At 39.3% G+C, this 72,089-nt stretch overlaps 2 protein-coding genes and 2 long non-coding RNA genes across 4 annotated transcripts; 2 read left to right on the top strand and 2 right to left on the bottom strand.

Annotated features, from left to right (window-relative positions):
- The first annotated feature begins 10,404 nt into the window (after positions 1-10,404).
- Positions 10,405-15,767, top strand: LOC131220790 (uncharacterized). The gene is made up of 2 exons (XR_009158827.1): positions 10,405-10,529; positions 15,611-15,767. It is a non-coding gene; the product is annotated as an uncharacterized LOC131220790 (long non-coding RNA).
- LOC131220789 (uncharacterized) lies at positions 15,600-37,679 on the bottom strand. Its single transcript, XM_058215635.1, has 12 exons — positions 37,523-37,679; positions 36,159-36,286; positions 35,104-35,186; positions 34,762-34,837; positions 34,503-34,570; positions 32,664-32,745; positions 31,241-31,362; positions 31,059-31,142; positions 27,322-27,468; positions 18,322-18,430; positions 17,946-18,065; positions 15,600-16,021 (listed from the first exon to the last, which is right to left on the bottom strand). The coding sequence occupies exons 2-12, from the start codon at positions 36,247-36,249 to the stop codon at positions 15,948-15,950; spliced, it is 1,056 nt and encodes a 351-aa protein (XP_058071618.1). The 5' UTR covers positions 36,250-36,286; positions 37,523-37,679; the 3' UTR covers positions 15,600-15,947.
- A 7,227-nt stretch (positions 37,680-44,906) lies between these two features.
- Positions 44,907-49,875, top strand: LOC131220793 (putative pentatricopeptide repeat-containing protein At3g05240). The gene is made up of 2 exons (XM_058215636.1): positions 44,907-49,360; positions 49,446-49,875. Exon 1 carries the CDS (start codon positions 45,003-45,005, stop codon positions 47,991-47,993), a length of 2,991 nt encoding a protein of 996 aa, XP_058071619.1. The 5' UTR covers positions 44,907-45,002; the 3' UTR covers positions 47,994-49,360; positions 49,446-49,875.
- A 14,872-nt stretch (positions 49,876-64,747) lies between these two features.
- On the bottom strand, positions 64,748-67,927 carry LOC131219898 (uncharacterized). The gene is made up of 4 exons (XR_009158510.1): positions 67,850-67,927; positions 67,627-67,695; positions 65,197-65,242; positions 64,748-64,920 (listed from the first exon to the last, which is right to left on the bottom strand). It is a non-coding gene; the product is annotated as an uncharacterized LOC131219898 (long non-coding RNA).
- Positions 67,928-72,089: the final 4,162 nt, after the last annotated feature.

Below are 72,089 nucleotides of genomic sequence, written 5' to 3' on the forward strand. Positions count from 1 at the left end.
AAATATATCCATAAAATCAGATTTTACAATTCTTCATTTTATTTTATTCTAAACTTACAAGCTATCAATTGAAATTTAAGTAATTTGGACGGTATATTTCTGCTTAACATATTCCACGTGTACATTTTATGAGTGCCTGAATATCAAGCATCATGGACTTCCAGAGTATCAATAACTCTCTTTTTACATGGATGCCAACTATTGTACCAATGATGAAATAAGGTGGGTGTATTTATCAGTTTCTATAAGGACTTTATTATATTAGACTTCAAGGGGATCAATAACTCTCTTTTTAGATGGTTACTAACTACTCTCATCAGTAATGAAATAAGGTGGGTGTATTTATCAGTTTCCCGATTCAAGAACTTTATTATATTAGTTTTGCACCTTTTTTTTTAATTTATTTAAAGTGATGTTGATTATCAAATCATAACGATGGCATAGTTTTGAGGCAATCCTGAACGTCCAAACATCTGATCCAAACTTGTAAACTTTAGATCAAGAAAAATCTAACAATTAATACTTGAAAGATAATAATAACCGTTTTATTTATTTATTTTTACATTAGAATTAGGACCAATCATATGATTTGGATTATTTTATCAATGTATTTTTTAGATATATGCACCATTCACAATAGGAGGAATAGTCTACATAGCTCTTTATAGATACCTCATCCCATTTATAGAATATGAGTCAAAAATATTTTCAACATTGTGCTAAACTAAGTGTCTTTTACTTTTTCATCACATGAACACTAAATGAACTCTAAAATGATACGAAAAAACGGATGTACGGTGTAGATAAGACCCATACATCACAGTGGCCACTTAAATCTCTAGAGATTTCAGTGGCCACTATGATGTATGGGTCTTATCCACACCGTACATTCATTTTTTTTTTCTTATCAATTTAGGGTATCAGACAAAAAATGAGGCAGATCCAAGGCTAAAGTGGACTACAAAATGGGGATTAAACTCTTATCGTTGAAAACTTGTTGAGGCCATGGAAGATTTGGATGGAACTGATATTTGTTTAATCTTCATATAGGTCCATGTAACTTTATGAATAGGTTTTATGGAAAAGAAACATCACGGTGGGCCCTTAGAAAAGTTTCAACGGTGAGAATCATTATCACCTCTGCTTCCTGTGGTGTGGTCCACTTGAGCCTTGTAACTGCCTCCTTTTTTGGTATTATCCCTGGAAATGATAGGGAAAAAAAAAATGAATGGACGGTGTGGATAAGATCCATACATCACGGTGGCCACTCAAATCTCCTGCCCGTTCTCAGTTGGAGAAGGGGGGTGTATTCAAAAAATAAAATCGCGTGTATGATCGCAGTCGACTCTCCAGTTCCATTACATGTGACTGCGATGTCTTTGAGAAGAAGCCAATTCGTTTTCTCGAGAAGCTTCCATCCCTCCGGTAATGTGAGGACGCGGATTGCGTGTATAGGGGCACGGATTAGCTACTGACAGGTTGAGCAGCGAGACTCGGTACTGAAGTGACGTCACCAAGTTCCGTGGGCCCCACCATGACGTATGTTTTCTATCCACACCTTCCATCCATTTGGAGAGATGATTTTAGGGCAATACGCAAAGAATAAGTTAAATCCAAAGCTCTAACGGACCCCAGCATAGAAAACATGTGGGGACTGTGACACCCACCATTAAAAACTTCTAAAGGCCACAAAAGTTTTACATCAAGCTGATATTTGTGTTTTCTACTATTTCATGTCTTTTTTAACTCTTTTTTAACTTTTGAACAAGTTGGATTTCAAATAAACATTATGGTGGGCCTTAGGATAGTTTCAATGGTGGGAATCATTCTCCCCATTGTTTTTTGTAGTGGGGTCCACAACAGATTTTTATCTGCATCATTCTTTGCCTCATGACTTAAAATGATATCTCAAAATGGATGGATGGTGTGGATATAATACATACATCATAGTGGGGTTCACAGAACTTGGTGATGTCACTTCAGTAGCAGACTCCCTACTCAACCTGTAAGTATCTAATCCGCCTTCGTGTATAGGCTTCTTGAAACATTTATGAGGGCCACTATGATGTTTTTTTTTTTTAACCATCAACTTATTAATAAGGTCATGTAGACATTGATGAAGTGAAAACACAAATATAAGACCTCACAAGAACTTTTTAATGGTGGACGTTCAATTCCCACTTCGTGGTCCACTTAAGACTTGTACCTTCCTAATATTTTGTATCATACCTTAAAATGATATGAGAAAAATGATTAACGGCATGGATAAAAACCCTTTACATCACTGTGGGCCCCACAGAGCCCTACTTGGATGGATTACTGTCCGGGCATGGGTTGGATGCGATCGGCTTCCGTAATGTGGACCGATTTAAATTTCGAATACATTTTAAACCTGATGTATTCAAAATTTAATTTAGGGTAACGTCTGTAGAGGAATGAAAGCTTGTCCAAGAAAAGGTAGCGCACCATCTAATTCTTCATGATTTATCAACTTGATAGATGATACACTATCGGCTTTCATTAATTAAATAACGTTTTAAGATTGTTGAGAAAAATTACAGAAATAATGATTTTTTATAAAATATTGAAACCGGAAAATTCAAATTGATCTGAAATAAGGACAGACTGAAGCACGTTTGGAATACTGTCTTTAAAGCATTATTTGCCCCTACTCAAGTAAATTGAGTATGCTAAAAAAGGTTATAAGCAAATTGCTTCTAGGATACAACGAGCCTGGTATGGGTCTGCGTTCAGCAAACATGAAGACCCACTAATGGAACTTTGTTACACAGTATCTGACAGAAAGAAAAAAGGAAAAAATTCCAAAAAAGAAAAAGAAGAATTGTGAAGACCATTGCACTAGTCTGTTCTTCAGCCGATGGTTCAGATGAATCGTTCTTAGGCCACTCTGCCGATCTGATCTTCAAGCAATGGTTGGCTATGGTTCGTATGGGTTTTGCTAAAGTGAGTTGAGATGGTTTGAAAACCCATCCAGGCCCTGCTTGTATAGACATTGGTGGCTGGAGGTTATGGTCCAGAAAAATAAATCTCATTTAACCATTTTCTAGTTGTTGGAGAAACTAGCTGTTATTGGCAATTTCTAGCTGTTGTGCATGAGTCATAACCGTTGCTGCATGCTGACTGTTGTGAGACACTGGCTAGTCGTTTCTAGTTGTTGGGCTAGCCACATGCAGCAGTTTCTACATGGTCTACAATGAATTGTAGGAGTTACTCCCCCACTGCAATAGTCATATCTCAGCCTCTATATATACTAGGGGACCTCATTCTGTCCTCTTAATCTTCTAGCTAGTCATCTGTCTTAGCTTCTTCGTCACACCGCGTCGCGACCCTCCTCGACACGATGCGGATGTGCAAAGTGCGCCACTAACGCCTCTACAGCCACACATGCTCACGCCCTTGCAGTGAGCCCGTGCGGCAAGCTTAATACTCCTTAGACTAAGTGAGCAAATATTATAATAGTCCACCATTCTCATTTAAACAAAAAATTTCTCTTATCTTTTTCCAATGTGGAACTATTCCCAAAACTCTCAAAAAATCATTTTGCAATCATTTTTATATATTATATAATAAATTTTTTATTTAATTAAAATATATTTAAAATCAATATTTTACAACATGCATTATATATCCTAACCGCCCACCTGTTTTTCCAGATTATTTTAGTTTATTGTCTAAAAAATGAAGTAGATCCAATTATCAGGTAGACCATACCACAGGAAATAGTGGTGATCTACTGTTAATGAGCCACAAAAGTTTTGGATCAAGCTGATATTTGTTATTTCCCTTCAGCTAGGCTTATGTGACCTTATCGATAGATTGCATGGCATATAAACAGTGCTAAAACATTATGGTGCTCTCTAACAAGTTTTTAATGGTAGGGAGTTCAATCACCACTGTTTTTTATGGTACGGTCCACCCGATAATTAGATGCGCTCCATTTTTTAAATAATATCCTAAAATGATCTGGAAAAACGGATGGACGGTGTGGATTGAGAATACATACATCAATGTAAGCCCCACGGTAAGGGCAGCATCATCTTTCCTGGGGGCTGAAATAGTAGGATTTTGTACCAATGATCAATCACGACGAAATATGCATGCACGTGAACTTTGTACACGTGGTATATGTTTATAGGAAACGGATTGGCTACTCCCCTTGCCACTAGCGAAAACAGTAGGATTTTGATGGCATATAAACATTAAAGTGATCTCTAATAAGTTTTTAATGGTAGGGATTGATGGAAGACTAATGGACGGATGTAACGAAATATAGCCAACAGTCCAAATTTAATCAAAATATATCCATAAAATCATATTTTACAATTCTTCATTTTATTTTATTCTAAACTTACAAGCTATCAACTGAAATTTACGTAATTTGGATGGTTTATTTCTACTTAACATATTCCACGTGTACATTTTATGAGTGCCTGAATATCAAGCATCACGGACTTCCAGAGTATCAATAACTCTCTTTTTACATGGTTACCAACTAGTCTCATTTTGTGTACCAAAATAGTACGCTTTTGTACCAATAATGAATTAAGGTGGGTGTATTCATCGGTTTCCCGATCCAAGGACTTTATTATATTAGTTTTGCACCGTTAAAAAAAAAAGTAGTGATGTAGATTATCAAATCTTAACAAGGGCATACTTTTGAGGCAATCCTAAACGTCCAAACATCTAATGCAAACTTGTAAACTTTAGATCAAGAAAAATCTAACAATTAACACTTGAAAGATAATAATAACTGTTTTATTTATTTACTTTTACATTAGAATTAGCACCAGTCATATGATTTGGTTTATTTGATCAATGTAATTTTACATATGTGCACCACTCGCAATGGGAGGAGGAACAGTCTACATAGCTCTTTATAGATACACCGTCCCATTTACAGAGTATGAGTTACAAATACTTTCAGAATTGTGATAAACTAAGTGTCTTTTACTTTTTTCATCACATGAACACTAAATGAACTCTACAACGATACAAAAATAATAATAATAATAATAAAATAAAATGAATGAATGAACGGCATGGATATGACCCATACATCCCGCTGGCCACTCAAATTGTGCTAAACTCAGTGTCTTTTACATTTTTCATCACATGAACATGAAATGAGCTCGAAAATGATAAAAAAAAAATGGATGAATGGTGTGGATAAGACTCATACACCACACCACGGTCAGAGTGGCCACCGTGGTGTTGTGTATGTGTCTTATCCACACCGTCCATTCATTTTTTTTTCTTATCATTTTAGGGCATGGGGCAAAAAATGAGGCAGATCCAAGGCTAAAGTAGACTACAAAATGGGGATTAAACTCTTACGGATGAAAACTTCTCAAGGCCACCGGAGTTTTGTATGAAGCTGATATTTGTTTTTTTTAAAAAAAAAAAAATCTTCATATAGGTTCATGTAACTTTATGAATAGGTTTCATGGAAAAGAAACATCTCAATGGGCCCTAGAAAAGTTTCAACAGTGAGAATCATTATCACCTCTGCCTCCTATGGTGTGGTCCAATTGAGCCTTGTATCTGCCTCATTTTCTGGTTTTATACCTGAAAATGATATGAAAAAAAAATGAATGAACAGTATGGATAAGATCCATACATTATGATGGTCACTCAAATCTCCTGCCCGTTCATGTATGACACAATCCACATCTCTCCCCCAAGAAAATGATGCGAATTCTCTATATCTCTCTTACTTTTCGTGTTGCTCATTTGGTGGAATTGAGGATTATGTGTGGCTGCGATTTTTTTGAGAAAATGTATTATGGGTGATATTCATATGTGGGACCCATTATTCATATGTGGGGCCCAAGTGGCCCATCGACCATTGGATGGGCGGAACCCAGCCCAGATTGAACATAGCTAAAAGATAGTCATGATTGGATAATCACAACCACAAAATTTTGGGGAATGAAAAAATGAATGGTAGGACTTGAAAAGTAGTTTTACCGTCCATTTTTTCAGGGCCGTATCTGAACAGCTTTGATCTTCGAATTAGGGTGATATTGGCAGCACGAGTGATCAACAGTGGGCCCCTAATATCCAATGGTCCACCCTGATCAAAGGTGGCGCACATGGCAAACACAAGCAAATTGCTGGTTATTGGATAAGCGTTGTATATTGTAGGGTTGTTTGGGCGTCAAGAGAGCTGGAGGGCACTGCATGTGTGCTTCCGCTACTTGTGTATGCCGCCACAGCAAATAAACACTGCGAAAATGTTACGGTAGGACGTAAGAAAATTTCCCTAATATGAACAGAAGATGGGTCATTTTCCTAACATGACCTCTACGTATCGAAATTTGAATGACGGGGAAGCAAGCATGTGCATGTCCGGAAGCTATTAGGAAAAATTCAGAGGCAAAAATGGAACAATATTCAGCATATCGTTGATGACGTAAATAGCCAGATACAGACGGCAGCAGGATTAGGTGAGACCCCGGCCTCACACGAGACCGTAAGACCCTTAACGTGGGGCCCACCTTGATACTTTTATTCTCTATCCATACCATCCATCCGTTTTTTCAGATCATTTTAGGTGGTCATACTAAAACCAAAGAATATACAATTATAATTTGAACCACACACAAATAAGAAGTGGTGATTAAACACCCTACCATTAAAATCTTCTTATGGAGCACCATAATGTTTCCGCAGTGTTTATTTGCCGTGGCGGGCATGCACACGCGGCGGAAGCACACACGCAGTGCCCTCCAGCTCACTCGACGCCGAGCCATCCCTACGATATACAGCGCTTGTCCAATAACCAGCAATTTGCATGTGTTTGCCATGTGGGCCACCTTTGATCAAGGTAGACCATTGGATATTAGGGGCCCACTGTTGATGGACGGTAAAACTACTTTTTAAGTCCTACCAATCATTTTTCCATTCCCCAAAATTTTACGGTTGTGATTATCCAATCATGACTATCTTTTAGCAATGTTTGGGTTCCGCCCATCCAACGGTCGATGGGCCCACTTGGGCCCCACGTATGAATAATGGGTCCCACCGGATCCCTCTCCGAGAAAACGACGTATTATGATTTATGGCCTTAAGACGGTGGGGCCTGCCTTGATGTATGTATTATATCTACACCGTTATCCGTTTTTCCAAGATCATTTTAGTGTATTGTCTAAAAAATAAAGTAGGTCCAATTATCAGGTGGACCATACCACAGGGAATAGTGGTGATCTACCATTAATGAGCCACATAAGTTTTTGAACCCTTCAGCTAGGCTTATGTGACTTTATTGACAGATTGCACGGCATATAAACAATGCTAAAACATTAAGGCGCTCTCTAACAAGTTTTTAATGGTAGGGAGTTCAATCACCACTGCTTCCTATGGTATGATCCATCTGATAATTAGATGTGCTCCAATTTTTCAATAATATCCTCCAATGATCTGAAAAAACGGATGGACAGTGTGGATTGAGAATACATACATCAATGTAACCCCCACGGTGAGCGCAGCATCATCTTGGGCTAGTCCCTGGTCTCGTACCTAATCCACTCCCATGTCTATTCCCATTTTGGGGGCTAAAATAGTAGGATTTTGTACCAATGACCAATCACGAAGAAATATGCATGCACGTGAACTTCGTACACGTGGTATATTTTTATAGGAAACGAATTAGGTGAGACCCCGGCCTCACACGAGACCGTAAGACCCTTAACGTGGGGCCCACCTTGATACTTTTATTCTCTATCCATACCATCCATCCGTTTTTTCAGATCATTTTAGGTACTAAAATCAAAGAATATACTATTATAATTTGAACCACACACATATGAGAAGTGATGATTAAACACCCTACCATCAAAATCTCTTATGGCGCACCATAACGTTTTCGCAGTGTTTATTTGCCGTGGCGGCATGCACACGTGGCGGAAGCGCACAGGCAGTGCCCTCCAGCTCACTCAACGCTCAGCCAGTCCTACGATATACAGCGCAAGCGCTTGTCCAATAATCAGCAATTTGCATGTGTTTGCCATGTGGGCCACCTTTGATCAGGGTGGACCATTGGATATTAGGGGCCTACTGTTGATGGACGGTAAAACTACTTTTTAAATCCTACCGTTCATTTTTTCATTCCCTAAAATTTTACAGTTGTGATTATCCAATCATGACTATCATTTACCTATGTTCAATCTGGGCTGGGTTCCGCCCATCCAACGGTCGATGGGCCCACTTGGGCCCCACATATGAATAATGGGTCCCACCGGATCCTCTCCGAGAAAACGACGTAACCCTCTCCGAGAAAACGACGTATTAGGGTTTATGACCTTGAGACGGTGGGGCCTACCTTGATGTATGTATTATATCTACACCGTTCATCCGTTTTTCCAAGATTATTTTAGTGTATTGTCTAAAAAATAAAGTAGATCCAATTATTAGGTGGACCATACCACAGGGAATAGTGGTGATCTACTGTTAATGAGCCACAAAAGTTTTGGATCGATCTGATATTTGTTATTTCCCTTCAGCTAGGCTTACGTGACTTTATTGACAGATTGCATGGCATATAAACAGTGCTGAAACATTAAGGCGCTCTCTAACAAGTTTTTAATGGTAGGGAGTTCAATCACCACTGCTTCCTATGGTATGATCCACTTGATAATTAGATGTGCTCCGATTTTTCAACAATATCCTCAAATGATCTGGAAAAACGGATGGACGGTGTGGATTGAGAATACATACATCAATGTAAGCCCCACGGTAAGGGCGGCATCATCTTGGGCCAGTCCCTGGTCTCGTACCTAATCCGCTCCCCATGTCTATTCCCATTTTGGGGGGCTGAAATAGTAGGATTTTGTACCAATGACCAATCACGAAGAAATATGCATGCACGTGAACGTCGTACTCGTGGTATATTTTTATAGGAAACGGATTGGCAACTCCCGTTGTCACTAGCCAACGGGGTGTTCGATGCTATGTAGGCCCACCATGATGTATGTGTTTCATCCATGCTGTCCATCTGATTTTCTAGATAATTTTATGATATAAGACTAAAAATGAAGTATATCCTAATCTCAAGTGGATCACATTACAGGAAACAGTGTTGAATGAACATTGACTATTAAAAAGTTTTTGGGGCCATAAAAGTTTTGAATCGAACTAATCTTTGTTTTTTCCTTTCATCTGGTTATGTATGACCTTATGTATGACCTAATCTAAACAGAACAGTGGGCCTTAGGAGGATTTTAATGGTGGATATTCAATCACTATTGTTTTCCTATGGTGTGGTCCACCTGAGATTTATATCTCTCTCATTTTTGGTAGTAACTCTAAAATGATCTTTAAAAATGGATGAACGGAATGGATGAAACACATACATCATGGTGGGGGCCACAGAGCACCAACCACCGGGCTGGTGGCAGGGGGAGTAGCCGATCCGTTTCCATTTTTATAGCAATCCAAACCATCCCAAGCAATGGGCCCTAATTTATACGGGGCATGCGCCAAAAGTTCCTCTTGACAGGTAGTTGATCGTGGGTCCCAAGTTCTTGGCCACTAAATAGAGGCCAATATTGTGATTTTAGGGTTGTAGAACAAATACATCAGGTCCACTATTCTTGATGGTTTGATGTAAATTAGAGAAATCTAAAACCAGATGGATGAGTAATTTGGAGGATCCAATGGTCATAATATCATCTAATCGTTTAATATCCATGCACGTGGGATCTGAACCGTACATGAAATTATAGATCAGTCCATAATCAGGGTACATTATCCACCTTACATTTGATGTGTAGAGTTCATTCATAATGAATGGTCCGAATGATTCATCTTGGCTCGAGTCGGATGATTAGGATCATTTGATTAGAGAGCGCAATCATGAAGGCCCATTAACGAGAGGCGTGGATAGCCTACAACCCGTTCCTCAGGTCCAAAGCCAGGTGGGGCCCACCGTGATGTTCGTGATAAATTCTCACTGTCATTCCGTTTTGCCAACTCATGTTAAGACATGAACCGAAAAAATGTGGCAGATCCAAAACAATGGGGGATTGAACATCCACCGTTGAAACATTCACGGGCCACAGAAATTTTCCGGTCAGGCAACCTTTTAATGATGGGAGACTGTGGAAATCGACTTTCCATGAACATTGAAGCTGCGGTCCAAACAAATTACAACAAGCAGCCTATCACACGTTTACAAGACCGAACCTACTCCTTTGATTAAAGGGTCTGAATGCAATCATCTGGGCTTGGTACAGTGTATTGAAATAGCAATCCATGCACAATCTTCATGGTTGAACAAACCACATCTACAGCCCATTGTGAATGAAGTATAACATCTATCTCAACCATCAAATGAAGATAAACTGTCTGATCAAGCCCCTATTAAATGTGGACCATTCGATGTACGCGTCCACCTGAAAGCTAGCAATTGGATGTCTATGATTGTCTGAGAGGAGCAGACACAGGCCTCAACCCAAGATGGGAACCACTAGAAAACAAATAAACTAAAAAAATAAAAATAAAATAAAAAGGTGGGCCCCACCTACAAATTGTCCTATATGAAAATGCTAGTTTTGATGGGCCATAGTGCTGTTTTGGGTTTTACTTGGATTAATTGGGTCCCAATAATAAAAAGGAAATGCCATTCCATCAATATGATTCTTTTAGGCATGCAGAGTTTTCCTTGTCAACAAAACCAAGCTAGCAGTTTGTCAGGACATGAACGAAATTTGCGTGGTTAACAAGAAGATTGATGGAAGACTAATGGATGGATGTAACGGAATATACCCAACGGTCCAAATTTAATTAAAATATGTCCATAAAATCAGATTTTACAATTCTTCATTTTATTTTATTCTAAACTTACAAGCTATCAACTGAAATTTACGTAATTTGGACGGTTTATTTCTACTTAACATATTCCACGTGTACATTTTACGAGTGCCTGAATATCAAGCATCACAGACTTCCAGAGTATCAGTAACTTCCTTTTTATATGGTTACCAACTATGCTCATTTTGTGTGCCGAAATAGTACGCTTTTGTACCTATAATGAAATAAGGTGGGTGTATTTATCAGTTTCCCGATTCAAGGACTTTATTATATTAGTTTTGCACCGTTTAAAAAAAAAAAAAAAAAAGCAATGTTGATTATCAAATCATAACAATGGCATAGTTTTTGAGGCAATCCTGAACGTCCAAACATCTGATGCAAACTAGTAAATTTTAGATCAAGAAAAATCTAACAGTTAACACTTGAAAGATAATGATGATTGTTTTATTTATTTATTTTTACATTAGAATTAGGACCAGTCATATGATTTGGATTATTTGATCAATGTAATTTTAGAGATATGCACCATTCGCAATGGGAGGAGGAATATTCTACGTAGCTTTTTATAGATGCCTCATCCTAGCTGGAGATTTGAGCGGACACTGTGATGTATTGGTCTTATCCACACCATCCATCCAATTTTTTTTCCTATCATTTTAATGTACAAGTCCAAAAATGAGGCAGATCCAAGGCTCAAGTGGACTACAAAATGGGGATTAAACTCTTATGGTTGAAAACTACTTGGGGACCATAGAAGTTTTGGATGGATCTAATATTTGTATTTTTTTTTCTTTTTCTTCGTACAGGTATATGTAACTTTATGAATGGGTTTTATGGAAAAGAAACATCACCGTGGGCCCTAGAAAAGTTTCAACGGTGAGAATCATTATCGCGTCTGCTTCCTGTGGTGTGGTCCACTTGAGCCTTGTATCTGCCTCATTTTTATACCTGAAAATGATAGGAAAAAATGAATGGACGGTATGGATAAGATCCATACATCATAGTGGCCGCTCAAATCTCCAGCCCGTTCCCACCCTGGAGGTTCAAAAGTCATGTGTTGTATCTCCATACCAATCATCGGTTTTTATGTTACAAAAAATGAAGCAAACCATACCACAGGGAACATTGGTGAATGAATTTCATCCATTAAAAACTTCTTAGGGCTAGAAAAGTTTTGGATCAAGCATTTTCCCTTCATCAAGGTCCGTGAGACCTTATAAAAAAGGTTGGATGGCAAATAAATATTATTTTGGACCCTAAGAACGTTCAATCTGTATTGTTTCATGTCATGTGGCCATTTGAAATTTAGATATACTTCATTTTTGGAAATACGTCCTAAAATGAATTTAAAAAATTGATGGACGGCATGGATATACCACCCAACACATAGGGTGACCCCACCGACAACACTACTTAACGTGCTTTGCAATCCAATGCCCCATTTGAATTTTCGACAATCCCATGTTGGAATTTTTGACATTCTTTTCGGATGAAGAACGCTGAGTGCCATCTTTATTTCAGGACATGCGACCGAAAGTAAAAAATAAAACGTATCCCATGTGCCCACATCCGTCATGATTGGAATGCTATCCGACAAAACGCGGATTATGCCCTTAAGACGGTGGGAAGTGGAACACTTCATTAGGACGTGGTAAAATAGGATTGGTTGAAACGCCAAGAGTAGAAGTAGGTAGCCTCACCATTAATGCTCTCCGTTAGAACTCTGTTATGCTTCTCTCTCCGTTTGGCCGTGTACGCACTCGACCACGTTACCCTAAATGCCCTTTCCGTTACACCATGATGTACGTATTGTATCCACACCGCCCATCCATTTCGCAAGGTCATCTTAGGACATAATCAAAAGAGTGAGAAAGATCCAAATTTCAAGTGCACCCCACCACATAAAATAATAGGGATTGAACGCTTATCATTAAAATCTCTCTAGACCATAAAAGCTTTCGACCAAGCTAATATTTATGTTTTACCTTATTCCATGTCTTTTTAACTTGTAAAAAAGTTAGATCTCAAATAAACATCATGGCAGCCTTGGAAGATTTCAACGGTTGCCGTCACTGTCCCACTGTTTTCCGTGGTGGGGTCCACTTGAACTTTGGATCCGCTTAATTCTTTGGTTCACTTCCTAAAATGATATCTCCAAGTGGATGGATGGTGTGGATACAACACATACATCAGGATAGGGCCCACAGAACGTAGTCAGTAAGGGGGCAAGAAAAAAAATGACTTGAAAGGCATTTACTATTCTATGGTCGAGTGCGTGCACTGCCAAACGGAGAGCCTTATGGCAGAGTCCTAACGGAAAGAGCATTAAAGATAAGGCAACGGACTCTTGGTATTCAATCAAGCCTATTTCACTACGTCATTTCAGTAAGCAGAGCTAACGGAAAGAACATTAACGATAAGGTGACGGACTCTTGGCATTCAATCAATCCAATTTCACTATGTCACTTCAGTAGCGTTATCAGTATTTAATCCGCTCCCAAGATGGTGTGGCCCTTAGTGGGGCCCACCTTGACGTATGTATTATAAATATCTACACCGTTCATCCGGTTTTCTAGATTATTTTAGTGTATTATCAAAAAAATGAAGTAGATCCAATTATTAGGTGGACCATACCACAGGAAATAGTGGTGATCTACTGTTAATAAGTCACAAGTTTTGGATCAAGCTGATATTTGTTATTTCCCTTCATCTAGGCTTATGTGACCTTATATACACATTGCATGGCATATAAACACTGCTGAAACATTAAGGTGCTCCCTAATAAGTTTTTAATGGTAGGGAGTTCAATCACCACTGTTTCCTATGGTATGGTCCACCTGATAATTATATCTACTCCATTTTTTGAATAATACCCTAAAATGATCTTGAAAAAAGGATGGACGGTGTGGATAGAGAATACATGCATCAAGTTAAGCCTCACAGTAATGGCAGAATCGTCTTGGGCGAGTCCCGGGTCTCTTACCTAATCCACTCCCCGTATCTATTTCCATTTTGGGGGTTGCAATAATAGGATTTTCTACCAATGATCAATCACGACGAAACATGCATGCACGTGAACTTTGTACACGTGGTATGTTATATTTTTATAGGAAACGGATTGGCTACTCCCCCTGCCACTAGCCAATTGCGGAGTGGTCGGTGCTCTGTAGGCGCACCATGATGTATGTGTTTCACCATGATGTATGTGTTTCATCCACGACGGCCATCTATTTTTCTAGATAATTTTATAGTATGAGACAAAAATGAGGTATATCCCAATCTCAAGTGGACCACCTTACAGGAAACAGTGTTGAATGAACGTCAACCATTAAAAACTTTTTGGGAGCCATAAAAGTTTTGGATCAAACTGATCTTTGTTTTTTCCCCTCATCTGGTTATGTATGATCTAATCAACAGATTGGATGTCAAATAAACAGAACAGTGGGCTTTAGGAGGATTTTAATGGTGGATATTCAATCACTTTTATTTTCCTGTGGTGTGGTCCACCTGTTTATATCCCTCTCATTTTCGGTATTAAGCCCTAAAATGATCTTTAAAAATGGATAAACGGAATGGATGAAACACATACATCATGGTAGGGCCCACAGAGCACCAACCACCAGCCGGTCCGTTTCCATTTTTATAGCAATCCAAACCATCCGAAGCAGTGGGCCCTAATTTGTAGGGGGCATGCGCCAAAAGTTCCTCTTGACAGGTCGTTGATCATGGGTCCCAGGTTTTTGGCCACTAAATAGCTGCCGATATTGTGATTTTAGAGTTGTAGAACAAATGTATCAGGTCCACTATTCTTGATGGTTTGATGTAAATTACAGAAATCTAAAACCAGATGGTTGCATTAGTAATTCGGAGGATCCAATGGTCATACTATCATCTAATCGTTTAATATCCATGCACGTGGAATGTGTGTCGGAGATCTGAACCGTTCATGAAATTATAGAGCGGTCCAATAATCAGGACACATTATCCCACCTTACATTTGATATGCTGAGTTCATTCATGATGAATGGTCCGAATGAGTCATCTTGGCTGGAGTCGGATGATTAGGATCATTTGATTAGAGAGCACAATCAGAAAGGCCCATTAATGAGAGGCGTGGATAGCCTACAACCCGTTCCTCAGGTCCAAAGCCAGGTGGGGCCCACCATGATGTTCGTGATAAATCCTCACCGTCATTCCGTTTTGCCAACTCATGTTAAGACATAAACAGAAAAAATGTGGCAGATCCAAAACTCAAGCGGGCCACAAGATAGGAAACAATGGGGATTGAACGTCCACTGTTGAAACATCCACAGGCCACGGAAGTTTTTGGGTCAGGCAAATACTAGGGAGATTCCTGCCAATCCCCTTTTAATGATGGGAGACAGTGTGCAGATCAACTCTCCATGAACATTGAAGCTTTGGTCCAAACAAATTACAACAAGCAGCCTATCACACGTTTACAAGACCGAACCTACTCTGATAAAAGGGTCTGAATGCAATCATCTGGGCTTGGTACAGTGTATTGAAAAAGCAATCCATGCACAATCTGCATGGTTGAACAACCCACATCTACAGCCCATTGTGAATGAAGTATAACATCTATCTCAAACATCAAATGAAGATAAACTGTCTGATCAAGCCCCTATTAAATGTGGACGATTCGATGGCGTCCACCTGAAAGCTAGCAATTGGATGTCTATGATTGTCTGAGAGGAGCAGACACAAGCCCAAAGAAAGATGGGTACCACTAGAAAACAAATAAACTAAAAAAAATAAAAAGGTGGGCCCCACCTACACAATTGTCCTATTGAACAAATGAAAATGCCTGTTTTGATGGGCCATAGTGCTGTTTTGGGTTTTACTTGGATTGGGTCCCAATAATAAAAAGGAAATGCCATTCCATCTATATGACTCTTTTAGGCATGCAGAGTTTTACTTCTCAACAAAACCAAGAGCCATACGGAATTTTCTCAGTAGAAAAACATCAGAAAACACAAGCCTTTGTACTGCGATTGCATCAGGCCACAACCTTGCTGATGGAAAGTCACGACAGCTGCTGGGCATAGAGAACCATCCGCATGACTCCCCTTGCTTTCAATCAAACGATTCCTATTCGCCTACCTGAGTACGTTTCTAGAAGTCCACTTCGTAAATGTCTCAAGAAGCCTATACATCCAGCGATCCAGCATTCCTGTCAACGGGGTACACAGCTCTTCGTAAGGCAGAAATAGATAAGCAATAGAACTTGCTAGAATCCGAGAATGGTACATCAGGATCACGCACATGGCTTGGTCATATGGCAATTCAGACCATTCGGATAGCTGAATTGATTGTGGATGGAGCACAACCCAAAAAATCACGATGAGCAGATGATGCTAATCATCTGATTTTGCCGAAGAAATTGGATAGCTTTCTATTTTAGTTCCAACCATCCATTTTACACCCACCAGCTGGACAATTAAGATAGCTCAATCAGTTTGATCTTCGATCTGGCTCCATCCACAATGCGCATAAACACTTCTCAGTGTCTGAATAGCTGTATAATTTTTAAAATACTACCTAGTTTTGTCCTAACTCCAGCGCTTATAAAATCTGGACCAGAGATGAGGGCTGGACCAGGTTGGACTGGAAGCAAGCACAGAGTTTGAGCCGTCTCACCAAGAAACCAGTTTTCGGCAGGAAACCTTTTGAGCTGTCCAGTCCAACTGGTCCATGTGTAGAGGCCAACACAGCCCGACCCGGCCTGGCCATGTCTCAACTAGACTCGGAACTGAATGAGTTGGTCGAAGTCACAAACAACTGTGCTACATGCGCTTAATTTCATAATTATTATTATTTTGTTTATCTATACACATCGGAGGTCTTGAACCTGTTTGGATCATACCACCGATAGAAAAGGGTTGAGGTCTGGTTCATGGTTTAAAACATTGACTAAAACAACATAGCTTTGCATGTGTATATGTGTGCATATTCGTGCACGTGCATCTGCTGCAATTGAATCAGTGAACTTCCCATTAGGGGCCCTACATCCAAGGACACAAGGAGGACGTCTCCCAAAATGCAAGATGTTTGAGGAACCTAAACGTCAATGGCAACTTGAACAATGTTCTCCTAACATTGCCAACACTGAGCAGCCATCTCAGTGGCTTGTGAAAATCATAAGGCCTCCCTGATCATCCTCCAATGATAGTTTACTGAAACAGAATGCAGTAACTGTGGGGCCCATGACTTCAAAGTGGATTGCTACCGGGTTTTTTTCTCCCCACAAGTAGTGTGTCAGTCTCAAGTGCTGATACTGGCATGCATAGTGTACATCACAAACATCATTCCAAGCTTTGTTAAGCCTACGAGAACCTCTACGTGCAGATACATGTCCCAGAAACGTGTGCTGCACATCTGAGACATGCATCAGGTGGGACTCTTGTTTCAGATGCTTGAAAATCAGGCAGGTCAGCTAATCAGGTAGGCCATGCACGTGCATTGCATGGTTGGCAAGTTTTTCAGACCATTCATTGCTTCAGTGCATGGGTGGCCCACTTAATGAGTTGACAGGACTGTATCTTTCTTGACAAATTACAATGACATGAGGCACTACTCTGAATCAGTCCACAGAGAGGGGCTAGCAAAGTCAGCATTCTACAATCACATAAAGGTATCAATAAAGAGGAATTATATGATCCTCAGTCCAAGAATTAGAAAGCTCAGGCCTTTGGCTCATGCAAGTGGGACCGGTGGTTCCGCCATCCAGACCGTTGATCTTATGGGCCCAATGTGGATGGACATGGACCATGCCCCAACAATCTTCCCCTAGCCATCCAGACTTTGGCCTTTTCTCCCATAGAATGTTGACTGCTCGTGGATCTTTTTTTTTCTGTCCATTTGCAGGGCACTGATAAAAGGGCTTGGATAGTTCAGTCAGATACTTCTGGCATCACGTGTAGATGGTGGGTCCCATAAGATTAACTGTCTGGTTCGCGAACTCATGGGCCTTACACATACAGACTAAAGGGCCTATGATACCAAACATATCCTCAGTCAAGGATTATATAATTCCACATCAATAACTTCACAATAGAGAGAGAAAGAGAGAGAGAGAGAGAGAGAGAGAGAGGAACCTGTAACGGCAAATGTGCCACCGAGTACTGCACAAAGCCGAGTGATGAAGTGCAGAAAACTGCGACGTTCTTCTTTAATTGTCACAGTGATGGGGGAAAGATCGTATAAAAAGTATACAGCTGCATCACAGGAAAAAAGAATGGGGGGGTTGGGCGTTCAGTGCCAGACACAAGATGAATGAAACAAGCTCAATGGAATTGACATCCGCACCCACCCTGATTGATACATACACCCTTTGTTTTCTACATTTGGTAATACACTATTACAAAGTTGTCCCATTGTATTGCCAAAAGTGGAAACAGCGGGCAGAAATCAAAATGTGTGTAAATAGTGAACCACAAATTAAATTCTAGAAGATTAAGGTGTCAAACCAACCTGGCCACGTCCGATCAGTTTCACGCATGGGGACATAATATTCTGTGACTGAGAACTGATTTGTTGGCAAGACTTCTTTTGTGAGGAATCTGTATTCGGTCGGAACAATCTACATTGCAAAAGACAATTCTAAGCATAATAACACCAAGAAAGGAAGACCTTCGTGTCAAGAAATAGCATCAATAGATGCAAGGTGCAGACACCTGCACACTCTTTAAAGCAATGATAACATGAGACAATGGTTTTTCCAAACTGCAGTTAGAAAATTCAGCTGAATTTTTTTCTACCCCAAGTCAAGATTTTTCGAAATAAAAATCCTGAATACTTGCAAACTATTGAATAATTTGTGAACTATATGTAAGTTGGAAAAAAGGAAAAAACAAGTAGGAGATTATTTTTTTCTACCCCAATTCATGGATATTAAGAAATTGGAAAAGGAGGGAAAAGCAGTATTATTTTTTTCCTTTTCCCTGGTTGTATTTAAAAATCCAACTTTTCCCTAATCACAAATAATTACCTTACTGAATCTTTTCCAAATTCATTATAACATTGTTGAAATAATAACATGAAGCCAGGCAGAAAGGCGTGTAGATATTAAGCTTTGACCACCCTAAAATGGCCAAGGGAAATTTAATTTTTAGGGAAAAATAAAGGTGATACAGTTATTTCAACACCAGGTCAACGGTTGAGTACGGAGTACCCATAGGTGGTGAAATCCCACTATGGCGTGAGTGTGTCTAGGCTGGGGAATGTGTGCGTGGAAAAAAAAAAGGCGATACAGTTATTTCCTAGTTTTCTGAACTTCATGGGTCAGTTCAAGGAAACGGGTTAAGACTCGCAAAATGATGCAGACAGCAACACTCATTCACAGCAAGCCATAAAGAGATCAATCTTCATTCTTCGCCAACTGATAATTAAATGGGTATTCCTCCTCTTCGTTTTGATAAATTAGAGCATGGAGATTCAAACTCCAACCATTTTAATAAGACCTGGAATCTGTACAATCTTCAGTAGAGTTGGGCCATTCTATAGATTCTACCCATAACTTGTGCTGTGACCTGTGAGGATGGTTCTCAAACCTTCTAACCATGGTCCATGCTAATCTTGAGCTTTCCTAGTAGTAGGGAGTGATGGGGATGGTTCTCAAACCACCACCACAAAGGGTGAGGATGCATTGGTTATGCTTTATTGAGTTACATGTGGCTTACCTAAGTCACACTTCCTGCAGTTACTAAAACAGCATGAGCAGTTTCCTAAACCGTCCACTACATATTCAGTTTGTAAAACATGAATGAGTCTCTTCAGTTAGTTGAGTACACTATATTGTAGTTGCAATTCAAAACTCTATAAGTTATAGCCTAGGGTTCTATTTATGGTTTTGAGCAGAACACCTAGTACATCTCAGCCTCGCTCCTTTCTCTCTCTTGTTTTATTCAAGATTTAGAAAAGCTACTGTGGTATCAGATTTAGAAAAGCCATTATGCAACCAGTGAGGATGTGATGAATCCAAATTTTCAAATTTGGATAAAGATCGTCTTCTCATGAGTTGGCTTACCGGAAATATGATGAAGTCCTAACCCTGGTCGTTAGGTGAGATAAAACACGTCATGTCTGGCAAGCACTCAAAGAAGTGTTTGTTACAGTAAATAAAGACTGCAAGGTACAGTTGCGTCAACAACTTCAAAAACACAAGAAAAGGTATTTGTTTTATTACCGATTATGTTAAAACTTAAAAAGTTTTATGTAATAGCTTGGCCGCAATTCGAAAGCCCGTTTCAGATGAAGATAAAGTCTCCTATTTATCAATTGGTTTGGGTTCTCAGTAATACCCCTTTCGTGACATTTTTGCTCTCTAATCTGAATTTGTCACTGCTTTGCATGGCCATGAAATGTGTCTTCAAAATATGGCAATGAAGGAAAGTAATATGAATGGCCGTGGTTCAATAAATCATATGCAAGCCTTTGTTGGCCAACATGGATGTGGTCGAGGAAGAGGAGGTGGTTGTGGCTTCTACTCAAATTTCAACTCATGAGGCTGGGATTTGCTCCAACTGGATTTTACAATAATAATGGACCACAGCAATACAATAACAACGGGTTTCAAGGAAACCCTAATACATACAATCCTAGGGGTCCTGGCCCTAATTCCTATCGACCACCCATGCCTCGACAAAATTCTACAGGTAACTTGAATCAGGTGCAGTCCATTGCACCTCCTATGCTCCCAACCACATCTATCGGTCCAGCACAGGCAAGCAATACTTGAACTGAGTGTCAGATATGTGGCCAACCAGGTCATGCTACATTAAGGTGTTGGTACAGCTATGATTTCTCTTATCAGAGTGAAGATGTGCATCAAGCCCTTGATGCCATGAATTTAAGTGAACCAATGGATCTTGCAGTTTATGTTGATAATGGTGCCTCTTCTCATATAACTAATGATCCATGTCGATTGACTTATATTGAAGCATTCAAAGGTACAGATATGATTTATGTTGGTAAGGGTGTTGGTCTTCCTATAACTCACATTGATCATGCTTCTCTTCCCTCTTGATGAGGACATCGTGCACACGCACGCCCGCACACAACCACCACCCCTACGCACGTACGTACGCAGAAGGAGGACCCCACCATCGATCTGGCTCGATGATGACGTCCAGGAAGGGCCTCCTAGCTAGAAAACAAGTTTTGGTTCAGAAAAGTGGGCTAAATAGTCAAGAAAAGCCCATCATGGGATCTCATGATCGTGGCCCACTCGTCGGATTGATTTCATATTTTAGATTTTGCTTATTATTATTATTTAGAACATCATGAACACTTTAGATTTCTTTGTTTGATTTTTAATTTAGTTTACTTCATCGCCAGGTAATAATAGGTTGCGCACATGGTGCGAGTTTTGAGGGTATAGGATTTTCCCTATAAATATGCACTCCTTGTAGTTCTTTTGATTCATTCAAGTTTAATAAAAAAATTCCTGCTTTATTTTTCTACTCTCTTCGTGAGTTGTGAAAGAATTCAAAAGTGGGCGCGAAGCCCTCCCTTTTCAAAGGGCTAACTACCGTGGTGCGAAGCCACATCGATTTCGATTTACCCCCATCTTCCATCATCTCCTTTTTTTTCATCTTCCACCACCATCCGTGCTTCGAATTCGTCCTTTGTTGCATCAGTTTTCTCCATTATAGCATGTTTCCAGATTTCGGCCCGCAGGCGGGCTGAAACTTCGGCGGAACACCACGCATAAGCCGTAGCTCGGATCGACCCGAAACTTCGGGGTTTTGGAGCACAACCCTGGCCGACCAGGGCCAAGGCGAGCTTTTCCGCAGTCGACGCCCCCTCGCACGTGCGGCCGGGTACCTGCGCACGTGCGAGCCCCCCAGGCCCGCTGTCCACACGCGGGATTGTCTTTTGGCTCAGGTTTTTATCATCTTTTATCCTCTCATAGCTGTTTTTCGTAAATCCTAGCCCTAGATTACGTTTTCCCTAAGTTATTTTGCCAATTTTCTTACTCTAGGGTTCCCCGAATTGGAATTTCTTAATCCCTCGGATTAGGGACTGATTCTTATGCATGTGTGATTGATTTCTATTTCCCTTTGAGTATTGTTTGGTTCATAATCTTCATTGATCCAGCCTAACGTGTGTAGGCCTGGACCTGCATAGATTCCCCTTTAATTGACTGTTTGGATTTTCATGTGGGATGTGGAATTTGTATGATTGTTTCTGAACTGGTATGATCTAAGCCTGAAATCTTGCATATCATATTTAAATTCATGTCCCGCATCACACCTGATTTTGCTCACCCAGACTATCTAAATCATGTGTATCTGTTGAAAAAAGCACTCTACTGGCTAGGTTTGATCGTTTCTCTATGTATTGTTAAATCTTGTATTCTACTGCAGTGGGGTTGATTCCTCTACATTTGTCTTACATGGTGAGGCTGATTTCATAATTTTACTTGTTCATGTGAACAACATTTTCATTACTGGAAGTAATGAAGTGTTATTAAAAGATTTGGGCAATTTGCATTATTTCTATGGTGGTCTCTTTCTTTCTCAAGAGTAATATGAAACAGATATCTTAGATCATGCAACTATGGTGGAGTGCTCAGCTATTAGTACTCCAATTGCTATGAAAGATTCTACCTCGCCTTCTACTGATCATTTAGTTGATGCCTCAACCTATCGCAGTATTGTTGGTGCACTACAGTACTTTTGACTTCACCTGACCTCGAATTGTAGTTAATAAGGTTTGTCAAGCCACAGAGTCTCCTATAATTGCCAATTACTATTGAGTGTATTTTGAGGTGTGTTAAGGCCTAAGGGTACAATAGATTTTGGCGTTCACTTTCTTACTCATGGTACATTAAATCCCTATGGGTTTTCTGATGTTCATTGGATTGACTGCCCAACTACTAGACGCTCCACTTCGGGTTGCCGTGTTTTTCTGGCCTCCAATTGTATTTCTTAGTCTGCAAAGAAACAGTCTGTTGTGGCCTGCAACAGTGCAAAAGTTGAAATATCATTCTATAGCAGCTACAAATGCTGAGTTGTTGAACTAGATCACTTTCTTACTTCGAGACATTGCATTTCTCTATTTGCTCCGCCTACTCTTCTTTGTGACAAACTTAGTGCTTTATATATGTTTGTAATCCTGTTTAACATGAAAGAAGAAATGCAGGCTCTTCGCCCAAATGGCACCTAGATTCTTGTCCGTCATGTTTCTAACATGACTCGAAAGAAACCATAGGCACATCGTTGAAACTGGATTGACTGAGCTTCTTCATGCAATTTACCTCAAGAATTATGTCTTGATGCATTTACCACCGTAGATTATCTAAATAAATCGACTTCCCTCTTCAGTGCTTAATATGGAGACTCCATATTTTTGCCTTTATGACCCACACCCAAATTATTCAAGATTGAGAGTTTTTGGGTGTAGATGCTTCCCTTATCTCACAGATCATTCATCTAATAAATTGGGACGTCAGTCATATCCACGTGTGTTCATTGGATACAGTTCTCTTTACAAGGGCTATCGTTGTCTGCATCCTCCCACCAACAGGGTCTATATTTCACGACATGTTTTTTTTTTTTCGAAAAGTCACATAATGTATTAAAAGGAAAGAAAGATACAGGGCAGATAGCCTGCGCCACCGAGGAGGCTACACAGACTATTAGGAAAATAAGAACTGCAGATTAAAATCCTTACGCTTATATTTCACAACATGTTGTAGTTGATGAAAGCCTTTTGCCTTATATTACAATTGCTAACCTTTATGCTCCTGAACAAGTTTAGTGGGAGATGACCTCTTTTACAAAGCTAGATGAATGGCTAAAAATTTCAGTCCCAACACACCCTACTAGTAGCATAGCCATCCCGATTAGTGGTGTTCCTGACGTATCTACATCGTTTATCGTGCTTCTTGCATGTCCATTGTGTTGTGACACTAAACCCAACAAACCCAAGTCCAAGGCCTGATCAGCCATCATGTGCCCTTGATTGGTCAATTATTTGTGTTGCATATGACGGTGTTAATTAGTCAAGTATTGCAGCTGACTTTGATCCATTATCAAAAGTGCAACCATTGAGATCTATGCCCCTAATGGGTTGTCAGGTTCTCTCAATATGGATATCCCTATTACCAACATGGTTCCTCCATCACCATGCCCTACTTCTACTCAGGACAACACCAACACGTATGTGCTTATTCAGCGAAAGCTAAGAACAGATCCATTATGTCAAAACAAACTTGTTCTAAACTTCTAATTCATTCTACAATACTAGATATTGTTGAACCAAAATCTCGTAAGTATGTATTTAAGAGTCCTCATCAGGTAGCGAACATGAAAGAAGAAATGCAGGCTCTTCGCCCAAATGGCACCTAGATTCTTGTCCGTCATGTTTCTAACATGACTGTTGTTGCTTTGCATTGGGTCTACAAAACTAACCTTAAACTGGATGGCTCCAATAAAAGATTTAAAGCTCGGTTGGTGGCTAAACGTTTCACACAGGAACCAAGTATTGACTTTGATGAAAGGTTTAACCTTGTTATTAGGCCTGCTACAATTCGTTTATTTCTCTCTCGTTGTTGTCTTAAAATGAAGTATTCATCAACTAGATGTCGAGAACACCTTCCTCCATGGGTACTTGAAAGAGATTGTCTGTATGGAGCAACCACCTTGATGAGGACATCGTGCACACGCACACCCGCACACCACCACCACCCCTACGCACGTACGTACGCAGAAGGAGGACCCCACCATCGATCTGGCTCGATGATGACGTCCAGGAAGGGCCTCCTAGCTAGAAAACAAGTTTTGGTTCAGAAAAGTGGGCTAAATAGTCAAGAAAAGCCCATCATGGGATCTCATGATCGTGGCCCACTCGTTGGATTGATTTCATATTTTAGATTTTGCTTATTATTATTATTTAGAACATCATGAACACTTTAGATTTCTTTGTTTGATTTTTAATTTAGTTTACTTCATCGCCAGGTAATAATAGGTTGCGCACATGGTGCGAGTTTTGAGGGTATAGGATTTTCCCTATAAATATGCACTCCTTGTAGTTCTTTTGATTCATTCAAGTTTAATAAAAAAATTCCTGCTTTATTTTTCTACTCTCTTCGTGAGTTGTGAAAGAATTCAAAAGTGGGCGCGAAGCCCTCCCTTTTCAAAGGGCTAACTACCGTGGTGCGAAGCCACATCGATTTCGATTTACCCCCATCTTCCATCATCTCCTTTTTTTTCATCTTCCACCACCATCCGTGCTTCGAATTCGTCCTTTGTTGCATCAGTTTTCTCCATTATAGCATGTTTCCAGATTTCGGCCCGCAGGCGGGCTGAAACTTCGGCGGAACACCACGCATAAGCCGTAGCTCGGATCGACCCGAAACTTCGGGGTTTTGGAGCACAACCCTAGCCGACCAGGGCCAAGGCGAGCTTTTCCGCAGTCGACGCCCCCTCGCACGTGCGGCCGGGTACCTGCGCACGTGCGAGCGCCCCAGGCCCGCTGTCCACACGCGGGATTGTCTTTTGGCTCAGGTTTTTATCATCTTTTATCCTCTCATAGCTGTTTTTCGTAAATCCTAGCCCTAGATTACGTTTTCCCTAAGTTATTTTGCCAATTTTCTTACTCTAGGGTTCCCCGAATTGGAATTTCTTAATCCCTCGGATTAGGGACTGATTCTTATGCATGTGTGATTGATTTCTATTTCCCTTTGAGTATTGTTTGGTTCATAATCTTCATTGATCCAGCCTAACGTGTGTAGGCCTGGACCTGCATAGATTCCCCTTTAATTGACTGTTTGGATTTTCATGTGGGATGTGGAATTTGTATGATTGTTTCTGAACTGGTATGATCTAAGCCTGAAATCTTGCATATCATATTTAAATTCATGTCCTGCATCACACCTGATTTTGCTCACCCAGACTATCTAAATCATGTGTATCTGTTGAAAAAAGCACTCTACTGGCTAGGTTTGATCGTTTCTCTATGTATTGTTAAATCTTGTATTCTACTGCAGTGGGGTTGATTCCTCTACATTTGTCTTACATGGTGAGGCTGATTTCATAATTTTACTTGTTCATGTGAACAACATTTTCATTACTGGAAGTAATGAAGTGTTATTAAAAGATTTGGGCAATTTGCATTATTTCTATGGTGGTCTCTTTCTTTCTCAAGAGTAATATGAAACAGATATCTTAGATCATGCAACTATGGTGGAGTGCTCAGCTATTAGTACTCCAATTGCTATGAAAGATTCTACCTCGCCTTCTACTGATCATTTAGTTGATGCCTCAACCTATCGCAGTATTGTTGGTGCACTACAGTACTTTTGACTTCACCTGACCTCGAATTGTAGTTAATAAGGTTTGTCAAGCCACAGAGTCTCCTATAATTGCCAATTACTATTGAGTGTATTTTGAGGTGTGTTAAGGCCTAAGGGTACAATAGATTTTGGCGTTCACTTTCTTACTCATGGTACATTAAATCCCTATGGGTTTTCTGATGTTCATTGGATTGACTGCCCAACTACTAGACGCTCCACTTCGGGTTGCCGTGTTTTTCTGGCCTCCAATTGTATTTCTTAGTCTGCAAAGAAACAGTCTGTTGTGGCCTGCAACAGTGCAAAAGTTGAAATATCATTCTATAGCAGCTACAAATGCTGAGTTGTTGAACTAGATCACTTTCTTACTTCGAGACATTGCATTTCTCTATTTGCTCCGCCTACTCTTCTTTGTGACAAACTTAGTGCTTTATATATGTTTGTAATCCTGTTTTTCATGCACGAACCAAACACACTGAGATTATCATTTCATCCGTGAAAAAGTTGCAGTAGGCACTTTGGTTACTCATTATCTCTTCATCAGACCAGCCGGGCGACATCTTCACCAAACCATTACTCTATGGTTCTTTTTTTGCTCCTCGGTCTAAGCTAGGAGTGTCCTCTCATCCACCGTCCAGGTTGAGGAAGAGTGATAAGGATGGTTCTCAAACATTCTAACTGTGGTCCATGCCAATCTCAAGCTTTCCTATAGTAAGGAGTGATGAGAATGGATCTCGAACTGCAACCACAAAGGATGAGGATTGAGGATTGAGGATTGAGGATGAGTTTGTTATGCTTTATGGAGTTGCATGTGGCTTGCCTAGGTCACGCTTCTTGCGGTTACTAGAACTGCACAAGCTGTCCATGACATATTGAGTTTGTAAAACATGAATGGGTCTCCTCTGTTAGCTGTGTACAGTTAGTAAATTGTATTGTAGTTGTAATTCAAAAAACTCTATATAAATTATAGTCGAGGGATCTCTTCATGGTTTCGAGTGGAACACCTTGTTCATCTCTCTCGTTTTTTGAAAAAGCAATTATGAGCATGGGTCATTTATTGTGAAATTAAAGTATTCATTTACATTATGGCGAACAGTAAACAAAAACTGCAGAGAATGTCTTATTGCATCTACAGGAGGCCAAAAATAAAAATAAAAATAAAACGTGCCACTCACCTTGATATAGTATTTAAATGTTCCACTTGTATCGTGCAGAATTCGTACAGTGTCATCAAGTGGATTATGAATTCCAGGGTACTTTGGGCCAAACGATAAATCATGAATCACGTGACTCACATTCACATGAATTGATCCCTCAAAGATCTGCACAAGAGGATAAAATGAGTAGGTAACTGCACACTTCAAAAAGAAAAGAGAACTACAGATGCTCACCCACCAGATCAGTGTTTCTAGACTACTTTCTTTTTTTGTTTTTTTGGAAACGTGTCACCAGACTCTACCATGTTTTTTTTTTTTTTTTTTTTTTCCGGAAGATAACCATATTTACTAAAGGAAACTAAGAGACAAGCAGCAGCGCAAGCATTGGGGAAGAAACTAGACCTTTTCTTGTGTTTATAATCTTACCCAAGTGCAGCCCACCAATTTCTTATGCAGTGCATTGCATCAACTTGGTCACGTGGCAACTGACAAAGAGTTCAGATTTGGTCTCACCGCAGATGGTTCATAGTAGCAAGATCTCACTGATCAGATTATCTTAACTGTCCAATCAGTGACATTCAAATGGACAATAAAAAAGAATATTGGCAATGATCAAAGCATTGAACAGGAAAAGGTTCACCGGTAGGACAGATAGGATCATGCAATCCACAGCCGGACCACCCAATCAGTAGTCCGGACATTAGACTGCCTTTGCAACTTGTCTTGTTTGAATGCAGGCACCACACTCAATTGGTATGCTGCATTCCGGTTACATTTGCTCTAACCGCCTTTGCCGGTGACAAGATGGTTCATAATAGAAAGGTCTCACTGATCAGATGATCTTTAAACTGTCCGACCGGTAACATATAAATGGACAATATAAAAGAATATTGGCAATGATCAGACCATTGAAGAGGCAAAAGGTCCAAAGACAAGATAGGTAGGATCACAACATCCGGCACTTCACAAAAAGTGCTCCATCCACAGCAGGAACACCCAATCAGAAGTCCAGATGCTAGACCTCCATTGCTGCTTGTCCAATTTGAATGCATCATACCATACTCAATTGGCACGCTGCACTCCGGTTTGATTTACCCTAACGGCCTTTACCACCTTTGCTGCTGATGAGATGGTTCGTAGTAAAAAGATCTCAATGATCAGATGATCTTAACCGTCCAGTCAGGGACATAAGAATGGAAAATATAAAAGAATATTGGCAATGATCTGAGCTTTGAACAGGAAAAGGCCCACAAATAGTATGGGTAGGATCATGCAATCAGCCGTCTAGATATTAGTATGTGCACTATACAAGAAGTGCTCCATCCACACTGGGACCACCCAATCAGCAGTCTAGATATTAGACCACCTTTGCCACTTGTCCAATTTGAATGCAGCACAACATGCTCAATTGGTATGCTGCACTCTGGTTAGATTTACGTTTATAGGAATCATGCATCAAAAACAAAAACAAAAAACAAAAAACACACTATGACAAAAAAATAATAATAATAATAATTAATAAATAAATTGGGAAAACAATAAAGATTTTATTCATCATCCTCTAAGCCTTATCCCAACAATAAAGTTATTGTTGAAAGGAATAAAAACAAAAGAGGCCCAAAAAGACAAGAACAAAATCTAATTTGAGTATTGTAATAATGTAGAAGAAGAAAAGAGACGTACTTAATCAACTATATCAGTACGAAGGCAACTATCGAATTAAAATTAACAAAAACAAGGCATGTAATAGTGTTGTTGGAGCTTAGTCAGTGTCAACATGATGACATTGACATACCATATATGAGTACTCCTAGTGGAGAATATTGAAGTTTTTTGGAAAGGTACACTATTAGAGATTGAACCCTGGATCACACCACACTGTCTCCACCAGCTCATCTAACAAGCAGGAGATGAATATTGAAGTTCTAGATTGGTAATGGTAAGTATTTTCAGATTCATTAAATTAAATACATGTTCTTCAATTTTCTGCATAATTTTTCCAAGCAAATCGTGAAAACTCGCCCCAATAGCTAGGACAAGGCTATGATCAGTGTTCGAAATATCGGTATCGCATTAAGTATCACATCCTTGGGATACAGATAGGTCTTATTTATCGCGCGGGATTTATTGTTTGTATCGAGTAATGTGTCACCCTTTTTGGGAAACGTTGGGGAAATGGTTTAATTTTTCAATGACACTTTACGGATTGTTAAAAAAGGCCTCAACACACACTTTTAAATCATAACATCTCGAAAAATAAGTGCAAATAATAGGTTTCCTTTGTATAGGGTCCTAAGCTATGTGTTGTCTAACTAAACTAATGCAACTATATTCAAATTGAATACATAATATTTAGAGTATATGTGATGATCATTTCATCAACCACTCCTAAATACTTCAAAATTAGTCTCAATTGACAGCTGGTTGAAGGGAATTTTGAAGAAAAAATTAATATTTTAATAATTTTTATTAATTTTTAATTAAAAATTATTTTTATTTTTCAAAAATTGGCAAGGATTTAACAAATCAATAGATCAGCCCTTATACATGCTTGATTTCATGTTTGGAATGCAACATTGCAAACAATTTGAGAGACATTGGGGAAATTTCGAATTTTCCCCAATTTTTCCCAAATCGAACCACCTACACTCAAATTTTGAAATTAGAGTGTATGTGATGATCATTTCATCAAATAGTCCTAAATAATTCAAAATTAGTGTCAATTGACAGCTGGTTGATGGAAACTTTTGGAAAAAAAAATGGAGAAAATAAAGAACCAATGGATATCGAGATCAAAACTCCAACTCCATGATTTTTCATGCAAAACATAAAGAACCAATGGATTTGTAACCATTTGACACTGATTTAACATAATTTCAACAAACAAACAAAAAAGGGATCAGAAATTGAAAATGCTCACCGGCTCGAACATGTGAGATATATCGGCACTACTAGTGTGTTTTGTATCCAACAAGTGGGATACAAGATATATTGTGGGATATATCGGCTGATATCGTCGATATTTAAAACAATGGCTATGATGATGATGATGATAGGAATCAAGGTCATCATACATGAATATGTATCTAGATACCTGGAAAGGTATTGAGATATTGTAGTATTACTAAAGACAAGCAGGGAACCATGAAAAGATAAATGTCAGCAGCTCATCTTTACAAAAGAAGCATGGGGAGCGTGCATGTAAGGTTGCAAAGCAACAGAAGTTTGTTCTTATTCAATCAAGAAGCTCCTTTGGGACTCAAACCAGGCATAGTCCAGCCGTCTTTTTCATTTCTTTTTCTTTTTTTAATTTAGTCTAGCCATCTCTTAGAGATCCAAGAGCTTGCTTTCTTTAGCTCTCCACTTCCATACAATAGACTCAGGAAGGTGGTGACTTTAGCATACCAACACATACACAAGGTGGCTTCTGTTGCATATGTGGAACAAGCCATTTATTGGCGCGACTTTGTATGAATTTGCATGTTTGCACTTGTGTCCAATATGTCCGAGCACAATTTTCGAATAATGAGGTGTCCATGGTACATCGATCATTTGAGTAGACACTCAAATGAACCAATCCATAGTGAGTATTTCAAGGAAATCCATGGAATAGAGTTTTCCCCTTCGCATTCTTCCAGAAATTACAAATTACCCCACCAGATCAGAGGCTATCAGCTTAATCTGCTTCATATCATTTCTAGAAATTGCATGAAAGAATATTCCTGCAGAGAGCAAAGGTTTCAGAAAAAGCTTACCTGTTGTGCAACATAGATGTTTAAACCATGAACTGAAATATGGAAGTTTCCAGCAACCCTTTGCACATCTAAAACCCCATAAACCTGTACAGAAAAAATAATGCACTTAGAGCAGACATGTCGTAGTCTGAGAAATCCAATTGACAGCAAAGAAGCAAATAAAACAGCCGGTTACGACCTACCCGGCATCCTTCGCCATTTGCCAAGGCTTGCTTCACATTCTTGATCACTTTTTCAGTTTCTTCATTAAAACCATGTCCAAGGATTTTATGGGTGGAATCTTCATGGTGATCTTTACCTTCGCCTGATCAAATTACTTGTGATAACATATTTAAAGAAAAGACTCTGAAAAACAAAACACTAACCAAGGGCAGAAATATAACAGAAATATCTTCTTCTTTTTTTAAGAAACAAGGAAAAATCAGTAGAAAACAAGGTCAAAGTATCATCTGAAACCGGTACGTTCCTACTATCGTCCAAGAATGATACAGCTGTATCGACCCAGATCGACTTGAAACAGCCCAATAAAGGAGCAATACAGGCTGTATCATTGGTGAATGGGGTGATACAGGCCATATTGGTAGCAGGTGGTGCTCACCTTTGGAAATCTGAGACATTCATAGTAGGCCTCAGATTCTCATCACTTGTTGTACCATGCCCCACCACCTCGCTGTCAGATGATCCAAGCCAGCAGATTGATGGGTTGCAAATGGAGAATTTTTTCCATAGACAATGGGGAAAGTATCAGACAGCTATGATCATCTGATCGGAGAGTTTTCAGGGGCATTTCCCATTCATGATGTGCCCTATGAACATTTGGGTCACAAGAAGGTGCATCCATTGTTGTCAAAACGCATATGCGACCAGCAAATGCTGTTCATATATGCGATCACATACTTGCATATGCGACCAGCAAATGCGGTTCATATATGAGATTGCATACTCGCATATGTGATAGCATGTTGCTCTTCTTCTTTTGAAAAATTAAAAAATGTAAAAAAAAAAAAAAAAAACCCTTAAAAAATTGAAAAAACTAATCCTAATTAATACAAGTGATTGGATTAGGTTTTTTTTTACTTATTTCATAATAGTTTGAGTGTTTGAAATATTAGACCATCTATAAATTAAGTTATATATTTAATTATTTATATTATATTTACATAAAATTTAACAAAACAACATGCGATCGCATACTTATCCCAAAAAAAGTATGCAATCGCATACTATCCTGGATTGATGGCATATGTGATCCTTCTGAAAAGAATGCCATATGCGATCACATATCCGCATATGTGATTGCACATGACAACAATGGATCATGCATTCCACATGAACAGTTTATTGGCATGAACAAATGGCTCAACTGAACATAAAATGTTCCTCATAAATTGCTGGAGAACAGTCTCTTTAATATCCTCTTGCACATGTTTCTTCGTACAATATTTCATGCAAAGAGATACCTCTGGCAGAGGCATCGTAATTAATGTGTGCTAGAGCTTGTAGTTTACAAGGTGAGAAACTCAATCACCAGCATAAGATGAGCTAGAATCCTACACTAAACATTTATAACCGGATGATTAAAGTCAAACATGGAAAGAACATTACCATCCTTGTGGGTGTGCTCCTTTTCAACAAGATCAGATATGTATTCAGTGCCAATGATGTAGCCATCTTTATTCAAGCGAAGCTGCAGATGAGATCACAGGCAATTAGCAGATTGCCCAAAGATTGAAGTTTAAATGATTATCAGTGACACTTGATACCATCTCAGGTTCATACAAATGAGTACTAAACCAAGTGGAAAATATAATAAGAACAAGAGTAAGATTTTATTTTATTTTTAATGGATAAGAATTAAGAGTACTCAAGTGAAACTGATGTGAATACCACAGGCAATTATGAGATTAAATATGAATACATGAATGAAACTGCAGTGAAGATCACAGGAAATTAGCACAAGGAATACAACTTAGAAGCAAACTGCAATGACAATCACAGGCAAGCAGATCGAGAAGAATGTTCAAGTGAAGCTGTGCTGAAGATCACAGGCAATTAACAGAATGAAGAAAAGAAGGCTGTGGTGCATACAGTTCAAAAGATGTTTCCTAGATGTGTGGCCATGAGAATAGCACAACAAATGTAGGCATGCAGTTCCGGTCAAAAGAGGGGAAAAAATACGTGCAGTGTTTCATTATCTTAAGCTCATTTTATTATAATCTCTGCTGCAAATCTGTGAACCAATTGTTGGTAATTAATGGCAGATTGTTTCCCCTTCTTGAAGACTATTGATAACAGCAGATATAGAGCATAAAAGCAACTTGCTAATTATATAAACTGAGAAGCCCTATTTTTTCAGTGATTTGTTTCTAAATTTTGTAGAGAAACATAACACAATCTAAGGACTGCCATTCCAACAGGATTCTATTTGCAAACACAGGTAGAATCCAAACTCCCACATCTATTTCTTCTCAAACTCATACAGGTATACCTGAATAATTCAACTTCTATGACAATTTAGTTTCTTTTAAGTTGCTTGAAAGCTTGTTCATCCTGTAGCTGGCAAAGATAATTGACGATCACAGAGAAATATCATGATATCCAGGGTTCACCATCATATAATGGTGGTAATAACCCAGGTACAGGCGTACAGCAATGTTCAGGTCCGTGGTTTGACCAAACTTAACCACCGAAAAAAGACAGAAAGAGAGAGAGAAATACAATGATAACCACAATAAGTCTCAGTCCAAACATTTCTAACTCCATGTAAAAAGGGAATACATGCAGAATCTTATTGAAAAAGATAAAAGGATGGAACCAGCAGAAAACAAGTGAAGGGTTACAGACAACAGCTATAATCAAATTTATGTCATTAGTATGTCGTAGAGAGAACAAACAATCACCAGACACCATGGATCTATAACGTGGCAAACTCTTGTATATAAGCAAATGGATCATCACCATATCAGAGAGCACTTTTTTTGCACTTGGGAAAGAAATATTATCTTATCAATTTTATATCCCTTTTCTCTTTTGGTCTGGTTATTGATATATTTGCAATTTTTTTCATTCTTATCATAATTCATATTTTTAATCTTCTGAACATTCCAAAAGTTTGGAACAGCATTGCTTAACCCAATGTCTAATTTCATGCTAGCAAGCTCACAATTTTACAGCTCAAATTAAAGTTGAAAAACAGGCTGGCCAAGCTTACTAGAAGTAACTTTGGCTATAGTACCCAACGCCACTTTTCATCATTCACAAATACAAAAGTTTGCATGCAAAAAATCTCAAAAACCCAAATTCGATACCAATTTAATATTCCAAATGGAGAAAACAAATATCTTAATTCCACAAGACTGGAAGAACATAAAATGGAAGAATATGTTTATTTCTAAAATCAATGAAAACTGAGCTCTAAAACAAGGAATAAGTAATTGTTCTTACTTTCCAAATGTTGGTATCCAGGTCCACCTCATGTTTGCCTGACATATCAATGGCATCCACACTTACAACTGCAAAACATGCATGCAGATATATCTGAAATTTAATTTCATACGATGAAAGGTCGGACAGTTACATAAATGGTAGAGTATCTTAGAGAAATCACTGTCCAAAGTTCAATTAAACCAGTCGACATCATAAAAATCTAACCGTCACGCCTTTCCCAAAAAAAAAAAGAAGAAGAAGAAGAAGAAGAGCTAACCATCACAGGGAAGAGAAGGAAATGTCATATTTATATGAATTGGAAGTGTTTCTCCCCGCTTCAGATCTACTGACATCTGTCCATAACATAAGCAAGCCATAGTCAGAGAACTCAAATGAGCAGACTTGCTTCCTAGTCAATACCATGTAAGTCCATTCAGTCTGTGTGTGTGTGTGTGTGTGTGTGTGTGTGTGTGTGTGAGAGAGAGAGAGAGAGAGGCACGTTTGTGGGGGTGGGGGGTGTGCCGAAAGAAACTGTAAAGAGAATTTTAACACAGATTAATGGAGAGGGAGCATAGCGAATTTCAAAGTGTGAAGGAAGATGATTAAGTTAGATACTGACCTGATGTACAGTGTCGATTGTAAGAAAATACTTCAGCTCATGTAGGAACAATGTGGCCATTATGACTAGACCGATGACAGAGACTACAATGGTAGCAAAACAAAAGGAGAGAAAAGGGGAGAAAGGAATTAGCTCAAGCCATACTGCTAAAATGATCAGACATCATATTAAACATTTCATGCTTTTAAGTAATTTAAGAAGAATTGAGTTTGGCATGTATAGAACAACGCATGTGCTGGGTATTGTTACCATTGTATGTGAATAGTTTTCACTTTGCAGGAGCATCAATTAATGCTTTTGGGCATCAAATGCAAATAAATTGAAACTACTTGAGAAATGGTAGTATCTATTGAAATTTGAAATGCAAACAAAAGACTTGTGTTCCAGTTGCAAACATGCATGTGGTTAGGCATATAAATGTGCCATCAGAAATTATAACCCCTACTTTGCCCTTAGACATGGGCCGCAGGTACCAAGAAAAAGAGCAACCCATCAGACAAAATGGAGTGACAAGGAAGGTTTAAGGAGCATAGCCCATTGAGCCCATCAAATGAACAGTCTGGATCACCAAAAGATGAGTAACTGGCTGAGCAAGAAAACCTCTCAACTTGGCTGAATATTGTAAGTTCCCTCTTATGTCAACACTTATAAGCTATACAGGGCACTCTTCAAATTTGTAAAGCTGTTATTGTAATAGAGACATGACTACTCATCACTTGAAATAAGAAGGTGAGAGCCGAAATTGAGATTTTAGGGTTTCCAAATGATCCAGAATTTCATTTAAATTAGGAATGTCAATGGCTAAGCCTGGGGTTGGCTTTGGCCCAGATTTTGAACCGTCTGGGCGGGTCCTATTAAGTCAGCCCTATTCAAAAAATTTTAATGTTGTGCGGCCCCTGCCCAGCCCATTGACAGTGCTAGTTTAAATGCAGATCTTAGCCGAATCAGATCCATACTCACAAATGTGCAAAGGACTTCCTTCCACTCAACCTATATTTTCTACATTATTAAATTTCAAAGCCTGTGTATAATGAACAAAGGAAAACGTTACGCACCAACTGCTCCTGACTGTGTCTTCTGCAACAAATGCTCTTCTGCACGTGGAAATGCATCGAGATTCTTTAAAGCTTGCAGCTTCAAACCCATTTCTACCACTCTCCCCAACAGAATAACCTTATATAACCTGCATGAACACAAATCATTTTACACAAAACCCACATGAATGCACACACAAGAACTCTCCTCCAAAGTTTAAAGCATCATCCAAAAATGGTACTACTGCCCAATACATGGCAGCTGCATCCATAAACAGTACAGCTAAATCACCCTGTATCCGCTGAAAAAAGGACCGATGCAGGACGATGCAGAAGCCATATGACCCAAGTTTTCCGGCCGATAAAGGGCGATATGGAAACCATATGACTCGAGTTTAAGTGGTGACTGATACACTAAACTGAAACTAAGTTTCGATCCTAGTTCTTCCTATTATGAACATGTTGATAACGAAAACACAAGAATTATTTCCCTCTGGCATTGCTTGGGGAAAAACGATATTTGGATAGTTTGGTTTGTTCGGACCGCCTGCGATTGTGGGTTTTTGTAGCAAAAGAAGGTATTGGATTGAAAAATAAATGGAAGGAAATTCACATGACAAAAAAGTGGCTGGCTATGTTGTATGTTTGCCACAGTAAACATGGCATGCATCCGCAGACCATCCAAATTGGGTCAGTGCTGTGTAATATGGCCGACAAAATCAAATTCATGCAGAGGTCCAAAGTCAATGGGCAAAATCAGATGGCTGGGATTGTTAAATTGGATGGTCCAGATTCAGTGATATATGCTCCATCCACAATGCGAGCCATGCAGAAACCGATCCAGACCTTCTAGATAGTACGGCCCGTTGTGGATGGAGCATTATGCAGAAGTCGCGCCAATCAGATATTTCTAATCGTCTGCAATTGGTATCCATCACATTCTTTAAAAGAAAAGTGACCAGCGGTCCAAATTCAACAGCCAAAATCAGACGAATGGCATGATCCGGTCGGCACTGTTTTTCCGGCTAAGCTCCATCCAAAGAGAGGCCCACCACTCGGACGGTCTGGATTGACGTGAATGCCAGCGATGTGTATGGTGGACCAGAAATTCGCAACTTTTCTAGTTCTAAGTAGTTGAAATTCACAGAAAGAAAAATGAAAACCCTAATTGATGATCTGAGATTAATACAATGCGGAAATTCGCATCTTTTTGAAATTCTAATTCGTTTGAAACCCTAATTCACGATCTGATAGAAAAAAGGAGGGTTTCCAGAGAGAGATGGACAGAAGATGAGAAGATGAAGAAAACGAGAATTTGAGGAGATATCGAGCGAGAAAATGAAAACCCGAGAGAGAGAAAGAAAGAGAGAAGATTTCTTCCTTACTGTTGAGTGGGATTTCGATCGCTGCGACGCTCGCCGGCGCAAGGAAGAGGCGAGGGTCGGCGAGGTTTACAGAGCGCGGGGTGCGTATTGTTCCGCCTTTGGAAACAGCTCGGGATTTGCGCCTTAGAAGAAGAAGCGGCCGGTGGGCCCGATCCGGCTTTCGACCGGCTTGGATCTATCCGCCTTGCCTGTGGGCCGGGCTTGGGCCTGACATGTACGGCTAGATCATCTTATGCGCCGGGCTAGTGAGAGAGCGGATTGGTTGTGGTCGGTGTTATGTGGGCCCCACCATGATGTAATTTTTCATCCATGCCGTCCATCTATTTTTATAGATCATTTTATGGTATGAGCCCAAAAATAAGATATGTGCCAATCTCAAGTGGACCACATTACAGGAAACAGTTTTGATTGAGTGTCCACCATTAAAAACTTCTTGGGGCCCATAAAGGTTTTGGATCAAGCTGATCTATATTTTTTCCCTTAATCTAAGTCTTTATGACCTAATCAACAGATTGGATGTCAAATAAACAGTACAGTGGGCCTTAGGAGGATTTTAATAGTGGATATCCAATCACTACTGTTTTCCTGTTCTGTGGTCCACATGAGATTTATATCCCTCTCATTTTTTGTATCAAGAAATAAAATAATCTTTAAAAATGGATGAACGGCATAGATAAAACATATACTTCATAGTGGGGCCCACAGAGCACCGACCACTGGCCACCGGCCAGTTGCACGACATCAGCCAAACCGCGTCCGGCTCATGATTAAAGGACTTCGTGACTCTGACTCACTTGTTTGGTCTCAAGTGAGTCGAGGGTGACTCGTTGTGCTGAATGGTATCGAGTCTCAAAAATGTTTTGAGTCAACCAGATAAGTCGCCGGTCATGACCAGGTCTGGTTTGGTCATTTTAGCCCGACTTGATGAGCACTTGTTCTATCGCAACCAACGGTTAGGCGAGACATTCATCCCACACGTGGACTGCCGGGTTTCATTTTCTAAATGGTTGTTTCTTTCTGCATGTGTGGCCCACCTCATCTATTGATGGATTAAAAACATTCTTTCTTCGTTCTTGCTCGACCGTAAAAATATATATATCTTATGTGGGCCCAAGTCTATTATGCTAGGCCCACAATGGGGTGTTCCAACCATAAGTTACTTATGGCACTAAGTAGTTTCTAAAAGCTTATTAGGGAAATATACTTATCGTTCAAAAGGTGAGAAAGCATACTAGGCTTCTAATATTATAAGTATTTATCCTTTGAGTATGTTTGGTTGCCTTTACATTCATCGTCCATCATGTGGGGCTAATCTTTGGTGTAGATTGTTTATCTTCTGAGCACTACCTTTGATATGGGTTATCCATTATGCGGGGCCCACCTTGGATGTTGGTCATTCATTATTAGGCGCTAACTTTTAATGTGCATCATTTCATTATATAGGGCTCACCAATGTTTGGGTCCCGCCATCAATGTTATTATCCATCATGTGGGGCCACCTTTAATATTCATTGCCCATCATGTGAAGCCCACCTTTGATGTGGATCACCCATTATATGGGCCCCACCTCTGATGCGGGTTGTCCATTGTGCGAGGCCCACCTTGGATATGGGCCACTCATCATAAGGCCGACCTCTCATGTGGATCATCCATCATATGGGACCCACCATTATTAATTGCCCATCATGTGAAGCTCACCTTTGATGTGGGAGTGTGGGTTGACTAGCATGCAAGGCTTGCCTTTCATGTGGGTCATTCATCGTTAGGAGTTGACTTTTAATGTGAACCGTCCATCATGTGAGGCCATCTCAATGTGGGTCATCCATCATGTGAGGCCAGCTTCAATGTCCATTATCCACCATGGGAAGCTCACCTTTGAGGTGGACTGTACATTGTGTGGGCCCCACATTTAAAGTGGGTCATCCATCATGCCCTCCTATTTTAGATGCAGGCTATTTATCACAAGTGTCCACCTTTGATTTAGACCATCCATTATGTGGACCTCATTAATATGGGCGATTCATCATGTGAGAGCCATTATGTGTGGGGGCCACCTTCAATGTGAGCAATCCATCATATGGAGTCTCCCTTGACATGGATTGAGAGTGAGAGAGGTGAAAAGTTAAAACACTAAAAAAATATTTTATGAGGAAAATTAGCTTTAAGCACATGAGTTATTTTTATAAAATGTTTACCAAAGTAACTTGAGTATTAAAAAGGGGTCCTTGCTCTTGCTCTGGTGGTACTTTCAAGAGTTTCAACACATGGTGAACGGTTTGAGTACGCATAGGTGGTGAAATCCCACTACGGCATGAGTGTGTGTGGTGGTGCGTGTATTAAAAAAATAAAAAATAAAAAATAAAACACTTGAGTATTAAAAAAATTAATTAAATAACTTAACATAAGTTAAAAAGTAACTTATTTGGTGGTACCCAAACAAACCCAAAGTATCGGGTGGAGCCAAGCTGGCCCATTGCCACCTTTTACGGTGAGGGTTTTTGATAGGGTGTGACTCATGGCATGACAACTGATGCTAGGATACACAAATTATTTTTAACTAGGCAACTAGGAGTTACTCATTTAATCCTTTAGTCGAATTGTGACTCAACCAAGTCGTGGGGTAACTCATTCAAGTTGAGCCAAGCCGAACATATTATAAGGATGTGACTCATGCTAATAGAATGGAGTAGACTTATGGGTGTCAATGGGTCAAGCTAACCGTTTGGCTTTTAGGCCTAGCCTACCTTATGATGGATTTGTAACGCTGCTGAAAATTTAAATTTGAGATTTTTATCCACTATCTTATTTATATATTAACTTATTTTATATATATCTTATTTCTATCTTATCTCTATCATCGATCATTATCCCTTGTATACCTATAACCTTCCTCGTATCTCTCAATCCCTCGTTTGAGCCTTTTATTTTAAAGAGTGTGTCGTAAGAGAAACTCTAACTTAGATGTTAATAAAAAGATACCTACGACAACTATGACAGGAAGAGAGGGAGGATTTTGGAGAGCTTAGATCCAATAAATTTATTATCCATTCTTTCATTATTTTTTGTGCATTTAATGTAATTTGACTCGATATATGAAATGAACGGTTTGGATCGACCACACGTTCATTGCATTGATGTATGGGTAGATACGATATAAATACGATGGAAGTCTAAAATCCTATGCAAAGTTTCTTGTCGCAGATAATGATTGGTGTGCATTTAGTTGAATTAGATTAGATCTGTATGGATCATGCGATCCCTATGGCCAAAGTATACAAGGGCCCTAACTTCCATATCAATCTAACCACCGAATGGGCCACACTAGTTAATCTAAATGTGTTTAATAAGGAAAGCTCGTATTTTTGCATGAGCATTTGTATCACTTGGCGTGGAAGGTCGATATTGGCCAACGGTGTATACATAATTAGATCCACATCATTCCTCTAATGTGTATATGCAAAATATGACAAGACCTAAAGAATCTGGATGATCTAATCATCCGGTGGGCCGTCTCGATCATTCATTTGACATTCAATTTCTAAATCTTAAAAATAAAATCTAAATTTTGATAATTAAATTTAATTAACGGATTATATACGGAATTTCAATTATTTGATCATTCGGGGTCTGGCCACCTAAGATATATAATAAAGGTGGGTTCCACCGTGTAATATAACTACATAAATAATAATGTCGTAGATCTAATTAATATGATTTTTAAATTCAAATCAGCTTGATTACCTTGTGAATTCTACACTACTAGACTCGGGCGAGTAACCTAACATGTCTCATGATTCATTGGAGTTAAAATAATTTGTTTGTGATGATTTGATTAGTTGATATATTGATTGGAGTGTTTTGTTATGATGTTGTTGATTTTAACTACTGTTTGTGTATACAACGGTAAATCACATACTAATATGTGTGAGATTACATGAATTATAATAACTATACATTGAATTCACTTATCAATACAAGTATCAATGGCAGTTATGAAAATGATGCATTCATACATCATCCATCATTCATTGTATTTGCATAATGCATAATCGATCATATGAACCTTCTTTTGAAGGAATGTCGATCATGGTGGAGCATTACCATATGCGGGTTATGCTCAAGTCTACTGAAAGGCAGAAGCCTGCTTAATGGGTGAATGCGGGTTGACGATCTCCAACCAAAGCGGATGTACGATAATCACATCTGATGCATTCATAAATCCTTTGCGTCCATATCATTGTATATACTCTGTTCCTATTATATTTTAATTTCAATAAGTATGAACAATGATGAGTTTTCTTACTAAGACTGTCTAACTTACATTTTTAAAAATGAAAAAACCGTATAGATGAACAATTAGTTGATGAATTGGCACAGGAGCAATAAGTCGTGACTGAACTGGTGTACGACGTATGCGAGACATGATCGTATCTACCATTAGAGAAATTGACTACATTTGAATCGTTGCTAGTTATCTAATTAGAATTTTACTTGTTATAATAATATGATTCATATATAATGAATGATAATATTCATTGTATGATTTTAAGCATTTGATTTGTTTTGTTTAATTAATTTGTTATAAGTCTGTATTAAGTATTTAATGGTAAGTTGTATTGATTAATGAATGGCGCTTAATTTATGTTAATTGAGTGTATATGGATGTCGATAATGGACAGATGTTGGTGTTTAAATATATTTGTGTGAATGATGGTGAATGAACCTAATTTGAATGTAAGAAAAAAAAAATGAATATTACTTTTGCCTCTGAATAATTGTTTAATTGAATGAAGTTAGACTCGAAACTTAGGTATGAGGGTGCGCAATCTATATTCGAATTTTGAGGCGTGATACTGGGTTTGAGTTAGGAGTACGAATCCTAATGGCTTTACTTGAGTTTAAAATTCAAGCCCATCGCTCAATCAAGTTGGGTTTGTACCGTGTAAAATGACTCGACTTGACTTGTTAAGTTTGCAAGGGCAATTTTGATATATATATATATATATATATATATAAAATTTACCCATGCTACTCTTAATCCCGCACCCTCCACACTCCAACTGGACCAACCCTTGGAGCTAAGCTCGAACTATGCTACTTTAGCCATAATGGTCTCTAAAGCTCGGACCTATGTTAAATAGTAGAAGCCGTCTCTAACCCAACTCATTGACACTTGTAATGAAACAAGACCAAGTTCAAAAGGGACTTGGATAGATGAGTCGAGAATCCGCATATACAAAGCTATCTTTTCAAAATGTACGGTGTCACTCGACGTTTATATGTGTGCGGGCCACTACCAGGTGATCGTTATCACGTGCCACACATTTTCACATGACTTTGATGTTCGGCGTGAACAGAGTTTGTATGTAGAATTTCAGATAGAAGGTTGTATGTGAACATTTTCCGTTCGCCATCTATACTCTTACGGTGGAGTTTAATTGGGTCAGCTCATGAGTTGGGTTGGCCCTTGTTTTAAGTGTTTTTTAAAAACTCGATCGCTGAACTTGTCTACCTTAACTAAGCACGTGGTATTAAATTAAGAAGACTTTTTTGTAAAATTTCTTAGTAGCGGCCAATATAATTCTGATTCTTCGAAAAAGAATGACAGAACGTGAATCATGTAACCGAGCGTGATTAATTGAGATAAAGTTTATATGATGATGTTGGTAATGATAACGAGTGTTCTAGACTGGTAGAGCCCACATGGTATGTGCATGACATTTAATTGGCCAACAGATGCAACGTGTGATAATATATGAAGGAATAAAAAATCCAGATAATCTATTATACCTTATTCACAACAGTTCACAAAGTAGCCAGCTAGAAATGGACATGTATTATTATACGGGATGAAATAATTTGTGAAGGATCTTCATAAATATTTGAAGCACTCTTTATGGAAGCACAACTATTGTTGAGCTGAATAATACACATCATATGATGATGAGGCATGATCGAAAAGCTCAAGACACAAAAAGCGGTCAAGCGAAAAAATAACATTTAGAAGGACATAAAAAAGATAGAAAGATCTAGAAGACTAATGTAGTAACGATTTAGCCACCATATCTGTTAAACTAATAAAAAACACATGAAGAGAAGTTGTAAAGGAGATCTATAAATAGTAATAAGTTTAACAAAGCAATCTGCCTCACACCAATCCAACAAACCAATTAAAATATCTTTCTTTATCACAGTTAGCTCCATCCTACAAGTAGGTAACTCAATAGTGGTAACCTTTAGTTGTAATCCTTAGCTATAATCCAAGTGTATACTTCTACATTGGACTATTCTTGGTTCCAATACAATCAATTATACTTTCATATTACTCTTTGCAACCGATTGTGAGTATTTCTTTTGTGTTTGACATGCTTTGTATTTAAACAAAAAATCGTTTCGTATAGAAGACAAAGTACAACCCATCTTTAGATGAGCAATCCTATTGCGGGTGATTGAATAGGCGATTGATTTTCTCAAATCTCGATCATATACTATTGCATTTGACGTATTTATCTATCCTGGGTTTAACTAGGTGAGTTGACTAAGTTATTTGAACTGAGTATACTAGTTGTATGAGTTGACTAAGCGAGTTAGCTCAAAGCTACTAGGTTTTGGTGTTATAGGGTTTATCGATTAGACCAACTAAATTGACCAGGCTGCGTTCAAGGTTTATAAAGTTTAGGCCTCTACTGGTAGGGTTTTAGTTGACCATCTATTGATTCAAATTCAATTAGCTTATTGGCGTTGGGTGAAGTGTCTTACATTCAAGCATGTGAGGCCACCAAATTAAGGTGCTGATTGGGTACTACCTACAACGGACCTGGTAAAACATGAACAGTCCAGTCAAGGGATCTATAAGATACACTATGATATATGTGTTTTAGCCACGCCATCCATTCATCTTGACATATCATTTTATGGCATGAGCCAAAGGGAAGGCAGAGTGATACTTCAGGTGGACCACATCCCAAGGAATAGTTAGGATTGAAATCCTAGCATTGAAAACTTCTTAAGACTTGCCGTCATATTTATTTATCATATAACCTGTTCATGAAGCCATATAAACCTGTATATAAACTTGTATGATGGGAGAACAGAAATATAAGCTTGATCCAAAACTTCTGTATACAAAACTGTTGTATACTTACGAAGTTTTCAACGATGAGTTTTCAATCGTCACTGTTTACCGTGGTGTGGTCCACCAGAGTTTTGGATCTAGAGGTTTTTTAGGATTCAGATGTAACCTGAGGGGAAGCATATGATGGACGCGTTGGATTTGATCCACACACCATGTGGGTCCCACATCTTCCTGGTGGTACCGGTACTGCGCAGTGTATGACTAACCAATGGGAAAAGAGGCCATGGGTGCTCTGGGCACCCTGCGCATGGCAAAACTACTCCCCCTTCCAAAACCCTCGTGTACCCTGCCCCTAGGCGCACTCCACCCCCCGGCATACACCCCTCTCTCTCCTTTGTTCACTCCATGTCGAGAGTCGCCATTGCCTTATCCTACGCACCCCGAAAACGCCCCAAACCCCCGAAACCCCCACCAAAACCCATCACCCACGAGAAGATCCTCCATCTCCTCAAATCCTGTGCCTCCCCCACGCACGTTAGCCAGCTTCACGCCCTCCTCATTCGCCGCCACCTCCCTCTCCGCCCCCTCGTGCTATTCTGCGCCTCCTCCAATATGCTAATAACCTACGCATCCCTCCTCTTCCCCCACCTCCCCCGCCGCGCCGATCCCTTCCTCTGCAACTCCATGGCCCGCGGGCTGTCCGACGTGGCACCCGAGCAGGCGGTCCTCCTGTACAATGACATGGTCCGGGCCGGCCCGGTCCCCGACAAGTTCACGTTCCCGATCGTGTTCAAGGCGCTGGGCCCCCTCGCGGCGAAGGAGAAGGCAAGGGAGGCTCATGGCACTGCTGTGAAGCTCAAGGTGGTGTCCGATTTCTACGTGCAGAGGGGTTTGATCGATTTCTATGCTGAAAATGGTGAGATTGATGATGCGTGGAAGGTGTTTGATGAAATGAGTGGGAGGGGTTCGGTGGGAAATGGGGGAATCCAAGCTGCGGGGAAGGCATTTCCGGTGATGAGTCTGAGAAATGGTGAAATTGGGTCTGCAGGGAAGGTGTCCAATGCAATGCTGCATTGGGATTCAGTGGGAAATGGGGAGAAGGGAGTTGATGGGGAGGCGTTGGGTGGGGTTTCTGAGTTGAGTTTTGTGGAAAATGCAGAAATTGGAGTTGGGAGGGAAGCGTCCGAGGAAATGCCTCAGAGAAATTTGGTTGTGGGTTGTTCGGAGGAGGAGGAGGAGGTTTTGTGGTTGAAGAGAGCTGTTCACGCTGAATCAGAGAGGAGGAGAATGAAACATGTGATTGCACCACTGGAGAAGTGTTCAGGAATGAGGGAATTGAAGGGGATTCATGGGTTTATGGTTAGAAACGGGCTCAATGAGAATCCAATTTTGGTAAGCCGGGTTTTGATTTTCTGTGCGAATTCAGAGCTTGGAAGCCTGGATTATGCTCGGGCTATTTTTGAAAAGATGGATGAGCCATCACTGTTCTTGTACACTACTATGATTAGGGGATATGCTGATAAGGGCTTTCCAACGGAAGTCTGTGATTTTTACAATCGGATTTTTAGGGAAGGTTTGATTCCTGATAACTATCTTTTCCCCCCAGTTCTTAAATCGTGCGGTTCTTTGAATTCTGTTTCAAAAGGGGAGGAAATCCATGGAACTGTTGTTAAACTAGGGTTTGAATCAGATCCATTTACGAACAACTGCTTAATAACAATGTATGCTGATTGTGGGGCTGTTGGCCCTGCACGTCAAGTGTTTGATGGTCTGGCAGACCCGGATTTAGTGTCATGGAATTCACTGATTTCAGGGTTGAATCTCAACTGTCGGTGGGATGAGGCGATTTCTGTTTTTAGAGAGATGGAAGTGGCGGGTGTCAAGCCCAACCGATTGACAATTGTGAGTGTGCTGACTGCCTGTATGGGCTCAGGAAACTTGGATGCTGGTAGATTGATTCATGAGAAACTGGACGATGGTATGGTGAAATGTGATGTTGTCGTTGGGACTGCCTTGGTCGACATGTATGCCCGATGCGGGCAGATCGACTTTGCTCGTGAATTGTTTAATGGGATGTTCACAAGGAATGTGCTGACTTGGAATGCCATGGTTGCTGGTTATTCGAGGTTGGAGAGATTAGAAGATGCCGTGAGTCTTTTCCTCGAGATGGAATATGTGGACATTAAGCCGAATCAGACGACGTTGGCGATCCTATTGTCTATTTGCACTCGGATGAAGGATTTTGGTCTGGGTAAATGGATCCTCCACTTGGTTGAGAAGAACAAACTGGAGCTCACATTGGAGCTGGGAAACGCATTGATCGAGTTCTCTACAAGATTGATCAGCATCAGTGTCGCTGAAGGAGTTTTTGAGAGAATGCCCGAGAGAGACTTGTTTACTTTGAATACCATGATAGCCGGCTACGCTAATAGTAAGTATGCTAGAGAGGCATTGAATCTCTTCAGGGAGATGCAAGACTTAGGCGCGGAACCTTCCAAAGAGACGTTGGCACATGTTCTATCAGCCTGTGGAAACGTAGGTGCTCTTGGCATAGGCCGTGAGATTAACGAGTACATAAACACACATGAAATTGAGTTGGATGTTTTGTTAGGGACGGCTCTTCTTGACATGTATGCAAAGTGTGGGTGTATCGAGGAAGCTCGGGAAGTGTTTGTGATGATGCCAGAGAAGAACCTCTTGTCGTGGACTGCCATGATCATTGGATTTGCCTTGAATGGGCATTCCAATAACGCCATTGGTTTGTTCTTGGAGATGCAAAGGTCGGGGATTGAACCCGACGAGATCACCTTCATTGGCATCTTGATGGCATGTAATTTTTCTGGCTCGGTTGATGAAGGGTACAAATATCTTGAATACATGGAGCGGAAATGCAATGTTAAACCCAATTTAGAACACTACCGTCATATGGTGGAGCTTCTTGGACGTCGCGGGCTTCTGGGGAAAGCTCTTTACATAGTTAGCAAAATGCAACCACAGCCTAATGGAGCTGTATGGGGGGCATTGTTAGGCGCTTGCCGGCTTCATGGGAATTTGAGATTGGGAATGCAGCTGGGGAGACTCTTGAGCCCGATCCATCTGAAACATGATAATGTTGGCTTTTTCGTTCAGTTGTGTGATATATATGCCACCTTAGGTGATTGGGTTGCGGTCGAGAAGGTGAGGGCCTTGCTGAAGGCTACGAGGCTTACAACGAAGTTGGGTTTGAGCGCGATCGAGTTACATGGTGTTGTTCATGAGTTTTCTGAAAACAGCACATCCCATCCCCAATGGGAGGAGATTTGTTCAATGCTAAGTAGCTTGCGGGAGCAGCTGAGCATGTTGGGATACAAGCCAAATATCTCCCAAGTGCTTCTCGGTGTAAACGATGAACGGTAGAAAAGAGCATGCCATGTGACATCTTCTATTTCTTCTGGTTGGCAAGTGGGCAGACTGATGTTTGGCTTGGAGATGTTTAGGCCCAATGGGCTTATACAATGCAGGGGACTGTCATTGTGGGCCCTTATTTTTGGACCAATAACATATAGTCCCAGGCCACTGTCCCAGGCTGGTGGATCTGGATACGCACTGGTCACTTCAAAGAGGATTTACTGAAGGAATTGCGAGCACAGCTGAAAACGGCATGCTTGGTTTTCTCGATTGGGTTGTGATCTATGATTGGGGGCTGCAGTGGTCTGATCAGCTGCACCAATTTGTATTTAAGGAGAAGAATGATAGGATCATCAAACCAAGCCTTGCACAATGTACATGGGTAACTGAGGACCATGGTTTGGTAATCCAGACCATTGGTCTATTGCATCCCACTGTTGATGGACCACGTTGAAAAAATCTCCGAGATCAGAAGATCCCAGCCACTAATCTTGGGACTGTTTTCGGTTGAATGAGGGCCTTTGCTGTGTTTTCTTCATAGTGGTCCCTTTTTTTTAGGCCACAAATTGAGAGGTTAGGATCATTACGTTGAGGAGATATGGTCTGCCCACGGTTGGACGCGAAAGACCAATATTCTGATTACTGAACTGAGGATCCCACCTGCCCATGCAGCTTGGTCTTTGGTGCCTGTAGCGGTCGGATCTCTCTGAATAAAAGTCTCCAGATATCCTGATGGAGAGTTATTTACTTGGTGGGCCATTGCGCAGTGGGATATTGTTCTTCTGAGGTAGAATTCAACTTTGGGTGGCATCGGCTTCTCAAATTCTTTGCCCATCTATGGGCAGTTTTGTATGACGGCATGGGAGAATGCCTGTCTAGAATTGGCAATTTGAATCCGAGACGTAGATATGCAATATTTTCTTTTGTATCATACACTGATCTGATCTTTAGAGTTATCAAAACAAGATCATCTTTGATCCTTTTTTTTAAAGCTTTTTTTTTTTTTTTCCCCTTCCAATTTGTTTGCTCGAAGCATTTAACGCAGATTTGTATGCATGAACATGGCCGGTGTTCAAGTGGCATCCATATACATCAAGCCAAACCCCAGCCAGATTGTTGGCCCCACTGATCAGTCTTTCTGGTGCGTTGGTTGCGCCAAATATGATGATATCTCAGTGATTAATCAGTCTAATTGGGTGTGAATTATCATGCTATCTGGTGCAACCAAATCCGCCCTTGACCTCTTTTATCTGTCTGTTTTTTTGGCCACAAATCTGGCGGACGGGATCATCCATCCATCAATCCATGTACGTTTACACGGCCGTCGGACTCTGCAAGCATATATCAGATAACTGGGGACTTGATCCACTTATCAGGTGCGCAACACAGGCATTAGACTGAGACAGAAGGTCCATATTCTGGTGTTTGCCAATCTACTGTCCGTAAATAATTTTGTTTCAGGAAGCAGAACGCTTAGGAGAATCTCTTGGAAGCAGAGATGAGTTGAGTTCGCAATCGGGATGGATGCTGTAATTTGCTTCAAGGTTAACATTCACCTTGAATCATGTCTTACTCATTTGTTGGATATATGGAGCTGCCCTACAGAACCACCTTCAAAGGCCTTCGTGGCTGCTGCTGTTGAATCTGTGGTGGCCCTTTCACTGTGACCTTTAAGGTGAGTTTCATTTCCCTTTCATCCAGTCTTAAACTTGACTAACCATAGGGTCCTCATCGGCAAATGTAAATTTTACTGACGCACAATATTATATGCATGTTTTGCTGATCCAAACTGTTGATCTGATTGGTCATGCTGTGGATGGACGATGTACATCTGCCAGATTGGAAAAGCCTAACTCTTTAGATGGTTTATAAAACAGCAATTATACTGAAATGATGCCTTAACTGGTCGATTAGTGGACATCTGATGGACGATCAAAATGAAGAAAAAAAAATCGATGGTTCAAATTCTATAAACATATTTCCATAAATCAGATGTTAGGATAATCAAATTAATCTTATTTAGGTCTATATTGGTGGGGTTGTATGATATAGGCACCCTAATCTGGGTTATATATGTGCAACACATATCATCCATCATACTCTGCTAAAGTATCACAAAACTCCTCTTTATCACTGGGCCAAGATTAGACTAGCTTCATATTGGCCCACCCATGCATACCTGTTGATTCACCTAATGGTGATCAAAGAGATGCTGATAGAACTGTATTAGTTGCAAGCGACAGACACTGCTTCATAACCCAAGTAGCCATTGGAAGGATCAAGCCTTCGAAAGGCATGGCCGGGGGCATGGGACTGTCTGATGAGCGGGCTGGATTGTAAGCATGTGTACTACATTGGCACATTTGTGTCGCTCATCTGTTCAAATCCTATCTCACTTCTGTGGTTCCTCTCCATTCAGCTGTGATGTGCCAGGTTATGCCTTATTTTCAAATTGTCCAAGGCTTCATACATCTCCTCCAATTGCGGATGATAAGATCCCCTCAACAAGGAACTCTTGAACAATGCTGTTCATTCGATCCAGCTGCGGCTCTGTCTATCCATCATCACTCTCTGCGCTCGCAATGCATCTTCCCATCCACCCGCTTCAGCATAGATATTTGACAAGAGTTTATGGATTCCACCTTCCTTATGACCCAGCTCAAGAATACTCCTCTATCTGCTCACACAAGCCAACATTGCCAAAGATCCTCCAGCACTGAGTAGCACCCCATGCGGTCACGTCTGGCCGAAAGACATGTTCCTCATCAGCCCCTCAGCCTCCATATAAGTAGCCTCCACGTCCTAGAAGGTGCACATGCACACAAACTCTATCCCAGACCCCATCTTATAGATCCCAAATAAATCTTTAATTGAAATTCCCTCTAAGTAAGAGATTGATTTCAAAATCAACAACAATTTATTTCAAACCAATCTAATCTTTCTTAATATGGTAAAAAGCTTAGATAAAAAGCAAACATAGAAAATAATTATATCTCTAAATCAGCCCCCCATATCTTCAATCATATCAAATGCATCTCTTTCATATCTTAAATCACATAAATCACATCTTTAAATCAGCTCTCCAAAACTCCTAGAAAAAAAGTAAATTACAGTCCTTGATTTAGCCCCAGATATATAAATAAATAGTCCAAAAAGCAGCACATGTTGGGCCTTTCAGTGGGCTGTGGCCCTCCATCATTGATGGGCCCTTAAGTGGGCCTAGATGGGCTGTGGGCCCGCATCAATTCATATCTACCACAGATTCCATTTTCTTTTTCATTGTTGCATGTTAAGCTTCTGTTTACAAGTAAGATTGTTGTCAAAACTGACCCTATGGATTGGTGTTTTTTTTTTTTTTTTGGCCAAAGGGAAAATTTATTTGTACTTCACTGGGAAATTCTCATTGGTTAATAATGTTTTCCCCCACCTGTTGAATATGCAATCAACAGAAACTTTGAAGAATCACAGTCAATTTCTATATTTCTTCATTTCACATCTTAATGCAGCACATCCAATACTTACATCTGATGCTTGACCTCATATTACCTGCAGGTTCTCAAAATCAGATCGATCCAAAATTCAAGTTGGCCACAGAGCAGGGAGCAATTTGGGAGGGTTCTCCCACCCTTGATTTGCACCAGGGCCCAGCTTAGTTGAAAACCTGACTGATTTTTGGTCTGATTCTTCATCCATGCCAGATGAAGGGTTTGAATCGACAAGATGGTGGCCCCCCATGTTAATCAAGGGCGGGCGTCCCTCTCAACTTCATCCTTGTGGTGTGGCCCACAAGATTCATGGATCAGCCTGACTCTTGCGCCCTGGAGGTAACATATGCTGACACATTCGATGGATGGGTTGGATGTCATTAATGCATCGCGTGGGCCCCATATCTGCTTGATATTGGAAGCAGATTGTGTACTGAGTAAGCTCTGTGGGGCCCGCCGTGGATGTATGTGTCTTATCCATGCCGTCCATCTGTTTTTCCAGATCACTTTAGGGCCTGAGGCCAGAATTGAAGCTTATCTAAAGGTCAAGTGAACCACACCATTGGAAACTTTGGGGATATTGATGTCTATTGTTGAAACCTTCCTAGGGCCACATTGATGTTTATTTGTCATCCAACCTATTAATAGGGTCACACGACATGGATGATGAAGGGAAAAAAACAAATATCATCTTGATCAAAAACTCATGTGGCAGAAGTTTTCAGCGGTAGGCTCTATATTCACTGTTTCATGTGGTGTGGTCCACTTAAGCTTTGGATATGCTTCAATTTTGGGTTCATGCCCTAGAATGAGCTGGTAAAACAGATGGGTGCGGTGGATAAGAAACATAGACCACGGTGGGCCCCACAGAGTTTACTCAGCAGTACCGAATCTGCCTTCCCATTTATTTTTTTTAAAAAAAGTGTATTGCATTCCCATCTATGGTCTAACGGAGATGCCATTACCTGCAATTTTTTACTGATTCAGAGCATTTTTCTTCAGTTGATTGATACGTGCATTGCTTGCGTTTTCTTTCTCGTTGGATTGATATGGCCATATATATATATATATATATACGGGAAAAGGTTCTATACGGTCGAGCTCATGGGAACTCCCTATGAGGTCGAGCTGTGTAGGCCCCACCATGATGTGGGTCAAACATCAACACCATCAGTCAGATGCACTATTCCATGGTGACCTATGTGCTTAAAAATCAATTCAATCCATGACTTGGGTGGGCTACACCACATATAACAGTTGAGAGGGGTTATCCTTCCATTCAAACATTCATAATCATTTATTGGGCCCACCGAGATGTGGTTCACAAATCCATCCCATCCATTGTGTTGTCTCACTAGGATGAGGGGTAGTCAAAGTTTCAGATGCATCCAAATTTCAGTTGAGCCCTACCAAGTGCTTTTACATGTTTTAGGGATGTCTTTACATTATTTTAGATGGTATGGCCCACCTGAGTTCCATATATGGCTGATGTTCGGGATGGCCCACCTAATTTAAAGGGAACCCATCAAATGCATGGTGTTGATGTTCGACATGCATCATGGTGCGGCCCACACAGCTCGACCTCAAGGTGTGTATATATATATATTCTTTCTAATTATGCTCTCCAACCATGTGAGAGATGTGGGGGCCAGTGATGGATTTACGCAAATCGGATTGGGTACTGAGTTACTCAGTGTGCTTTTATCCTATTGCGTAAACTCTGTTGGGCCCACAGTGAATGTATGTGGTTTATCCACACCGTCCATCTGTTTTTCCAGCTCATGTAGGGGGTTGAGCCCAAAAGTTGAAGCATATCCAAAGCTAAAGTGGACCACACCACTGGAAACAGTGGAAATAATGATTTCCACCATTGAAACCTTGCTAGGGTTGACAGTGATGTTTATTTGTCATCGAACCTGTCCGTAAGATCTCACAGCAGACATGGATGAAAGGAAAACACAGATATCAGCTTGTTCAAAAACTTGTGTGGCCCCCAAGAATTTGTCAACAGCGGGCGTTGAATTCACACTGTTTTCTGTGGTGTGGTCCACTCGAGCTTTGGATGTGGTTCATTTTTGGGCTCCAGCCCTAAAATTATCTGGTAAAATGGATGTACGGAGTGGATAAAATACGTAAATCACGGTGGACCCCACTTGTCCATAAGATGTGTCACCTCAGAAGATCCCCAGAGTCCAAAACTCAGATGGGCCACAGCCCAAGGAACATATTTGAGGGAATGCCCACCGTTGATTAGTGTGGGGGCCTACACTTCATCCAGTCTGGCGTTCCTATTGGATTTGGACTATTGCTCCTTCGTTTGAAAGTATGGTGATTATCAAAACGTTCCACCTAGGTGGGGCCCACTGGTGATGGGTATGTGGGAATCCAAACCGTGAATCTGGTGGGCTCTGATTGGGCATGCTCTCCTTCTTCAAGATTTCTTGGGGTGATGCCCAATGCCATGACTAATCACAATCTCATATGAATATGCAGATCGCCCAAAAGAACATTCCATTGTCTGTTTAAGCTCAGAACATGAATCCCATCTTGAGCCGAGTAGCATGAAGCAAGTAAACAAGCAACTGGAATGAAGTAATTTTCACCTCAGTAGCTGGTCTCGTATAAAATGACCTGTTGAAATCAATGCACGGCCGGGATAAAACACATACATCAAGGTGGGACCCACAGAGCACCTGCCGGGACCGTCTGTCTGTAGCCAGGTCCTTGGGGGGGCAGTACCAAATCCACATCCGTTGAACTGTGATATCTTGTCCCAGGACTCTAGAGCCGTACACGAGTCTAACTGAGTCGAGCTCGGCACAGCTTGGCTCGACTCTGCCGGTAGCTAACCTTAGCTCGGCTCGGTCTTCGAGCTTGACTGGCCGGCTCGGTTTGGTCAGCAGCTCTGGCCAGTTCGAGCGAAGTTTGAGCCTCTGGGACATTTTCTCAAACACTGCATCTTCAATTTATCACAAATGCAAAATAATAACAACACTTGTATTTTATCAAAACTCTTGGCGAGCAGCATCAAAATCAAGATAAAAGAGTAGTCTTATAATGTAAATAATAATAATAATAAAAAACTGTAGTGATTTGTTTTGTATCCATTCCTTGCCATACTTCGTTGAGTCATTTCATCAAACACTCAGCGAGCAGCATCAATATCAAAATAACTGAGTCACCTAGCTGATTCGATCCAAGTCAATTCGAGTTGAGGTTCGATCCGAGTCCAGTCAAGCTCGGGCAAGATCGAACTTGACTCAAAATATTTTCGAGCTCCAAAAACCAGCTCGACTCGGACCAAATCCAATATAAAGCCGGAGCGAGTGGAGCTTTACTGATTCAAGTCGTGCGAGCTGACCGAGCTAACTCAACTCTTGTACAGCTCTACCCAGGACAGTCCAAACATGCAGGTCTTAAACCATGTTGGCATGGGCCAGCTTTTGGCTGAACCTGGCTATAAGGCCTGAGCCAATAAGGTCGAGCGTAGAAGGGCCAAACCTTCCCTAATCCATCCGTTGATTAGGTGGACCACACTTGCTGGAAGAGATGGACATTTAGAAATAAAATGTACACACGAAGCTGGTTGGCCCAGGTTCGACTAAAATGGCCTAATTCCAAATATGGGCCGTACACTGCAAGGCTGTAGAATCCTAACCATAGGATCGATCGAATCTGACAACAATGCATGAGAAATCGTCCCCGCTCTTCCTAGACCGAGCCTCCTCGATCAACCTGTGGACGTTTGATGGACAATTAAAAATGAAAAGATCTGTTGGTCCTATTTCAACAAACAAGTGTCCCAGAAAAAAAATAGTGCTTGGGATTGTTCAACCAATCTGATGTTGGGATTGGAACTTGGCGATAGTTGGTTCACAAGTATCCCACGTGTACAATTTTGGTTGCATGTCTATTGATTGACACAAGCTGCCAGAGTATCCCATGAGAAAGGGGAACTTTGAAAACTTGAAATGTAGGCTGAAGATTTTGTCCATTCATCAGGTGGGGCTCACAGTGAGGTTGTACTGGCCCCTCATCTCTAATGACCCCTCATCACTTTTACTGATTTGTTATGTTTTAAGTCTACAAGGCAAGAAACCTAAATTAAGGTATATGTGATTAGCATGTATGTTTGCATCTAAACTCCTCAATAATATGAGTTTTTAATGTTTTTATAGTTTTTGTTTAATTTTGAATTGTTTTACTTAAACGTACATGTCGTACTTTGATTCACATGTTTGGAATTTGATGTTTGTGTAGCATAATTAATTGTATGATGAGAGATTGTATTCATTACACGAGTATACATGCATTTTATTTAAATTTAAGATTATGATTAAGTATGTGATATTGGGTTCCTAAAAAGATCTTAGTTGGTGCACTGTCATGGATCCCCTAAAAGGTGCGCTATCCCGGGGTTCTAAAATTATCTTCGTCAGTGCACTATCATTGGTTCCCGTTGATATGAATGTTTTGCAGAGTCCCTAAAACGGTCGTAGTCGGTGCACTGCCCTGGGATCTCATGAATGTAATGCTCGGATTCCCTAAAATAGTCTTGGTCGGTGCACTGCCATAAGATATCCTTAATGAATCTGTTTGGGCTCTTAAAATGGTCTTGGGTGGTGCACTGCCTTGGATGCCCTTGGTGTGCTGCCTTGGTCATTTTCGTTTTCCTGTTAGTATGTATGGATGTGTGAATATGAAAAGCGTTGATTGATTTAAGTTGATTCTTAAAAAATATTACATGCATTGTATCTCTTGTATAAAAATCCGTGAGTCTCTTTGCTTTCTTATTACTTCATTTTATTATTAACTATATGATTTAGTATTCATAAGTTAATTGGATTTGAATCCACGAGTCGCCGTGCTCACACTCCCTTAGACATTTTTGTAGGTGCAGATTTAGAGTATTGCAAACAAGTTGGATGCTACTTTTAGTTTTCTATTGTTAATTAGGCTTAGTTTGAGTTTGTTTCATTTTGTTTATTAATTTAGTTTAAAATTTTGAATTTCAATTTAATAAAGAGAATTAGTAAAGTTTGATGTTTGAGTAGTGAAAATTTCCTTAATGAGAATAATTTAATATCTGATTTTGCTTTTAGTTGGCTCTAGATGTATATTCGAAATGAATGAAATTATGTGAAATGTATTAATTGTAAATTTAATAAAACTCATGGACAGGTCTCGAATTACTTTATTTGGGTACCCAACATTCGGGGCGTGACACTATTATTGATATTTTAAATCTGTAAGCAATAGGGTCTGTGGATGCCGTTGATAGACCTCTTAATGCCATCGAGCAGATGTCGATGCTATCGACGGGTGCTTGATGCCGTCGGAAAAATATGAAAAATTCATGTTGGTTGTTGGAATGTTTTGATGTTGCTACTTGATGTCATCGAAGGTATTCGATGCCATTGAGGTCTTCAATGAATGGTTGGTGCCATCAAAGGTCCCATCAAACGCGCGTGCGAAGTTGTATAAGTGTGGGATTTGTTTCCTATTCCAGTTATGATATTTTATATATAGGGTGTAAATGAGAATAGGGAATAAATGAGGAGTTCTAGGGTTTTCTAATTCGTTCATAAGGGTTTGAAGGACATAGTTAGGGCTTGTGAAGTGAATTTGATGCTCGTTTGAATCGGTAACTATAATGTTCTGGATTTTCGCTATTTTGAATTTTCAAAAATCCTTAAAATTTTTTGATATAACTAGCTTAGGTTGTCACTTAATGACCATTAACGCTCGACGTGATTCTATACGTGGGTGATACCAGTAAGAACCGCACAAATTTGGTTAATCAACTGTAGGAAGCCAACGAATCCGCCTGATTACTTAAACCTCCAGTCTAGTCTCGTGAATTGTTCATCTAGGGCCCAAATCTAGCCGACCTATCACTGGCTAATCAGGACAACCGTAACTAAACAAAGACCTACCTAAAGCCAAGACAACAAGGGATCAAATCTTAATTAATAAACCATATAAACACAGCTACTCATTTAGCCTACGAACCAACGATTTAGAGTGATCATGACAAAATCACTATTTTTGCTAATTGCGAATAGGCCACACTATGAACTTAGCTAATCCAGACCCTAATAATTGTGTTTAAGAAATCTCCCTACTCAATTTATTTTAGAAATGCCCTAATTATTTGAATAAATTTTACACCGTTCATTAGTGGGTCACTAAACCCGATGCTATAGAAAGATATTCGTCTTAATGGGCTTGACATCCATCATGGGTAGCGAATCAAGAGAGTGCCCATAACTGCGCAACTTAAGCTAGAGGTCAAGTGTTTGAAATACGTGAATACCTTAGGTTGAAACCTGAAACTTAAGTGAAATAGACCTCTCGTTCTTTCACGAAATTGTGACTTTCCAACCGTTAGGTCGCAACCAAACTCGAGGTGCGAGTCAAGGATATTCCCTCTCTCATATCTGTATAGTCGCGGTCCCGATCGATCACCAACGACCGTCTATCGTAAGTGGGGTTCCCATAGTTTATCGAAGTGTCCTATTGCCACCAAATTGTAAAGTAACATAGATCTCATGGTGGGACGCCTACCCTCTGGTGCGAATGAGCCTGTGGGCCTCCGTTGAGACCCTGTTAATCGAAAATATCCTCCCCCAGGGCAAGTTTAATGAAAAAAAGGGCACCGGGGCTATTCGTGCATATTTTGACACTATAAATAGCCCACATTTCTCACTCTCTTACTCTTATATGAATTTTCACTTGTAAAAAGAGTGGAAAGAGGGAAGGAGAAAGGGAGAAGGTGTAGGAGGGGGTAGATTGGAGCATTCGCCCCATCCTCTATTCATGCATATTCTGGCACTATAAATAGCCCACATTTCTTACTCTCTCACTCTCATATGAATTTTCACTTGTAAAAAGAATGGAGACAGGGAAGGAGAAGGGGAGAAGGTGTAGGAGGGGGTAGATTGGAGCATTCGCCCCATCCTCGCTGGCCCGTGACGTATCTACGACCATGCCGTACAACCGGAATTGCCCCAACGACAATCAAAGGTAACTAACAAGCATTTTTTAAAGATTGGGGCCTTAAGGGCCGGTTGCATGTACCCTTACAAGATAAACGTAGTAGTGCAGGGCACCGGTAAGCCGATCCACGGGACCTTAGCCCTGAGAGCAGGTCTGAAGGTCGACATACCACTCCAAGGTGCGGACCATTACCCATAGGTTGTTGTTTATCGAACTCCATATTATGATTAATGATTTCTGCTATGAATGGATGAATGCATTTAACATGTGCGTACTCCTATGACCCATTTACTTTCTATAAATTGCTATCATTGTGTAATGAAGCCTATATGTTCGATTGGATGCTAAAATAAGTTGAAATTTGTAGATTTGTTTCTCATGCTTCCTATTATTCATATGCATGTTCGATAAAATGCCCAAATAAAGTAGAAGTTTCCTGATTTGTTGTTTGTACACTTTCCTATAACTGCGATAATTAATTTATTAGTATATTAATTAATTGTGGCTATTTGATTAATTCGGTTGGTTGACAAACCATAAATTTACGAGGGCAATCATAATTGAGTCGGCTGCCCTAAACTAGTCTAATTGACCCAGGCTGAACACGGACAACCAACAGTAGTTGGACTTATATCTTTTGTAATTTTTTTCTTTGACAATGTACTACCATTGCATTGTGCCATTGTTTTTTCCCACAATTTTTTTTTTTTTTTATAACATAGAACTTGGTTTTTTGTGTTTGAGCTTGACTGCAGGATTGGAGTAATTTCCTTGATTATCTCTGTGTGCTACATGTGCTCAGAATCTTGGTGGTACCCACCAAGATATTTGTGAGAAATGCATCCCATCCTTCGGGTTTGCCGAGCCCAAAAATATGACAGGCCCAAAAGTCAAGCGGGCCGCACGTTAAGAAGAAACATTGAAGATTGAATGTCCACCGTTGAAATATCTGTGAGGCTAAGTAAGCTTTGAAAGGCTAATATATTTGTGTTTTCGGATCATCCCAGTAGGAAATGACCTTATGAATATTGGGGTGGACCTGAGGTGGTTTCAACGGTGCAATTTTTTCTATCATGCGGCCCACTTGGAGTTTTGGATCCGTCTCATTTCTTGTTCATGTCCTGAAAACATGAGCTAGCAAGATGGATGGATGGGTGGATTGCTCCGGCTCGGCTTGTGTGGATCCCCGGCTCCACCAAGGTGGGTGGGATCCTGACCATGGGGCCCACCTTGATGTATTTTCCTTATATCCATGCCGTCCATCCGTTTTGTAAACTCATTTTAGGACATTATATAAGGTGGTCCACAGTCACGGCCTGAGCGAACTTGGTGTATTACGTGCAATGTACCTGCCACAGTTTATGGTGGTGACTCATCTGCCGAACACACAGCATGGTTATTTGACGGTCCAGACCGTCCAAATATCTAATCCAATTATAGATGGAGCACAGACTGATCAGATGATAATAACCGCCTTATTTTGCCGCTGGATTTGGACCACACACTGTTTTCACTACGCCAAAATCGCTGTTTTGCGACGGACCAAATCCGTCGTAAAACCAAATAAACGACGGACTTCGTCCGTCGCGTTGTCCGTCGCTGTTTACTTCCCTCGACGGATAAAATCCGTCGTCTAATCTGCAACGGACAAGGTCCGTCGTACCATAGCGACGAATAAAATCCGTCGTAAAAAATAAAAAAATCCGTCGATAATATTCAAAAAATTAGTCGTCACTAAAAGCATTAGCGACGGATAAGGTCCGTCGCTAATATCAGTAAGCGACGGACCCTAAATCCGTCGTTGATTGTCTACGGTCGGAAATTAGCGACGGATAATATCCGTCGCTAATATGAGTAAGCGACGGACCTCGAATCCGTCGTTGATTTTAAATGTTCAGAAATTAGCGACGGATTTGGTCCATCGCTAAAATATCTGTAAATAAAAAAAATTATCAATAAATTATTATTTTTATTTTTTTAATCTTGCACTTGATAGTCATTCCAAAAATAATTCACACTATTGTTTGATAAGAATCCTATTCACAAAATTGGTAATAACTCAATTCAATAAAAGAGGAAACGACCCAAGTGGCCCACTCCAAAAATTGACTTTCCCTCCTAACTAAACACTTTTCCCCCTAAACTAGGACCCATACAAAAGAAATTACCCGGAACTTCAACTGATGGCTATGCCTTACCTTGAATTGGCTACTTAACTTCTCTTGTTCAACCTTCTTTTGAGCCCTTCCTGCATATATTACAAACAACCAGATTCAATCCAAGAAAAGCTTAGTTTAGTCAACCCTTCATGTACTACAAATAACCAGCTCAAATCCATGAAAAGTGAATAGTTTAATCAACTGAAACCAATTAACAAAACAAAATATTAGAATTTGGGTGCTTGGGTATTGCCCTTGCTTGTCCTAAGCGCGGCACAAGCCAGAGCTTTGAAGGGACCATCATCGTGTATAGGCTTATCCACACTGTCCATCCATTTTTCCATATCATGTTAAGATATAAGCTCAAAAGGGGCAAGTTCAAGGCCCAAGCAGGTACATTGTTGAAACTTTCCTAAGGCCCATCGATGTTTATTTGCCATCCAACCTCTTTACAAGGTTTTTGTAAATGAAAGAAAAACAAAAATATCACCATTGAAACTTTTGTAAGGCCCATCGTAACGTTTGTTTGCCATCCAACTTATAAGGTCATGTGGACCTAGATGAAATAAAACAAAAATATCAATTTATTTCTAAACCTCTTTAACATAATGTTCTTACTCATGCCTTAGTGGTAGACTCACTCACCGGAGTTTCAACACGAGTACCCATTGTGGTGAAATCTCACACTCGTGTGAGTGCAGGGTACACACTACTGTGGTTTGAGTGTATGGGTACATGTGAGGTATGTGCAAGGAAAAGGAAAAGAAGAAAAACAAAAACCTATTGGAATATGTAGACATGACATAGGTTTTGAATCCTTGGTTGATGTGCCTTGTAAATCTTAGTACTGCCCCGAAAAAGAAAAAGGAAATAAGAAACTACAATGCTATTGAACCTTCAAACCTCTAATTTAATGGACACAGGCAAATGTTCATCATTCATTTAGAGGTTTGAATTAATTCGAGTGGAAATCAGTTTGAAATCTAGTGAACCTCTAATTTGTGTTGGAATGCATTTGAATATCTGATTTTATTATTATTATTTTTTTCAATGGCAAATTTTGTTAGTAACATATTTGAATGAATTTGAAATAAGGTACTTAAAGAGCTGTTTATTTTTTTCAATTACACTGCATATACTTATAAATGGACCGTCTTTGTTTCTTACCATTGTTTGCTTGATGTAAGAATTTTGGCCTCCAAAACTATGTGAATCCTTCCCTCTAAAATAGAGAATTCATGGATTTCTATACTGATAAAAATTGTAGAGCCCACAGTGATGAATATGTCATATCCATGCCATCCATTTTGTACTGCCAGCTCATTTCAGTGCATAAGAAAATAGAGAGAGAGAGAGAGAGAGAGAGAGAGAGAGAGAGAGAGAGAGAGATCTAAAGCTCAAGTGGATCACACCAAATGAAATAATGGTTCTAACAGACTTCAACAGTTGAAAGCCAAAACCTTTCTGAGGCCCACATGATGTTTATTTGTCATATAATTTGTTCATAAGGTCATACTAACATGGATATATAGAGAAAATAGGACCCAACCAAACAACTTTCATAACTCTCTAAGAGGTACTTTTTAGAGAGATTTTCTTAATCTATATAAAGAGAATGATTACAATCCTTACAACTATATACAATATCTTTTGCCATTTTAAATTTTAGATCACAATTGTGCTAGATTACGTGAGATGGAGAGATTATCAATTGAAGAATCTTGGCCATCTTACCATGTGAAGAGTCCTTATATATTGAAGACTCTTTACCACCAATTATAAGGTCGTGATATGATTTCTAAACCCTGTAAAAGAAAATAAAGCAAACAGATGATAGACACACAAAACAGTAAACAAAACTTGTGAAAGAATTAAATACATTAGCAGCAACTCATAGTGCCCATCTTCAAATATCAAAATTAGGGAAATCAACATGTATTTTCTCATAGTGCTATCCTTAAACTGAAAACCATCTCAGCACCAAATCTCACCATTTGCAATAATTTATCTTTATTAACAGCATCACCAAAAGGACAAGTGTAAATGGAAGTACTTGAGTTTGTAAAACCAACTTGTATTAAAAGGTGCAAAAATACCCCAAGCATGGATTTCAAATGTTGGGAAAAGGAAAGGTGGATCCCTTATCATTTTCCTTGTGCATGCATAGAATGTTAGTGTGATTGATCGTCACACACACACACAATGCCTATCCTGTGGAGGGGTGTAGGATCTAACTTGTTCAAATGGGTTGGGAGGAGGATCCAACTCGTTCAAATGGGGATCCAACAATGGACAGGAGGTGCCCTAAAAATCATCCTATGTCGAGTTTGTGGGCTGAGTTACCAGCCTGGGATAACAGCAAACGTCGTATATGACAGACTTGTTTTGCTAATTCCATACATGGCCAATGCAGGCACGTGTGGATGTGCAGCAGATGATGAGATTGTAGCCGCTCATTTGTCCATCTGATGGCAGCCTGGATGTTCTTGATGTGTGGGAATCATTGGTACATGTGGGAATTAGCAAAATAAGATGAAAGCATGACTGGAAACTAAGAAAAACATGGCTATCAGCAGTTTTAATTTGTTATAGGAATTTATATAACTCACAGGAATCAGTTGACTTCCCCCATAGGGAAGATCTTCGAGAGCTGTCCAATCCACCGGTCATTGATTGCCTCCTCAACAACCTTGCATTGGCTGCCTTCCCATCATTAATATTACTTTTGCTGTAGATAGGAGAACATGTTTCCAACGGATCCTGACGATTCCTGTAAATCAACAGGTTACTATTTTAGACCCACCATGCTAGATTGGACACATACTTCTGCTAAGCCCACAAACAGCTCCACATTATAGATAGGCCCCACCATGCTAGATCGGCATGGTGAGCCACACGATCGGAACCATGCATTGTTAAAAACAGAAGTGCGCTCCAGTGACACCGGTACAACGGTAAAGTTATGGTAGTACCAGGGAGATATGAGGCCCACATGATGTATGCAGGAAATCCAACCTGTCCATCAGATGCGTGAGTTTGTAAAACCAACTTGTATTAAAAGGTGCAAAAATACCCCAAGCAAGTATGGATTTCAAATGTTGGGAAAAGGAAAGGTGGATCCCTTATCATTTTCCTTGTTCAAGTATCTTGCACTCCTGTTTCTACAAGGATCCACCTATCATAGCTTCAATACAACTGGAAAATTGCAGCAACTTTAAGGAATATACAACCACATCTTAAAAAAAAAAAAAAAAGGCTGAAGACACAATTATTTAGAGTTTTGGATACATGAGATTTTGGCACAAGGCCATCTAGAGTGTTGTCCGATCATATCAACAGTCTACATTCCTGAACCCTATGACCCACTGAAACCTCATGGCACTCTATTCAACGAGGCATTATCTAATACCTTGGGGTGTTATTCTAAAATTTTATTATTTGAAAAAAGAGAGATTATGTAAATAAGAGAATATTTGAAACTGGATACTAGCTAATTCGAATATGAAGCAAGTCCAGCATCTCCATCTGGAACATACATCATTGAACTTTTAGACATGCTGTTATGGAAGACACTCCTAGTTTTAGACAATAAAAACAAGAAATGATGAAACAAATATTTTCAACTTTCAAGAAATTCAAAACATTCCAAGAAAAAAAAGAAGAAGAAAAGAATGCAATTCAAGAAATGATGAAACATCCTGTAAATTAAAAACAAAAAGGGGCAGGAACAGAAACTCACTAGCTGAAATCATCTGAAACCTTGCATGTCTAGGAATCGAGCTCAAAACCCCACTCATAGTTTCATCACCCCCAAAAAAAAGCATTCCTGTTCTCAGCAAATAGGCCACAGTTGAAATCAGAGCGAGATGTTATGGACATGATCTTACCTCCAAATGCATGAGAGGTTGTCATGTTGTGACCCCAACAATCAATCAGAGAGATGTTCATGTAATTCCCTTTGGTTGGGAATCTTAGATCACATAGATGGTGGTCCTCAACACTAATTTCTCTGTAAGAAGACACTTCCACCATATGTTAAGGGACACCCATATAACAATCTGTCTTGTCTATTTTATCAACTTCTATATATATATATATATATATATATATATGAGAGAGAGAGAGAGAGATAAATAAATAAACAACATTCAAATATAAAATACAACCAGCAACATAATGCTAACATGGAATGAAATGTGTAAGATCTCACTTGACCGGATTGTCAACTACAACCTCACTAACAGCTCGAGCCACTCCTCATCCTGAAAAAGCACTAGCCCCAAATATGTAAACCTGCAACCACTCCGCTGATTCATACTATGCATCAGTCCTATACAAAAAATCGGCCAAGTTTTGCATTGACTTGGCCAATCCACCGGGCCATGAAAACTTAGCCAAGTCAATATTTGTCTTATAAAATTGGTTAATAAGAACCATTTTTTTTTTTAGGTGAACACCTTTTCTTTACTTCTACAATAGTCACTAGAGGCAATGACAAGTACTCAAGAGGATGAAACTGTCAAGTGGTGTTGAGAAAAAACTTGTCAAGGATAAAACCGCAGTACTCACCTTAGTCAAGACCTGCCTTATGCCTTCTGTTGTTCAAAATCCCATGCTGTAGAATTCCATTGCCAATGCCACTAAGAAAAAAAAAAGGAAAGAACAAATCAACTTATAAAAATATTTACACCAAGATTTAACTGTCCATTCAATATAATGCCTTATATCTAGAACTAAGCTGAATTCCATTGCCAATGCCACAAAGAACCATTTGCCAACATTCTAACTATTATAAAAGAATTCAAAGAAGGTACAAAGTGAAAATCACAAAAAACAATGGGAAACAGAAAAATGAGAAATCTTGGTATGGAAACAAGATATTCAAACAATCAGTTCTACCGAATGAGAAATTGTAAAATCTGTCTTCTTCGACAGATATCAGCAGAGCACCAAATACCATTCTAAAATATAAGATTATTATAGAGAGAGCCACCAATCAACACAATTTCAAACTTCATTTATTTAATCAAAATACCGATATATAGAGAATGACTTAGAAACGGTGTATAAGGTGGAAAAATAACATCCTACCATATAATCACATGTAAGATGGAGCCATCCATTGTAGTATCCAAATCAAATTTCAAAATTCAAACAGAACATTTTCCAACATAAGCTGGCAACTGTTAAAGTTAAAATACATTTTCCAAGAAAAATCAGAAATTCTTATTGGGGATTGGATGAAATGATGCTTGGTTCTAATTGAGTACTTGTAATAAACTTCTCCTGCATTGGAGTCTGTGGCTAGTCTAATTATTGATTCCACAAGATAGTCATCAACGTTAGAAGTATTTATATATACTCGTGATGAAAAAGAATGGGTTCATTTAAGATAATACTAGAAAGGAGTCATCTTCAAAGTAACATAGGCACAAAAACATGTAACTGTACCAGACAATTAAACCTGTCACTGTTGGAAAATCCGACATGGTGCTATATATGACTATGTGATAGTGTTGAAACATATATTATTGTTATGCTGATGCTGATGCATATAGAAAACTTATCATCATCCAAGGAAGGTGAAATCAGTACATCAGGGAACAAAACAACCTCGTTTTCTTGGAGATAATTGTGTAAAACTCGTATCATGAGTAAAACTGGAGTGTGCAACATTCTTTGAGTGATTAGATTTGTAGAAGCAACACTTTCATGGAAGAAACTCAGATGCCCAAAAACAAATTCCAAAACCATTAATTAGGCGGTTTTTAGAAGCACAAGTGAATTGAATTACAACCATTGTTTCAAGTGGAGAAGATGAAAGTTATTAATGTTTCCCAGTAACGTGAAATAACAAAGAACTACCCATTGCATTGGTCCCTTACGTCACAGGATGTGATATTTCTTTCACAGAAAAATAACACAACAATACCCTCATCTTGAGGCGTTCAGTTTTTGCTCACATGTGGATACCACCATTATGTATAAAAGGTATCCAATCTGTCCAGAAGGGTCACTCCATACTTCCACTTCAATTAGAGTTGAAGGGCTTCTTCCTCATTACAAACACTACTAAAAATTATTAGTTTTTGACATTTCCCATTTGACTGAACAACACACTTCCAACTTGATTCTCTTGGGCACAATCCAAATGAACTATATATTTTTTAAATATTGTTAATATATACGATTCTTCTATAGATACAATGAGTTGCACCATACACAACCTAAAAATGGTTGTCTTTCAATGAAAATTTAATGAAATTTTATTGAGAAAACAGAGGAAAGGAAGCAATGAGGGAATGTAGACAATATATAATGGAGAGGCTAAATGTTCCAACCTAATTTCCAAGAATCAAGATTTCTATCTAAGATCAGTGCAGCAACAGCTGACTGAATGGTGCTTCATATAGATTTACATCCAGAACCTGTATGTATCTTTCAATTTCAATGAACAAACTATCAAATCCCGACATCAGGACAAAAACCAACTTCCAAAACTCTATGAAGCACTCGATCAAACAACTGGTGTGTACCATTGCTTTGAAAAACAACCAAAACCAACGTTTCATATTGCCAAAAAAAACAGAGAAAAAAACTCTGATATATTTATGCATGTATTTCCTCTGATTTTTTCAATGCTGCTCAACAAGAAACAACAAAACCAAGTGTATGAATCTTCCCATCATTAGTAGTATGGTTAAAGAAGTTACTGAAGAAAAGACCCTACCAGGTGCATGCACCCAATTTTCTTCTTGAAAATTACATGGACCAGGAAAGTTACGGTGCATTTGAAAGTACAACCACCAAAAAATCTTTCCGGGCGCTTGCTGGCAATGTCCTAAAAACTCAAAGAAACAAATGATGAGTGTTCTCAAACTGAAGGGGTTCTAACTCCAACAATCAACCCCCCTATGGAGAAATATGAAATACGTAGAGAAGTAAATGAAAGGGTGCACTAGCTACAACAAAAAAATTCCCAATAAATTACAAAAATACCTAAACCGATCCTCCTTGTTGCTGCATAATCCTAACCGCTCACTGACGCCAGAATCTCCACGACGATTCCTACCAAAATCAAATCAACCAGACGAGAATTAGATCTCCAGGTCCCTAAAACCCTCTCTATACTGTTCACAACAAAAACCTTAAATCCAGCTCCAAAACCAGTTCTGACCCTAAGAAAAACCACAAAAACTGAAAAATCCCTCAAAATAAGGACCAGATCATAGCGCCAACCGCTCCAAGCTTGCAAACTCTGATCGTTGAAAGATTGATTGGATGAAAGGCTCGAGAATCATCGTTCTTGTTGTAGGTAGATGTAATGAGAGAGAGAGAGAGAGAGAGAGAGAGAGAGCAGATTTGGGATTTGGGGTTTTTTTTGGGCGCGGCTCTGTTTTTGAGCGCGCGCCCAAATTTAGGCCGGCGTCTGGTATGGCTCCGTGGGCCCCAACATGGTGCGTGTCAAAATCTACCCCATCAGTCAGATGCACCATCCCATGGTGGGCCCAGGGATTTAAAATAAAATCAATCAATGACTCGTATGAGCCACACCACATACAAAAGTTGAGAGGGGTTACCCTCCATTAAAACATTCATAATTATTTTTTAGGCCCACCGAGATGTGGTCCACAAATCCAGCCCATCCATTATGTGTGTGCCACTTGGATGAGGGGTCATACTAAGTTTCAGATGCATCCAAATTTCAGGGGGGCCCACCAAGTGCTTTTATATGTTTTAAGCATGTCTTCACATGATTTTAGATGGTATGGCCCACCGGAGTTCCGTATACAGTTGATTTTTGGGATATCCCATAATTTAAAGGGGACCCATTAAATGCATGGTGTTGATGTTTGGCACATGTCATGGTGGGGCCCACACAGCTTGACCTCATGGGGATGACATGGATTAAACACAAAGGTCAAGCTGTGTGGGCCCCACCATGACATGTGTCAAACATCAACACCGTGCACTTGATGGGGCCCCTTTAAATTATGGGATATCCCAAAAGTCAGCCGTATACGGAACTTGGGTGGGCCATACCATCTAAAATCATGTGAAGAAATGCCTAAAACATATAAAAGCACTTGGTGGGGCCCACCTGAAATTTTTATGCATATGAAACTTGGTCTGACTCCTCATCCAAGTGGGACACACATGATGGATGGGCTAGATTTGTGAACCCCATCTCGGTGGGCCTAACAAATGATTATGAATATTTTAATGGAGGGTAACCCCTCTCAACTTTTGTATGTGGTGTGGCCTAAAAAAGTACGGATTGACTTGATTTTTAAGCCTTAGGCCCACCAAGGAATGGTGCATCTGATTGATGGGGTAGATGTGGGCCCACTTTGATTTATATATTGTATATCCATATGATCCATTTATTTTGCCAACTCATTGTTGGATATGAGCCCAAAAATGAAACATATTCAAAGATCTGGTGGACTACACCACATGAAAGCAATAGTGATTGGTTATCCATTTTTAAAATCGTTGTAAGGTCAATTGTATTGTTTATTTGACATCCAGTCTGTTTATTAGGTCATACGGGCCTAGATGAAGGGAAAAACAAAAATCATCTCGATCCAAAACTTTTATGGCCTCCAAAATGTTTTAAACGATTGACGCTCATTCAACACTGTTTCCTATAATGTGGTCTATTTCATATTAGGATATGCCTCATTTTTTGTCTCATGCCATAAAATGATCTTTAAAAATCGATGGATGGCATAGATTAAACACATACATCATGGTGGGGCCCGCAGAGCACTAACCACCAATCATTGGATGGTGTCAGGGGGAGTAGCCAATCTGTTGCCCTTATTTGTAATGTGGTCCATTTAATCTTTCGATATGATTATTTTTTGAAAAATTTCTAAAATGATCTCGAAAAATGGATGAACGAGGTGGGTTGATCCCGAATTTTCAATAAAATTTTCTCAATAATTTCAAAATGCTGATTTTTTTCATCAAAAGCATCATTTTGTTTTCAAAATTTTTCTCAAACGTTGTTAAAAATTTTCAACTTCTCAATATTCTTTTTCATGTGATATTACAAATCATTTAAATATATTACTTTTTAATTATAAAAAACAAAAAAAAAAATCACTCATATAATATAAAAACAATATATATATTCAGAATATCAAAAAGATATAAATGAAAAGAAAACACAAACATCAGCTTGATCCAAAACTTCTATGAATGTTATTTTTAATGGCGGACGTTCAATCCCCACTTTGTAGTCCAATTAAGCCTTGGACCCGCCCTATTTTTTAGTTAATATCTTAAAATGATCCGATAAAGGCGTTGAACGATATGGAGAAAGTCAATCCATGACTTGGGTGGGCCAAGAGCTTAAAAATAAAGTCAATCCATGACTTAGGTGGGCTACACCACATAATATAGTGGAGAGGGGTTTCCTTAAAACATTCATAATCATATATCATATATTGGGCCTGCCTAAATGTGATTCACATATCCAACCCACTCATTATGTGTGTCCCACTTGGATAAGGGGTCAGACCAAGTTTTAGCCTCATCCAAAACTCATGTGCGCCCCACTAAGTGCTTTTATATTTTTTAAGGTGTCTTGACATGGTTTTAGATGGTATGGCCCACTTGAGTTTCGTTTACGGATGATTTTTGAGATATCTCATAACCTAAAGGAGACACATTAAATGCATGGCGTTGATGTTCGACACACATCATGATGGGGCCCACAAAACTTATTAACATCAATTCTTAGGTTCTCGCAGGGTTAATAAGTTGGGTCACAATTTTGACAACAATATTTAGCCCATTTTACGTCTAGCCCATTCACTCTATTTTACTAATTAATACCCTCAATTTAACTAGTTACTCACCCCAATCAGGCTAACTACATGTGAGAAAGACAATGGGCATACAAGATTAATCAACAATTTAAGTGAAATTTGATTTAAACATATGAAGTTATTTACTCTTCAAGCTCGACTAATTCGATTATCTGAAAACAGTTAAATGTTCAATTAGTGGATGTGCCTAATAATTTATTAATTTTTTTTTCACAAATAAATTTCAATTTCCATTTAAAAATAACATTTTTTTTTTCAAAATGTATATTTTTTTACTCTTAATTTTTCTTTGAAAACTTTTAACAAAATATCATTTTTATTATAAAATATTTCAAAAAATAAATAAAAATACAAATTTTGAATTTTTATTTTCAAAATAATTTTTATTTTTTCCCAAAAATTCCAAAATGCCGATTTTTTTTTCTTCAAAAGCATCATGTTGTTTTCAACTTTTCAATTTTTTAAAAAATATATATATTTTTTCAAAATCTTAGTGCTTTTATAAATAACTTTTTCTTTTAATTTCGAATGTTGAACATTTTTAATTAATTTTCAAAATCACAAAATTATTCAACTTATTTATTTTTTGTTTCAAAATGTTTGTTTTTTGATAAAGTATCGATTTTTTAATATCATTTTATTTTATTTTTCACTCAAATTTTATTTTGACTGAAAATAAAATAAAATTTCATATTTAAATTTAATTTTCAAATTTCAAACTCTCATTTTCTTTTTTAAAATATTTTCATTTTTCAACATTGTGAAAATTTTCACATTTTTAAAAATATTTTTAATTTTCTTTTTTAGGATATTATTTTTTTCTCAAAATCAAATGCTTTTTTTTTTTTTTCAAATTTATCAATTTTATTCAAAATTCTTTTTTGTTCCCACAAAATAGATTTTTATTAAATTACGATTTTTATTTTTTCAAAATCTATTCTTTTTCTCAAACATTATTAAATTTTTTTGACTTCTCAATATTCTTTTTCATGTTATATTACAAACCATTTAAATATTAATTTTAAATTAAAAAATAAAAATAAAAATTCCACTCAATTGATATAAAAATAGAATAAATTTTTTTTTTGCATTCAATCAATTGTTAAAAAATAATCTTAGATACAAATATGTACAATTAAACCACCGAAATTCTATTTAAAAACAATTATTAGACTATAAAAAAACTTAATTTTCCATATTCTTAAAAAAATGAAAAATATTAATGTTAAGGCAAAAGCCCTTTTACGACGGACCATGATCCGTCGCAAAAGCAACTGAAAAGCGCGCCATTTGGTGTTTTGGGCGGGAATTTAGGGCGGTCATAAAGGCGAATTTTGCGACGGATTTCGACCGTCGCCTATTAACGACGGACCAAAATCCGTCGTAAATACGTCGTAAATCAGATTTTAGCGACGGATTTTGGTCCGTCGCTAAATTTAGCGACGTTCAAACTACGGATTTTCGACAAACAAGGGGTTAGCGACGGACTTTTTCTGTTAGCGACGGATGAAATCCGTCGTTAAACCAAGAGATTTTAACGACGGACGAAGTCCGTCGCAAAAGTACGTCGCAAATTGGCCAATTTGGCGTAGTGTTTATTTATGACCATTCATTTAACAGCTT

Source organism: Magnolia sinica, chromosome 12 (assembly GCF_029962835.1).
Source record: "Magnolia sinica isolate HGM2019 chromosome 12, MsV1, whole genome shotgun sequence".
Taxonomy (NCBI): Eukaryota; Viridiplantae; Streptophyta; class Magnoliopsida; order Magnoliales; family Magnoliaceae; genus Magnolia; species Magnolia sinica.

Bases quoted from the DNA above. Each gene is read 5' to 3' on its own strand.
- LOC131220789 (XM_058215635.1), bottom strand. From the start codon at position 36,249: ATGGGTTTGAAGCTGCAAGCTTTAAAGAATCTCGATGCATTTCCACGT. The intron at 35,187-36,158 runs GTGCGTAACGTT...CTACCATTGTAG, and splicing joins GACACAGTCAGGAGCAGTTG to TCTCTGTCATCGGTCTAGTC. The intron at 27,469-31,058 runs GTAAGCTTTTTC...CCTCTTGTGCAG, and splicing joins ACATCTATGTTGCACAACAG to ATCTTTGAGGGATCAATTCA.
- LOC131220793 (XM_058215636.1), top strand. From the start codon at position 45,003: ATGTCGAGAGTCGCCATTGCCTTATCCTACGCACCCCGAAAACGCCCC.